The sequence below is a fragment of the Calonectris borealis genome, chromosome 6 (assembly GCF_964195595.1).
Source record: "Calonectris borealis chromosome 6, bCalBor7.hap1.2, whole genome shotgun sequence".
Taxonomy (NCBI): Eukaryota; Metazoa; Chordata; class Aves; order Procellariiformes; family Procellariidae; genus Calonectris; species Calonectris borealis.
In genome coordinates, this window is record NC_134317.1 from 43,827,143 (window position 1) to 43,896,959 (window position 69,817).

Here is a 69,817-nt window from a genome sequence, read left to right on the forward strand (position 1 = left end):
GCTGCATTCAGTAGTGCCAGAGACACCCCTGGACGGTTCCTAGTTTTTAGGCTTGAAATATGTGCAGTGCCCCAAGCCTGACTCTGCCTCGCAGGAGATGCCTTACGAAGCCTGTTTGCTTAAAGCTGCTCTAGGTCTTGCTCCACCTCTGACACAAAGTCCAGCCCCAGTAGGTAGAAAGAGGTAAATCAGGTGTTTTTTCCCAGAGGAAAGCTGGCAGTAGGTGTAGGACAGCAATGTAGAGCTGCCTTGCAAAGGCATTGGGGTTTGTAGGAGCTGGGGAGGAGAAGTCCAAGAGCATTGGGGGCAAAGAGGGGCTGGAGGGCTTTGGCCAAAAAAGAGACCGTGTGCGTGCTTCCCAAATCTGCGGTGTCCCATGGGCTCTGGAAACCACCTTCCCACAGCTCTGCCTGCCACTGAGACACCCGAGCGCTGGGGAGCCCGCGGTGCTGGCGGCTGGGACACCTTCCTCCCGCAGCTTCCCTTCTCCACTTGATGGAGACACTGGAGTGCAATTTCCAGGGCTGAGCTGGATCTTTGCCTGCCTTACTAAAAAGCATGGCCGAATTACTGGGTCTCTACATATGGTCTAGGAAGGTCATAAACGAATGTATTAACACACTTCCCATCAAACTGACATCAGCTTTGCTGACCTGGGACATTTTTGATACCATTAGCTGCTTCTGCTTTGCCCCTTGGCGAGAAGCGATCACATTTAATTTCAAGAAATTATCCCTGGAATTTGCAAACGGCTTAGAAAAAAAAAAAAACATACAATGTGTCTGGGTCTGGCTTTCTATCCTTAACTGCTCTGTCTGCAATGTTCTGGCACGTCAGGAGAGTCTTTCTAGTGAGAGGGTAGAAAAAACTCTGCAGTGGAGGCTGAAGGGCTGTCGAGATGCTGAAGGGGTGACCAGGGAAGGGCATGGGCTGACTCTCGAGGACCATCGCTCCGTGCCCCTCTGTACCCACGTGGGAGTAAGACAGCTGTTCCCACAGCACCAGGAGGGCAAGCTCTGCCCGATCGGTGCTGGAAACTGGTGTTTGACACCGACATCGTAAATGGGGTGTGAATGGTGAGGCGGCTGTGTTTGGTGATGGTGTGAGTAACTCTTCCAGGGGAGGATGGCAGGAAGGGGTCAAAGCGGTCTTACAGGACAGAGCAATAAAACAGCAGGTCGTGTTCAGTGTAGGTAACTGGTAAAAGTGATGCAGGTGGGAATATGCAGTCCCACGTGGACACATAAAACACGGGGCTCTGAGCTGAGCCTTACTGCTCAGGGGCGGCATCTTGAACCTGAAAATGTCAACTCAGCAAGGATCAGAAAAGGAAAGTGGTGAGGAAAGGTGGAGAGGAGAAAATAAAGGACATCATTTGGCACCGGTATGAACCCACAGTTTTCTCATTGTCCTTCTTGTCTCAGAAAGGACGCGATGGAAGAGAACGGCAAACAAGGACAATCAAAGATCCAAATGACCACATCAGTGGTGGAAGCCAGGCTTTAAAAGCAGATCAGAGGAGGTGGGGCTTTGTGCAGTGATGGTTGGGCTGTGCAACTCGATGCTAAATGGTGCTACATGTTTACAGGGATTCAAGGGAGTGGGGGGAGACAGACAAGCTGAGCCCAAACCTGGGATGGAGGAGGGAACATTGATGTTATAGATGTATGGTGAGATGTTAAGATGAGCCCAAGCCTGGGATGAAGGAGGGAGCATCAACGTGATAAATCTATGGTGAGAAGGTGAGCCAGAGCCTCTCTTGGGTGTTTATTAGGGAGTCTTAAAGAAGTATGAAGATGTGAAGGGTGGTTGCTCTGCCTCAAACCTTTCTCCTGCTCATCTCAGAGCTGCAATTCCAGCCCCATGGTGGGGCAGGCGTGGCCAGACTAAGGGTTTGGGCTGGATTCATGTGGCTTAGGGTGCGGAGAGAAGGTGTTTCTTTGGAGCAGAGGGAACCTTGATCCCTGGTACTGCAGGGCCAACCTTGGGAATCGGAAGAGATTATTTTCTTCTGTTACTGGGCAGATCTTGCAGCAGGGCTCTGCTGGGAGAGGCCAGGCAGAGCAGGGTTGGAAGCAGCGGGATGTGCAGCCAGCCGGGTGGGGAGGGAAGGATGGGGTTAGGGAGTTTTCTGGTCCCTCTGCAGTTTGCTCGGAGCTTTTTACTTATTAAAAAAAATAATAAAAATTAGGAGACAATATATCAGCTCAGGCAACCTCAACTGTTGTTAATATTAGTATATCACTCAGTACTTGCCAGCTTGCAAAAGTGATAAACTTCCTGCTGGGTTCCCCATTCAAAGAGCAGCTGGGGAAAAACAACACTGCAGCAACGGCACAGCCTTTGCCCCGCTGGGAGCAGAGCTTTCCCTGCGGCTCTGCTCCGGCCCATCTACATGGGAGTCAACAGCTTTTCTCAGCAACTTCATTGTGAATTTTGTGGCTGCACTGAGCTTTGCACCGTATCCATTTCATAAGACTGTGCCGCAATAGGGCTCCTGCAAACAGAACGGGGGCTCAGACATCTTTAAAATGCCTTTTCCTTGCTTGTTGTATAGGTGTTGAGCTGCTTTGTTGAACGCCAGGGTTTGGTGTGCTGTAGCAGCGCGTGGTGCGACAGCCTCGCGTGGTGCCTGGGGCCGGCAGAGGCTGCCAGAGCTTTGCCCTGCAGTATGGATGGAAACAGTCCTAAGGGGCAGGGAATTTAAACAGCTTTAAAACATCTAGACCAAGCTTCACTTTTTCTGTGAGCGGGGGAAATGTCGTTTCCTGCGGTGCCCACCTGTGCAGATTCTCTGGTGCCTAATAATGTGGTTGTGCTCAAGCCAATGCCCTTCCCTCGGTAAGTGTGTGTGATGGGGCTGGCGGTTTTCCTGGCCCTGCCTGCTGGCTTGCATGGAGCTCTTGGGAGCTTCATAACTGCCTGGCAAAGAGCGAACAGATTTGTCAGTGATGAGCACCTGGAAGCTATTTCCCTGTGGCATCCTTAAGGATGGAGAACTGTGAAGCCTCTGGCCCTCGGAGTTCCTGGGCATAGGGTGCAGCATTTGCCCATGGAAATGGGCTGCCAAAAGAGCTGCCCGGCATCACCAAAGCCATTTTCCTCTTTTTCATCCCTTCCCTCAAGGGTGACTGTGACGCCCCCTGCATGTGCCGTAGGTGGGGGCATGCAGGAACGGAGATGTGAGGTGTCCTCCTTTAACACTCTGGTGCTTTGCCGCTGGCTGTGTCACCCCCATGTGTCTCAGCCAGAGCATTTTCAGTGCTTGGAAAGGACTGAAAAGAGCTTGTTGGACAGGCCCAGTTTGATTAAACTTTCCTTTGCCTCTTCCAGCCCCAAACCATCACCCCCTGAGGGTGTGAAGTCCAGCCCCTCCAAACGACATAGAGACAGACTCAACCAGGATCTGAACAAGCTGACTGACTTGCTGCCCTTCCCTGAAGATGTGCGCACCAGGCTCGATAAATTCTCCATCCTCTGACCGGCTGTCAGATACCTGAAGGTGAAGAGCTACTTGATGGGTGAGTGTCTGTGTTGCAAGAGGTGAAAAGCTCCTGGAGTCAGTCCCCACTGCATGGCCCACATCACACCCCGAGCCATGTTTGCCTTGGGATGGAGACTTGTGTCTCCTGAAGGTAGAATGATGATGAGTTGTGGTATCAGACCCTTGTTTGTTAGTGCATCAGTGTTGGATCTTTAGCTGAGGTACGGACGTGAAAACGCCCTGGAAAACCATGGAGGAAAGTGCCATGTCTCCAGAAATGTGGAGGAGTTGGCAATGGTTGCTGAGAGGTGCTATGCCCATGGGACATCTACCCCTCAGGCCTTTTGCTGCCATGACACAGATTTTATCCATGTCCCCTCTGGAAGGAATCCCCTTCATCTTTGGATGCTGCACGCCCAAATCTAATCCTCTTCAGTCAGTTATGGGTGCTTGGTGTCGGAAAAGCAATACCCCTGGGGCTCCTCCAGGGCCCTCTCCAGCTGGGGATGCTCTTCTCCAGGAGGAGACCCCTATGCCAAGCTCTTCAGCTGCGACCCTTGCCTCTGAGCAGGAGCGGGTCCCACTGGATATGCTCAGCATGTGCTTCTCGGCCTGAGAGCTGCTTTGGAAAAGAAATCATCTTTGAACGGGTTTATGTTCGGTGGCAGCCCTTGCCCCTCCTCGGAGACCTGTTTCTGCCAGGCCAATTACTCCCATTTGGCCACTGCACCTGTGATTTCCAACTCCCTCCCCTTGCTTTGCCTGTGTCTGCCCTGAAGTTCACCTTATTTGACTTCAGATCATCCCACCGATTCATCAAGGTCGTCCTCAGTTCGAGCCCTGCCTGATGAAAACCCACGTCATCTGCAAGTCACGACAGCCTGCTTGTGGTGTATCACATCAGGCGTTTTGGGGGGAGATGGTGAAAGCCCTTGTGCCATGCTTTCCGGTTCGGTTTTGCTGTTGTCTGCTTTCTGCTTCATGCAGGCTCCTCTCCTGCAGCAGGAAAGCGTGGCATCGCCTGGCAAAGCATCCCTGTCCTCTGCTGCCTCGACCTCCCTCCATCAGCAGCCCAAGCCCGTTGCCTTGTCTCCAGGCAGCTTTAATTGGTGCCATATTGATAAAAAAATTCCTCTTTTCAAGCATTTCTATTCAGTCCGGGCACTTGCCCTTTCTCCTAGGCAAAGGGTTAATAGAGTCTATGTGGAGCCAAAGTACGTGGGTATAACCAGTCTGGCAGGGAGGCGGATGCCGGCAGGTGACCCTGGATGTACGCCTGCCCGGGCTGCGTCGTAGGTTAAAAGTAAAAATCCCATGTACTGCTAGAGATAGTTCTTGCAAGAAACTCGACATGTGCCAAAAAGCCCATCCAAGGCTCTGCCTCCTCTTGGCTTCGTGTCTTTGGAGCAGACAATCAAGTCTTTGGAGATAGACCGATCGTTTGTGAAAGGCAGGAGGAATTAGCTGCTGCCCACCGTTTGGTGTCCTTCTGCTAGCTCTCCCTCCCCGCTTCGTCAGGTCTCCGGTACAGCCTACCCTGTGGCGGTGCTTCTGGAAGTAGAGACGAACCAAACTAGGTTTGGCTTTTTGTTGCTGGTGGTGGGTTTCTTGGCTTTTTTTTTTATTATTTTCAGTTCAGATGTTTGGGGAGAGATTGATAACAGATGAGAGATGGACGATGCTTCTTCTGAACCTCTGGTCCTCCCCAGCATGTCTGCATCAGCTGGTATTTCCTCCTGCTGCCCCTGATATGGCTTTTGCTGGTTTGGAAACTATCTCAGGAAGAGTCTGCAGAGGTGACAGGTCTTTGGGTGGTTTCTTCTTTGGGGGGGTGGTGGTGGAAGGATCCAAACACCTTGCTCTTCAGATGGAGGGGGTTAAACTGTCCTGCAGAGCGTGCAATACCCACTTGAGTAATCAGTGAAACTTCACTGGTAATTGGCCTAGGTTGAGCTGGCCAGGCTTTGTGCTGGTGTCTAGAAGCTCACTTTGGCCGTGCCAGGTTTGCGTCCGGGCTGAGCGTGTCTGACTGCAGCCCTCAGTCAGAGCTGTTGAGTTATCCCATTTTGACCTCCTGCAAGGCCACCTGAAGCAGGAAAACCAGCACACAGGCTTCCCTGGACAGCTTCAGAGACCTATGTAGGTCCAGCATGGGGGTTTTGTTGATAACTTCCCAGGAACTTCAGGGTTTCCTGGAGCCCTCCCTCTGCCAGTGGACAGGGCTGCAGTAACCAGCAGGCTCATAAAAATGCACGTGGCACCTGTGACACTGACCACGCAGCAGCTGGTGGAGAAGGATCTGTTTTAGAAATGTTTTATAAGACCTCCTCTAAGCAGGACAGAAATGGTATCAACTTCTGTGTGAACTGAAAACTCAACAGGGATGGTTAGTGTCTTCTGACAAGTTCTACAACTTTTCTGATCTTTTTCTGATCTTGTGCTGGTTTTGGGGTTGACTACTCTTCATGGAAAAAATTACCAATTCCTGGTGTTTCCACCAGTTTGCATCTCAGACCGAGCATGGCTCTTCCTTCGAGGGAACGAGCCCAGTTCACATTTTGCATGTTGGTTTTAGAGCTGGGTTTGCACAGATTTTTGCGGATACTGTAAATGCACACAGTAACTTTTGTAAGGTTGCTTTATCTGATGGGCAAAGCAAACAGGATTCATGATGGGTTCATGTTAAAAGCTCGGTGACCCAGAGGTGAGTTTTGCAGCCACACAATTGAATTGGTCATCATTCAGAAACCCACGCTCTGAGCTGGCTGTGTTGGCCTCTAAATCTGTCTGCAGGCTTGGGTTTATACCCACTGTCCAAACTCTCCTTTCAGAAAAGAAATTGCAAGTGGGTTCAGGGTGATGCCCTGAGGATCCTTGTTTTCTTGTGCTGCATTTCTTATGCTCACTCCAGCCATAGGACTGAGCTTCCTTGCGTCGTCTGCAACTTGCCTGGCTGTTTACATGAGCAGAAATGTGAGGAAGAGGTTTCCAACCCTCTCCATCTTCTCTGATATTTCTGATATGTGGGTGCTCTGTGCCTGTGGCTTGGGGACAGACCCATTTAATGGTGTTTAGGAAGTCAGGCAGCAGGGTCTGGGGCAGTGTCCTGGGTGGGACAGAGTGGAAGACAACCCAAAGTGGGTTTAGATGCTGGTGTTAGTGCCTGCTTACATGGTGGATACTAGGGAAAGGGACTTGTCTCATGTCATCTGGGTGGGATCAGACCCAGGTCACCTGGGGCCCGTGCCAGAGCTCTGCCTGCCTGGCCGCCCCGGGTAGGGTGTGTTGGCTGGGGTACCCCTTCTTGCTGGTGTTTGCCCATCCACATCAACAAACTCAAAGCAGAAAAGGAATCCATGGCCAGACTGTCCAGGAAATTTGCTCCCAAAGCTCAGGCTTTCTTGTGCCTGCCTGGTGTGAAACTTGCCTGTCTCCTCCTGGATATCCCTGTGTTACTCCTCTATAATGCTGTTTTTAGCTCACCATCACCCTCCTCGGGGTGTGAGGAAGAGCTGGTCGGTGGGCACAGCAAGTGCGGTGGCCAAGGCCACGAGAGCTGTGGGTCAGCAGCAGAGGCACAGGAGCTTCTGCATCCTCCCCTATCCCACCTGGGGAGGATCATGGTTATCATGATTTATGCTTGGGGTCTTCAGCTGGATAAGCAGGCAGCAGGATTGCAGCTGGAAGCTCACAAGGATTTAATTTTTGAAAGTTGAAAAAAAGTGCTTTTGGGATTTGAACTTGGTTTTGAAGTACAAGGCTGTTTGGAAACCAGGAGGTGCTGTTGAGGGTAGTGACTCACTGGATCATCTTTTAAATCTGCTTTGCTTTTAAATGTTCTCCCTCTTCTGTCCATGCTTTAACAAGAAACCAGAAAAACCTTGTTGTTTGCTGGAAATGACGAGCTTCAGCCATTGAGAGGAAAGCTTTCGAAGCTCCATGCCTCTGTAAGCTCGTTTGGGGCATACACACATCTGCTGTAACTTGTCTGTCCCCTGGTGCAAGTGCTGCAGATGTTGCACAGCTCTCTTCTGCCTGTTATCACAGTCTTCCCTGTGCAAATAAAAAAAAAAAAAAAAAAAAAAGGAAAGTTGGCATGTGAGTTGGGAGTCGGGTGTTCAGGGAAATCATCTGGATTGGCCATGCTTGTCAGCTCCTGAACCACTCCTTCCCCTGGGGTGGGTGGAGCTGGACTTTGGGATTGGCTGCTAAAATCTCAGCATATTTTAGCCAAGCTCTTCTACAGTACGAAAATTGGCAGGATTGGTCTCCCCACTCTCCTAGGAGTAGCGTGGTTCACTGCGTAAACCACTGCTGGTGAAGCTAAAGGCAATACTCTCTCAGGCTTGGTGTATGGCAGATGTGTGTCTCAAGCCGTGGTGGCCCTTGGGTGATGTGTGCTAAGTGCCAGCAGGATGGTGGTGGCTATGTCCCCATGTATGGGTCTGACTCTTCCCTGTAGTCAGGAGGAGAAATAGACCCAGAAGTTCAGATTTCCCTCTTCCTTTGCTTTGCAGCGTGCACTTGTCACCAGCTTGTGACTGATGCACACCCAGGGGAACAGCTTGCCCTGTGCGGTTGGCTATACCTCACATGGGGACCTGCAGTAGTTGGGCAGTCCTGGGTTCGCTCGTCTCCTGAACTAGATGAAGCACCTCCATGCTCCCAGGGTCAGAGCCTGCTTTGAGCATCAGGAAAGTTTCAATCTTACCCAAGGTTATATAGGTAAAACATGGCAAGGTGGAGGTTCAGAGCTTGGTCTCTTCCAACCTTTGCTCATCAGATCCAGCCTTTGAGTGCTGGTAGATAGCAATGACGACTCTGGTGCTATCAAGACCTGCCTTAAAGGCACTTAAAGGTTTTGTCACTTGTACAAAAAATGGCTGAACCTCACTGCCAGACCTGCGCTGAGCTTCTGTTTGCAAACCAGTTTGCAGTGGTTGCTACTTGGACCTATGTCTGATGGTCTCCCAGATAAATCCAGAGTGACTCTGCTGATCCCTGTCTCTTTGAGAGCAAGTGCCCAAGGAGAAAAGCTTGTCTCTAAGTTCACAGTGCTGCTGGCTGCCGTGATGCTCTGGGCTCTGTATGGTGTGATGGGAGCTCCACTTGCTGCAAGCAGTGAGATCTCATGAAAGCTTGGACGGATTTGTTTAGTGCTGAGTGGCTTGGAAAACCTCCAGCTAGCTGGAGAACTGTGCCGGGGTTCATTTCCTAGGGTTCATGTAACAAAAGAAGCAGATGCTGGGGGTTGCAGATGTGGCTCTGCCAAGGGTGAGAACAGCAAGAAAATGGGGCTTAAAATGCTCTGCGAGGTGGAAAGGATGTGCGTAGGGTATGTGCTGCCATGCCCTCTTCCTAGATTAAAGTTATCCAGGTGGTGAGATCTGCAATAGGGAGAACCTTTGGAAAACCCTCTCCTGGTACGAGACCATGGCAAATAGTAGGGTACTTCCCAGTAACCCACTGGCCTACACCCAGCCCAGTGTCAGCCTGGGGCAGAGATGTCATTTTCCACGTGTGTGTTTTTGAGAACGTGTGGTCCACACATGTGTCCTTGTTCTGTTTCATCTCCTACCAAACCTCCACTGAACACCCAGTCTGGGCTGCTGCCCAAGCATAAGGGAGGGCAGGATAGTGTCCTGCAGGGGCTGTGACCCAACCGACATGTTGCAAGCCTGTCTCCTTTGCAGGCTTCACTCTGCACCTTGCAAGCACAGCTGGAGACGTAGAGGTATGCCTACAAGGTTATTGGGCATTTTGGCTTGGTGGAGAGAAGTGGTTAAGGCTGCAGGTAGGAGCTGTCCAGGTGGGACCAGTTTCAGGGGCTGTTCTTCATGCTGGTGCACCAGAGGTGGGAGGTCACAGGCTGTGAAGAGTGTCAGTGTTGCAGCTGACATTTATATACGTGGATGTATTTTTAGACTGCGCCTATGTCATGGTTGCAACATATTTAGCATGAACCTGGGGAAAGGTCTTGCATGATGCAGCCTTTCCCCTGGGCACCTAGGGCTCTCCAGACAGCCATGGTGGGATCTTCTGCTTGGTCTGTGCTGAGCAAGAGCTCATCTGTGCCAGGTCCAAGTGGTCAGCCATGATGACAGCCTCTTAGCTGCACAGCAAGGCCTAGACCTGCCGTTCACAGGCAAGCATTTGAGCACCAGCAGGTGCCAGTGCAGAGATGGATCCCACAAGGATGTGCTTGGTGGCATGATCCTGCCACCACGGGAGCTGGAGTCCTGGTGGGTCTCCATTCACTTGTCCATGGAGGAGTGCAAGATCAATCCTCCCAGGTCTGTCCTTTCCACCAGCAGTCTCAGACATTCACCATCCCTGCACTGGTGCAGTTAGGAAGGTTAGATCCGAGATCCCCATCTGCCATCTGTGCCAGGGACTGGTCATGGTCCTGGGAAACCCACTCCGGCTGACCCTGCTCAAGCAGGTGGTTAGCCTAGAAGATCTCTTCTCTTCCCTTCCCTTCCCACCTCTGCTGCTATGCAAATCTGCAATGCTCTGCTGTGGGGCAGCTGGCAGCAGGTTTCACCAGGTAATCTCACTGCAGTCAGCATTAAATTAGTTTTTTTATTCATCTCCTTGTTGTTTGCTCTTATGGGCCAGAGCTGCAGGGGTCTGGACCTGAAGTAACTGATGCAGTGAAAGGAGTCAAGCTTAAATCCCTCCCTGGGCAAGATCCTGCAGGACCATGTGGGAGCATTTGCAGCACCAGCAGGTTGGAGAGGTTGGCATGGGCTTCGGGGCTGCCAGCGCTCCCCTGGGTATTTCTGTGCTCCTCAGAAAAATGCTGGGTGACTTTTTCTAATAGGTTTATAACCTGTGGTTTTGGCATTTGCCTATTTTACTTGGATGTCATGAGCCTGCTCTGCTTGGCATAATGCTTTTGTTAAACAGCTGAGGCAAAGATTGGTACCAATTTGATGGGGTTTGGGATCGGGTCCAAGAGGAAAAATGTTGTGCATGGCTTGGTGTTGCTGGAAGAGCTGGGAGCTCCTGGGTTCTTGATGCCAGGCATCTCTGGAGTCTGTTCAAAGACAAATGCTTCCCATGGGTGAAGTCTGTCATCTCTCACCGGTGTAACTCAGTCCATGAGAGAAGAACTGACTCCAGGATTTTTTACCAATAACTTTTTTTTCAGTGACAAAACTATGCCAGAGGCAAGGGACATGTTAGCCTCCATGGCTACATTGCTGTGTTTTTCTTTGTGAATGTGATGAGCAAAAAATGAAGAGATTAGATTGCTTTGCTCCTTTTTCTTTCTTTCTCATGCTTGAGGTCTTTCCTTCACATTGCAGGGCTTAGAAACCTCCTTGCAGAGGCAAGAAGCCAACCCAAAGGGATGCTCTTGGGAATGTACAGGACACATCCTGATTCATTAATGCTGAAAATGTTATGACATCTCCCCTGGCTTCCTTTTGAATGAAAGCCTTCCAGTCTTCAGGGATCACACCAGCAGCAGGAAGCCTCCTCCAGTGCTCTGGCTGGTGTAGGGGTTCAGGACAGAGCTGGATTTCCCCCTCCTGTCTATAAACATTACACACCGACGGCCTCTATCCCAGCACTTTGAAAATATAAATGATCACCAAATTGCTTCAGCAAATGCCTAGAATTTGTCTAGTAACTGCAGATCAGTTTTGTCATGGTCTTTTTAATCTTGCATTAATTCCTATTCATTCTCAAAGATGCACAGCAGGAAACCGAAAAAGCTGGGCACAAACAGCAAATGTGCATCATCCTTGTATCTATAGTTATTTCTTTTACTGTGGGTATATTATAGCTTGTATACACGTTGGACCTGTTTCTTTTAATCACATTAACTTCGTGGTCTCAGCTGCTTCATGTGGAAGTGAGTCTCAACAGGCAATGGTCCATTACAATGAGTATCTTAAACATTATATGGCTTATTATATGGCATCTTATATGGCTTGCCACCTGCTTTTTCCTGCCTTGTAGCAGACAGGGATCTCCTCCTCTTCCTGCCATCAGTTATTTTCAGTGCATCTTAGCCATCAGCCCCTTGGAGACGTGAATTCATCAGGCTGAGGGACCCAGGGCTCTCGGTGGGATTCCAGGGGGTGGCATCTCCCCATCACGTAGCCTGCTCTGCTGGGGTGGAGAATCCTGGCTGTCGGTGCTCCTCGCTTCTGGTAGCGCCGGCTCCAGCTTGACCTTGCTGCAAGCTCCACTCCAGAGTTGCAGCACTTCCCAGAGATGCTTCTGCATCGCCTTCGCCCAGCTGTGTCAGGGAGACAGTGGGAGGGGAAGGAGGCTCCAAGCCACCACCCCGTGTCATTGGGAGACGGAGCCAGCATTGCCTGTCAGGGGGTGATCATCCTGCAAGTTGTTTCTGGTGAGCGTGGATTTATGTGCTTGTTATGTGCAGAGATTAACAACTTGTCTCAAGCAAATGAGGGACGTTTCAGGAGTGATCCCTCCCTCCCATGAGGTTACCCATGTTGCGGATGGGGTGGTTTTTTTCTGCACTTTGATTAAAAGGATTTTTTTTTTTCCTTTCCAAGTCAAAAACTGACTGGGAATAGCCTCTGTACCCCTGGTGGTTACATGGGCCTGGAGTCCTCTATCTGGATGTGCTCAGGCATCTCTTGGGATTGCTCCCAACCCCTGCGGTTCTTGGCAATTTGGGCAAGGATGAGTTCAGAGACCTGTGGAAGGGGAGAGCCACAGGGGCACTTTGCTCCTGACTTGTTGGTTGAGGAGGACACCCAGTCATGACATGTTTGAACATGAAGAGGGTCACCACCTGAAAATGGATACAGGAGGTCTCTGGATCATCTAGACTGCTGAGGAATGGCTGTGGCTTCTGAGAGCAGCCTCAGCCCTGCCTGTCTGCTGGATGCTCACTCCTCCACTGGCCATCCCCAACAGGGTGGCTATCCCTTGAAGCAGAGAAGCCCTCTGCAAGAACAAGATGGGGCCACAGGTGTTGAAGTGATGATGAAAGTGAGGGGAGCTCATGTTACACATTCTGGATTATTTTGGTGGGAGAGCGCCATGCGTTTTGCCTCACACACTGGCCTCAGCATCTCCTTGGCCTCTGGCCATGGATGGTGAGGACTGGGCTGGATGTCAACACCAGCTGCTCTACACCACCAACACTTAGAAGCACCAGTTACAATCCATGTCCTGCAGTTAGGACCTTGCGATCCATGTGCAGTGATGCTTGGTAGCAAAGCAGTTGGCAGACATCTTCTCTTTCGGTTTCCTACCCTCTCTCTGTGCTCCAGGCCTTCTCCCCAAGCAAGGTCATCACAGCGTGTCCCATGGGAGATAGATTCTGCAGGATTTTCTAGCTCAGCTGTGCAGAAATGGACCACTGTGTTTGAGAGTAGGGCAAGTGAGCATCTCTGATGGGAGATGAAAAGCCCCCTTGCTAAATCAGTGGGAGAGTTGGAAGAAGTAATTTTGCTGGAAAGCACAAAATGAGCAAATAGGTGTTTCGTGTTGGATTCTGTAAGCCCACAGCAGCTCTCCCCAGCTCGTTGCAGCTCTCCCTTCAGATGCTGCTGGTGGACACTGGGAGAGAGCTGGAGACCATGTGCTCTCGGGACGTGCATCCTCTCAAAATGCTCTCTGCCCTTTTGGAGCTTTGTTTTGGAAGAACTTGGTTTCTTTTTGAATTTCACTGCCAGCTTGCCTCATTTCAATGCTTTAGAGAGGAGTCAGCCCTTCAAAAGAACTCATATTTAAAAAAAGAATTGATGTTTCATTTTGAAACTATTGCACTCCATCATGTGCAAATTGAAGCCATACCCATGGTCCAGATGGGCTTTGGATGTTTTTCCTTGGGGATCGCTTGGCAGTCGTGCGAGGAAGCTTTTTGCTTGGTGACTGCCTCAAACTTGCCTTTTGAAACTCCTGGGGACATGCCTTTCCTTGACTGATGAGCAAACTGAGCACTGCGTTGAACCTCATCTTTCCCAACTTTTCCCAGAGGTCTCGCGTCCCCTGGCCTGGCTGATCCACCTCTTGCTGATTTGGGAAGTGTCTATGCAGAGGGTCGTCCCCTGCAGAAATGGTAACGTGAGCTTACGCAGGGGGCAATGGGGACTCGTGGCGTGGGCTAAACTGACCCACAGGGGAGCTGTCAGGGAGGGGAAGGCACGTCCCGTGGGAGATGCCCACAAGCTGGGCTTTCCACCAGCGAGTGAGGACACAGGATGGAAAGGGCAAAAGATGCAACTGCTGCCTAAGCATCTCCAAGGAGCACTCAAGGTTTGGGGGAGGCTGAAGTAGCCCAGTTCTATCAGTGATAGAGATCGAGACTAATTCTGCTTAATGACCTCAGAGCATCCTCTCCACTTTTATTTAAACCTGTATGACTGCAACAGTGCTCCTCTGTGTCACCTTATCCAAGACCTTCAGCTAACTATCTTTAACCATGTGCCTGGTTGCTGAAAGCCTGCACAGGCAGGTGCTTCTTGTCACTCAGGCTCTACATGTAAATAGATCTGAGCGATGTTTTGACCTCAAACTGGTTTTTAATACAAAAATGCAGATCTGTCAGGGAAAATGTTTTTGCATATTGATGGTTTGATGAAAAGCAAAATGTCTCATATCAGCAGTTTTAGATGAAACTTTTTTTAGATTTGGAATTATTTTGACTTTGAACTTGGTGCTACTGGGAAAAAAAAACCCAATAACAAGCCTTTAAAACCGTTCAGTGGTGAGGTGAGAGCTTCTACCGTGGAGAAAATTAAATGTGTGGTCAGTCTTGGGATGGTTTGGGGTTTTAACTCGCTTCCTACCGCTCCTCCAAATTCAGAAGACCTTTTCCCTTTGGATCCAGCCAAGGTCATGCAGCGCCATCAGAAACCCAGGGCTGAGACGGGGCAGGCAGTGATGCTGTGCCGGGATGCGGCTGTGCACGGCCTGTGAGTTCTGTCTGACCGCTGCAGGAGCTCGCGGCAGCGGCAGAGGTGGGGTGGTTCCTGCACAGGAGCTGTTTTGAGGTTTTCCTGAGCGTTTTTGGTTGAGTTGGCACAAAAACATACCTTGAAAATTGTCCTTTTATTGGAAGCTGAGTTTGGACTGAGGTTTTTCAAGGATAATTCCCCAGCAGATGAAGAACCACGCTGGGGATGTCCCCGGGAGCCACCATCCTCATTCCTGTTCCCTGAACAACCGGTTTCCTGTGTGTCCCATGAGGCTCGAGGTCCTACAACCAGGGCAGGAGGTTTCACATTGGCTGCACCCATGGGTGTTGCCTTGAAGGCACCTAGTGAGGAAGCATGAGGCAGCACGTGAATTAGCCTGGGGAGGTCATGGCAGCAAGTCCTGGGAGCAGAGCTGCTCAGATGTCTCACCAGGACCACCGTGGCGACTAACCCTCCGATCTGCTTCTGAGCAGCCACAGGCGGAAGGGAGAAAAAATATGGGTGCTTTGATGGCATCTCAGATGGTTTGGAAAGGTTTGCCATGTCTTTCGTCAGCCCTGAAGGGTAGGAAAGCAGGCATGGGGTGGCTTGAAGCCAACTCCAGTTCTACCAGGCTCTAACCTGTTGACTTCTTGCTGTGTTGGGTGGTGTTTCCTAGCCTGGGCAGCCCAAAAATGCTCACCTCCCCTCTATCCGTTGTGTCTCTGCCTCAGACCTTGGCAGAAGGGAGGTTTCCCAGAAATGGGACCGAGCAGGAGAAATAATCTCTTGGAGGAAGCATTGGGCAAGTTGGGGATGACTCTGTAAAGGGTCTCTGCTCCAGCTACCATTGGTCTCATCTTCCTCTGAGGCAGATCCCCGTGCATTGGGTAGCATGGTGCAGCCATGCACAAGCAGCACTGGGGTGGGGAGGAGGAGGAGGAAGAGGGTCCTGGCTTGCCCTTTCCACACTGATTTCTTGCCCTCTTGCCTCGCAGCCACAGCTAAGGACGTTGGTGACTGCGTGCTGGATCAGCCCAGGGCCCCAGGAGGGAACAGAGGAATGGACCCGCAGGTCGACGGAGGGCTGTTTCCTGAGGGGGAACTGCTGCTCCAGGTATCGTAGCTCGGTCATTTGGGGTCTTCCCTGGGCACAATGGCTGGTTCCTGTCTGTTGAACCGTACAGCAGCTATGGAGCATATGGTCCCACCTGTGGAGCAAGAGGAGACCCTGCCTTGCCAGGAGCTGTTTTGCTGTGATTGCCACAGGCACTGAGCACCTTGGGACAGGGACCAGTGACACTGCCTGGCTGGGACAAGTCCCTGTCCCCACCGTTCCCTCCCACCCTGCACCAAAGTTTACTGCCACTTTGGTTATGCCGCAGCAGCTCCGTAGGGACTGTACCATAAACTGCATCTGTGGACAGAGCAGGGCTCGGGGTGGTGGGTTGTGTCCTCCTTGCAAAGGCATCGGGTGATGTCTGTGCCTGTAGTTTGCAGGTGTTAGCTGTCACTGAGCCCAAACCTGGCATTTTTCCTTGGGACCCGTTACAGCTCATGGACCCAACGTGCGCAAGCTCATCCATCCCAACCAAGAGGTGCAGGGGTATCGTACAGCAGTGTAGGGATTGATCCCTGATTAGTCTCCGAGGCGGTGGGTTCCTTGTGCTCTAGTAAATGCCAAGAGGAGAATGGTGATAGCTGCAGGATAAAACATCCGCCAGGAACTGTTTGCCCTACCTGGGGTGTTGCATGAGCTCCCTAGGATGAGTTCACAGCCTGCCTGGGATAGAAAAAGCCCAGATTCAGTTTCTAGGTTGTGAGGGAGGGAAGAAAGAGAAGATGGATCTTAGAAGACAGCGGTGGACAAAATCAGTGGGCGGTGGGAGCTTTGCTTTGTAGAAAGGCCAGTGTGTGTCTAATGAAATAGCTCTCAATGAACTTCAGAGAGCAAGGAGCTGGTGAATCAGCTGGCCAGAATGCTGTTTGTTTGGGCTCCAATTTATAAATGTAAGCTGGAAGGAAATGGGGTAGAAAGGTCACATGGAAAGGCTGGTTGCTGAATAAACATCTGGGCATGTCAGCTTAAAATGTGCTGCTCCTTGGGGCTTCAGGGCAAGTCTGTGCAAGACCTTTAATCTTTCTACGGTTGTGTTCCTGACATCGCGTGTGTCTGTGCTTTCTGGGCATTCAGTACTCTTCTCCCTTCTTCCACCTCTCCAAACACTAGCAGATGGATGCTTGGCTCTCCTTAAAATCTGACTTTGGTGCCTTCAACCCTGCTCCTCCACAGCCTTACGCAAATGCCCACCATTATGGACAGGCAGGCGGGTGTGAGCGGAGCCCCCACCAGGAGCCTCCATGGGAGCCCAGTGTGATTTTTGGCGATGAAGCTTGGACTGCATAAAGTCTCCCATGTGGGCTTCGCTCCCACGAGTGGTCTCAGCTGTCTGCAAGTGTGATAGTCACAGAGGAACAGCTGGAATAACACGATAGCCAGGAGGGAGACCACGGTTGCCCCAGTCCCACAATGGAGTTGCTCCCGAGCACTCTCCGGGGGTTTGAGCTGGGCCATATGATGGCAATTTGTTGAGCCACCAGAGCATTGGCAGCCTTGGGTGGTTGAAGGCATCTGGAGAGCTTATGAGGTGTTAATGTGTCAGAAACCCCCAGCTGAGCTGCCTGATGTGTTTTGGGTTTTTTTTTTCCCCCCAAAAAAAGCATTTTAATCAGATACTGTAATTGGCAGAAAACTGACTCAGGGCCCCTTGAGGGGCTGCAGTGCAGAAAGGAAAGGGATCGGTCCTGCTGCAAGCTGGATCTGTACGGTAACAAGCAACATGCTCAATCCAGCAGCCTCTCAAATAATCCAAGTGGCTAAAAAAAGCCATCCCGGGCGAGCCTGAGTGTCACTGTAAATGGGCAAATGCATGAGCTGTGTCAGCCGATTGCTCCTGCCTCCTCTTTGCTTGGGGGGAGAGGGTGAGCGGAGCCGAAGGAGCAGCATGGGTGGCCGGACCCTTCTCTCCAGCCTGGTCTCAAGCAAACAGCACGTCCCCATGGCAATTCAGTCGGGCAGCGAGGGCAGAGTCCATATTTGTAGCGGGTCCTGGCCTGATGCTTATGAGACCCGCTGAGACTTCTGCCCACATCTTGATTAAACCCAGACTTCCACTTAGGGTTTTCTTTTCCTTATTTCTCTCCTTTTATTCACTAATAAATTAAATCTATTACAGACAAGAGCAGGGGGCAAGAATTGCTATCTAGTGCAGTACCTTCCTTTTGGAGGAAATCAACCTGAAATGGTCACCAGATACCTCTGGACCTTCATCTTGCCTCTTTTTCTGGGTATTCACTTGATGTGTGAGCTCCCTTCCCTCCACCCTAGCCATGATCTCCCATATTTTTTGAGTAGTTTCTCTAATTTGGCATGGCTTTGGTCTCTTTCAAGCAAGGAGTTACCAGCTGGGTATGTATTTAGCTGCAGGCCATGCGTATGTAATTGGAGAGTGCAAGGCAAGAAGTGAAGTTGGCAGATGGTATGAGCACAAAGATGTTTTTTATAGAGATTAGGTTTTTTGTGTTTAAAGCCTTATCTTCTATCATCTAGAACATAGGCAAGAGGAGAGTAACTTTCCCAGCACGGTGTCTCATAGCGGCAATTCAATGCCGGGACGTGTTTGAGGGCCTTCAAGAGCAATGGGGCCTCTTGAGATGTTTGTCAAGAACAAGATCAAAATCAGATGGGAAGGGACTGTGGTCCTGTGTAATGGGAGACAGATGAGAACAGGATGCTGTCACGTCCTCAGAGATGTGTCAAACAGTCTGCAGGCTTATAAGGACCAGGGGGTGCCACATCAGGCGTCACAGATGCGATGTCAGGGCCTTCAGAAATCTGGGATCTGAGTTTCCAGATTTTTTCCCCTCTTTTGCTTTCAAGGTGGATGTTGGTTTTAGCTGCGTTACCATCTTTGAATGATAGCGGTGACTGGATTTGTTTTTACTTCATGTACTTTGTGATGAGTTGTTCATGTACCCTTGGAGCTGAGAGCAGAAGTCCGAGGGACGGTGATGTCCTCAGGTGCAAAGGATTAAAAGGCAGATTTTGAGGGGTGACTGGAGAAAGCATGGAGAGAAGACATACAGAAATGCAGAAATAAGGTGGTATAACTGCCTACCTGTAATATTAAAGGTGAGGAGCAAGGCCTAAAGTGTCTTTGGAGGTCATCCTTAAAATGAACGAGTAGATAAATAGGTCAGGTCCGTGACTGACTGCAGTTTGGTTACTGTCTCTGAAGGCTTCGTTATGCTTGAACTGATGCTAGGCTCCTCCTGGAGTCACCAGGCTCCTGCCCGGCCCAGGGCAGTCCTTCCTCCCAACTGCCTGTTGGTGCTTGTTGTTGAAGTTGTAGACAGGTTTGTTAGAGAAAATCAGAGCCACGGAAGAGTATAGCTATACCCAGCTGGTACAACTGGAGAGGAGGTAACTAACTCTAGGTCCTCCATGAAACCTTTCCTTAGCTGGTCCTTCCTGATGCAGGAGCTGCCCTGCGGTGAGAGGGCTTCAATGATGGGTCTAAAAAAAGTGGTCAGTCCACCTTTGATCATTGCTCATGCTAAGCCTGAAAAAAAAATCCCAACTAACCAGGATTAAAAGTCTTGCATGGACACAAGGTGCTTTCCTTTTTTGGGGAGTCCCTTGTTGATGAAGAAGGTCCCTTCCTGTCCCCGAATGCTGAAGACATACCTGGAGAAGTTCAGCTGAACTGAAGCTAGGGAGAGTAACTCTGGGCTCAACTTATGCTTTCAGGCACTTAATGGATTTATCATCGCTGTGACTGGAGATGACTACATCTTCTACATCTCCCCTACTGTGTAGGACTACCTGGGCAGTGGGTGGGTGCTGTTTTTTCCTGGCTGTAAACAGATGGATGCAGTCCAGGTCTGGAAAGGAGGTGCTGATAGCCATGCTAGGGCTTTCTTTTCTCCCCTCCCAGCTCCCTTGGGTCGTTTTTGATGTACGTTTTCAAATGAGTCATGTTCTTTGGGGGCTGTGAAAGCCAACAAGCATGCTTGTGACTTGAGTAGGAACAGATGCAAGCTGAGCAATGGCAGGCTCTGTATCCTCTTGTCTTTGTGTGTAAGAAGGGTGTGAGATTTCTCTTCTGGGCTGCTGGGCCCATATGCTCTCATTTACAGAGGGCTGAGGGTATCACAATGGTGAGCAATGTCGGTGCCCTGAAGTACTGTGGGTTACGCGGGATGCTAAGGAAAAGCAGGGCTCTCCCCACATACACCCTGTTACCTCCTGTTCCCCCGATGTCCAGCTCCTTTGGCCAAAGGACTGAGTCAACGGGAGGACTGTGAGGCTGCCAAACCCATTTCATTGCGTGGGTTCCTGGTGCACCTGCAGAGACTGGTGTGTTTTCTTCTTTGTCCTCTCTCTGCACCCTTTCCCAGCTGACTGTAGAAGGATCCTCATGGGCTGATACCCTAAGTCAAAACAGCTGTCAGGGGCAGGGAGTGGTCTTCTCAAAGTACCTGTATGTCTGCTTAAGCAGGAGGCTCTGCTCTGGCATGTTTCTGAGGGCAGGAGCATGGCAGTTGGTGGCCTGGGCTGTCCATGGGCTTGGCAGGGTAACGCTGACCACCACAGCTTGCAGGACCAGGATGGGAAAGGCTGGTCCAAGACATGCCCTAGAAGGAGGGGGCTGTGTTGGGAGGCAGGTGGTGTGAGGACTTGCTGGTGTTTCTGCGGCGTAGCCAACCTTATAGCCCATCTTTCCTGATGGCCCAGAGAAGGAAGATGGTTTGCACTGGGATGCCAGTTCCCACAGGTTTGGAGTTAAAAAAACCCTTACAAAAGCCTTTTTTAAAACAGCAAAACCCCCACATAAGTCTGAAAAGAAAAAAAAAAAAAATCAGCTTGGTTTGGTCAAAATGTTTTGATCAACCTGAAATTACTTTGACATTGATGTGTGAAAGAAACAAAGCTGCTCATTTGCAGAGGGCTAGGGATGGCAATGCAAGAGAGATCTTGCATGCTGTTGCAGCCTGGCAATTCGTGCCCTACAAACAAATTCCCCTTTGACAACCCACAGCTTTTCTGGCTCTTTGAATTTGGGCCCGAGAAGATACTAGAAGTTAAGACATGCCAGGCAAATGCTGCTGCTGTAGCGTTCACCCCACAGATGGGGAGCAAAGCTTCCCAAAGAGCAGAGGCTCCCGAGGCAGGGGAGGGAGCTGGAGTTTCAGCATTTCCCATGAATTGCAGTTACGGATCAGGAGCCAGAGCCAATGAGAAACATCCTTGGAAGGGGTGGGTGACACCAGGAGAACCTCAGCCTTGCTGGTGTGCTTAGCTATCACCAGGGGACTCTGGGGAAATAGGTCGTGTTGTCAGTCCTGAACAGCCACTCGGACACGGCCATTTCTATTGCTTCTAGACACCTCAGAGCCATTGCCATGATTTCCCCAGGCAGACCCACTCTCTGCTCCCTTTTCCTCCTTCCTGAGCCACCCTCCCTAAAAGCAGCTGGTTCCCAGTCCTTGCTCTCCACACTGCAGACAAAGCTGGTTTTTTGTTCCTGTTTCTTTACACTCAATCACTGCACTTTTAATACCCATGAAGGAAAGCCTCCTGCCATGTCTTCCTCCAGACACCTCTGCCAGGCTGGGCAGGAGTCAACGCTCTTCTCCCCTTGTGTCGTTCCAGTCGGGTCTCATCTACCAGAGCGTGTATGAGCTGATCCACGCAGATGACAGAGCCGCCTTCCGCTGCCAGCTGCATGGGGCCCCGGTGTCCGGCAGCACCCAGCACGCTGCCGCTGGCGATCCCCAGGGACCAGCCAGCCACCTCTGCATGGCCTCCCCGTGCTGGAAAAACCCTCCTGGTGACATTTATAGCCACCAAGCACAGCCCTGTGCTGAGGAGCATCCCATAGCCTCCCGCTGGGACTTGCAGACATCCCAGGGGTTGGCACGGCCGCCTGTCACTAAAAGCAGCCAACAGCAATGACGTGCTGTCTTTCACTGTGCTGCAGGGATGGGGACGCTTCTTCCCAAGCCTTTTTGCTTTTCGGCATTTGAAATCCTGTTTAATTCAGTAGGAGCAGCTTGTTGCCTTGCTCGTGTCTGGGAGGCAAGCTGAGCTTGTGGGGACCAGAAACTATCATGAACTGGTAATTTCCCATGGCAAGGTCTTCCCCATCTTGTGAAGATCATGGGTTCACTTGAGCAGTAAAATCTCCAGCTGGAACAGGTCTGCAAGGGCATACGTTCAAGGTGTGCAGCTTGGAAAACTTCATTTTCCTTTTGGTTTCCCAGCCCTTCCTGGTGACCAGCCGCTGCCGGCTGGATGCAACACCGCGTCTAGCCCCCAGCACCTCCACCCCGGGAAGCACTGCTTCGTGGAGAGGAGCTTCACCTGCCGCTTCCGCTGCTTGCTGGATAACTCCTCGGGATTTCTGGTAATGCAGCCCTGCACCAGGACACCCCTCTGCCCTCAGCGTGTTCCCTAAGGGCCACTCGTGAACCGTAGGGGTGGAAGCACAGCCAGTTCCCATCACCCTGTTTGCTTTACACCCACATTTTCCAATCCTCTCTCAGGCCTTGAATTTCCATGGGCGCTTGAAATTCCTTTTCAGGCAGCAGAAGGGGGCATCGGACAGGTCCCCACTTGCTTTCTTTGCCATTGCAACTCCTCTCCAGCCGCTCTCCATCCTGGAGCTTCAGACCAAGACGCTGATCTTCCAGACAAAGCACAAGCTGGACTTCACTCCCATGGCCTGTGATTCCCGGTAGGGCATCTCCTGCCTTCCCCATGGCAAAATCCATGGCTGCATGTACAGGACACAAAGCCAGTTTCGAGGTGCTCAGCAGCTCTCCCTGCGAAGGTGGGTGCAGGAGCGCCGCCCTCCTCCGAGCGGGGTCCTGGCTTCCCATCAGCACCCTTCGCGGGCGGGCAGCCGCTCTGTACCTGCAAGGTCCGGCTCAAGGTGAAATGTGAGGGCTGCAGGACCTGAGGGGTGCACCGGCTCACACGGATGGAGCGAGGGGTGGTGCCGGGGGGATGCAGGCACAGCATCGTTTGTGGGCAGCCTGTTTTGAAGCTTCACTGTGAGCTAGGAGCCACATTTTGAAAAGCCACCAGCAATTATGAGCTCTTCTGGCTGAGCACACCTGCGAGTGGTGCCCCACGCTTCCTGGTCGCTCAGGATTTTGTCTTCCAGTGCCTGAAACAAGGTGCCCTAACAGAGCTTTCAGGCAGCCTAGGACAAAGTGTTTTGCTTTTTTTCCATGAGAATTCTTTCAGGGAGATGCAGCCCTGCCAGCAGGGAGGTTTGTCAGACTCTTGGGGTCAAGGAAAGGACCCCCTGCTTGCCAGTCCACGCGTTCCTAGCAACCTCTTGCAGACAGACCTGCTGGCCTTACAGGCACCACAGCACTGAATTGCAGTTTCTCGATGCAACGTGGTCTCCTCATTACCTGTGTGTGAGAACCACCCTTCTCGTTTGCCATTCAGTCCCCCTGCATCATCTCAGCCTGCCTGAGCCCCTCTGCTCTACTCCTTGCTCCCTCCCTCCTATGCTCTCCATCCCCTCTTCTCTCCTTGTGACCGAGCCTTAGGTGACCAATTCCTTTAGAAAAGGAGATGTTACCAAGTGCTTTGAGAAGCTCAGCAGCACCTGAAGGACCTCTGTGGGAGGTGGAGTTAGTGAGAGCAGAGGCAGCTCAAGGTTTGGGGCTCCTCAGTGGTCTTCCTGGGGAGTTTGGGAGAAGCAGGTACCAGGCTGTGACCTTCTCCTGACAGCAGGGTGGGCATATTCCAGCCAAGTTCCCCTTGGGTTTGTCCCTGGCTTGTCCTTGCCTTCCTCTCCTGTACCCAGCAGTGCCATCAGATGGAGGAACGATGGGGTTTACTCCTGCAGTTGCTCAGGATGGTGTGGTTTTGCCAAAGCAGTGAGAAAGAAAGGCAGGAGGGGATGCAGTGACTGCTATCTGCCTCTCCACTTCAGACCAACTTTGTGCCCTTCAAACTGTTGGCCTGGAGACCAGCATAACCACTTTGTTGAATTCCCTTTCTTTTGTATTTTTTAACCTAAGATGTGAATTTTTTTTTTTTCCCACCACAGGGCAAATTCTCCCAGATCCATCAGGGAAAATGCACAGAAAAAGCAATGATGTGGGGGGAGGGTTTGATTCAAGATCAGATGTGGCAAGCCAGCTTGGTCAGAGAAGTCAGAATGCTTGAGGACCTCCACATCTTCCTCCCTTGCACCCATCACCACATCACTTCTGCCTCTCACACCGGTATTAAGCATGTACTGTTTGCCAAGCAAGTAAAATCAGGTAATTAGTGCAGGGTTAGCCCAGCAGTAAGCCTCCAGGTGTCCTGGTGTGGGGTGGCCTCATCTCCCTGGGTCTCTTCCTTCGTGCCCTGCTTTGCCTCACTGTGCCAGGGCTGCTTACAGGGGAAGATGTGGCTCGGGAAGGGTCAAGCTCCTGGCTGCAGGCTGGGAGCAGAGCAATGCTGGAAACGTGCCGGACCCCTCTGAAGTGGCCTGGAGGAGCACCTAGGATGGGACAAGGAGCTGAATGGCCATGATACGGAGCCTTAGAAATCAGCGGACCCAGAAAGCAGCAGGATGGACTCCACTCACCAGCCTTTATTGTCCTTTATGGCACCCGTAAGATGATGTGAAACAGTGCACGGCCCCAGCCGGGGGTTGCCAAGGGCTCCCGGTCCTGCAAGAGGTGCGCCTTGGGGAGGGGGCACCCCCCTGCCAGGCTCTGCTGGTTGGGGCCAAGACAGACCCCTGGTGCTCTGTTACTTGTGTATTACCTCTTTATATGTTGTGTATGTGCGTATAACGTCTATTTTCACAGCAGTGTCTCATTTTATGCTTTGTGATTTCTTTGTATTGCTGTTGGCAGACAAATGATGCTGAGGAGAAAAAGATGTCCTGAAACTCACTCCCTGCATTTGGTTATGTATTAAAAGGCGATTTGCTTTGTATAGCGGTGATGGTTTGTTTTGATCTGAAACAGTGTCTCTCCATTTCCCTCTTGACTGAGCAAGTATTTGAAAAAGCCTCCTTTCGGCTTAGCCCCGAGTCTGCTTTCTCTGGGCTTTGGCTGAAGGAGGAGGAGGACGGTCCTGGCTCACCCCCTCCTCCTGTACCCGGGGAGATGTGGGGCTGGGATTGCACACAGGGAAGGGCTGTGCTTTGCCCTGTTCGGGGTAATTTTGGGGAGGAACACAGGCCTGTGGACACCCTCCGAGGTTACAGGCAATGCAAACACAGGTTGCTGCCCTGTGTGTTTGCGCTCTGAGTTTGCTCGGTGCCTGGCCCTGTTGCTGCATGTGACTCGGTGGAGCATTTTGGAAGGACAGAGCTGGGGGGACCATGGCTGGGGCATGCTCCTGGTGAGTGTGCAGCCGTGTGTGCCCAGCCCAGGGTGGGTGTGTGACACACTTGTTCTCACTGTCCCCAGCAACTATGGGCATGCACAGCAGCAGGGGTGTGACAGTGTCCCCCCGTTGCACCCCCTGATGGCCCTGTGCAGTGGTGGGGATTGCAGACACAGTGACACTCTTGACGCCGACATGCACGCACCGTTTCCTGGGTGTCACTGCCATGCATGCTTGTGCACACACACACAGGCTCACTCTCACGCACACAAACACACACCCTGACGCAGACATGCACCCTCGCAGTGGCATGCACGCAGCCATGCTGACAGTCATCCTGGCACGCCGACACGACGGCAGTGACACAAGTGCTCACACTCCTCGCCCACATGGGTGGTGGGGCTCACTGCCTCATTTCCTCCCCTCATCACCCCACTCCCCCTCACCCCCCATCTACCTCTCATCTCCCCCACATCCCCCACTCACCTCCCAATCCCCCTTCAGCCCCCCACATCCCTGCTAACCCCACCAATCATTGCCCCCACAACCCCACCTCCCTCCTGTACACCCATCATTGTCCCCATATATCCCCATCTCCCCTTCACTCCAACCCAGCTGTCATTGCCCCCACATCCCCCCTCTCACCTCCCAATCCCCCTTCAGCCCCCCTTACCCTCCTCAGCCATCACCCCCACATCCCCCCTCTCACCTCCCAATCCCCCTTCAGCCCCCCTTACCCTCCTCAGCCATCACCCCCACATCCCCCCTCTCACCTCCCAATCCCCCTTCAGCCCCCCTTACCCTCCTCAGCCATCACCCCCACATCCCCCCTCTCACCTCCCAATCCCCCTTCAGCCCCCCTTACCCTCCTCAGCCATCACCCCCACATCCCTCCCCTCACCTCTCAATCCCCCTTCGGCCCCCACTCCCCCCGCCCCCCAGCCCCTCCTCTCCCGGGGCGGGGGCGGAGGCGGGGCCGCCCCCGCTCCATCTCCCTGCGGGGAGGCTGCGGGTCGTGCGGCGGCCGCAGCCCGCTCGGGGCTCTCCGGCGGCGGTTGCTGCCGGGGGATGCGCTGAGCGCTGCCCCCGGCCCGGCCATGTACGCGGGTCGCAAGCGGAGGAAGCCGGTGCCCCGGGCGTGAGTGAGGGGGGAACGAGGGGAAGGGTCCCGGGGAGGGAGGGACGGGGGGATCCCACCGGCGCCCCGTAACGCGGCTCTGCCCGGCAGGGTGCGGCCGGGGCCGGCCGAAGGCAGCACCTCCAACCCCTCCAAGCGGCACCGGGAGCGGCTGAACCGGGAGCTGGAGCGGCTGGCCGGGCTGCTGCCCTTCCCCGAGGAGGTGGTGGCCGGGCTGGACAAGCTGTCGGTCCTGCGCCTCAGCGCCGGCTACCTCCGCGCCAAGAGCTTCTTCAGCGGTAAGGGGCACGGCTGGCGGGAGCATCCCCCTTTTTTCTTTCCTCTAGAAGTGCTTTTTTTGTTTTTTTTTCCCCCCTGTTTCTAACACCGGATATTCTTGCTTTGCAATCTCAAGCTGCAAGGTTTCAGGATGCATCGCGCCTCGGCAAAAGCAGAGCTTGTGCTTGTTTGGAATTAGAGGGATCTGGACAGATGAAGTTGATTTTGTTTGTGGGTTCCACTGAAGTAGAAAATTGAGGTTTAGGCTGGAGGGTTTCAGCGTGATTTCTGCTTTGGCAGGCAGAGCTGTGGGTAGCGGTGTATTGTGCAGCCCAGTTGGAAAGTTTCACGATGCAAGTGACTTTTTTTTTCCCCTGCTGTAATAGACGGGTGAAATACTCAGTGTGCTGACAATGGATAATAATTACCTGTGATGTGGTTACAGTTTATTTGAGGACCTTTTAAAATAGACCGTGTTAAAGGCATGTCTGCATTCCACTGGGCTATAATTGTTGTAATTAATAGGAGCCCACAGGAGGGTATTTAGGCAGCCCTGGATTTTCCTGGTGAAATAGCAGTGGCCTGAGAATGCTGCATATGACCTCAGAAACACCATAATTTCTCTTTTTAACTCCAAATTTTTTTTTTTCTTTTCCATTCTCTTTTAAACCCCGCTTGTACGATTGGCAAGCGGGTGAAATGAAAAAGGAATGGCCTCGGAGAGGAGTTGTTTGCCTTGCAGTGTCAGGTCAATTTGTTTGACTATCTCAGCTGTGTTTTCCACAGTGGTTTTGCCCTGGTAAGGAGCTCTGCTGCGTCAGCCTTTGCGACGCTGAACGTGTTGCCCGAAACCCATCGTCTGCGACGATGCTCTGAAGCAGAGGAGGGCTAGTGTGGTGCTGGTGTTTCTGAAGCATGTTTGTTCTTGCGCGGGGTGGAAGTCCATGGGCGCAGCGTGGCCCTCGCTCTTCCTCTGAAACATTAATAATTTAAAGTTTGCCGCTTAAAGAATTTATAAATTGGAGGGGTGGTAGCAATTCCTTAAAACGGCGATTTTGAAATGGCTGGTCGTGTCGCAAAGCGTCACGCCAGGAGTTGCTTTGGGGCTTGTCCTTTCCAGGGTGATTGTGCCGGGATGCCATGCAAGCTTGGCTGGGGAACAGCAAGCACAGGATGACTTGGGGGGGGACGGTCCCCCTGCCCTGCGAGCATCCTGCTAGGGCTTTGCATCCCGGGGTTTGAGATTCCTGCATCCCTGGCATGGTGGATTACTTCGGTTTTGCATTGCGAGAAACTGGGAAATCCCGTTCTGAGAGTCCCTCTCATTTTTTCTTTTTTTCCGTCATTCCATCTGGTTTGATTTCGTGATGCCAACTTCCCAACCACTGAGCGCATCAGTGTGTCTGAAGCTATGGGGTGGTACCCGCCTCTGTCTGGTTTAAGGCAGGTCACGGTAATTCAGGTGTTGGAGGGAACGAGGAAAGCCTCATTCTTTTAGATACAAATAGTGATTGCAGACGTCCTTCTGCAGGTCTCTTCTGCAGCTTTTTAATAAAAAAAGAAAAAAAAAAAAAAAAGAAATCTTTAAAAGGAGCTCTGGGCAAGCTTTTAGTCCCTTTTAGTGTGAATGCCAGAGTGATGTTACTCTCTGACAAGCTGTGCTGGAGCTGGAGTTCAACTTTGGAAGGCTGCTGTTCAAAGTACTCTGCTTGTTCCTTCCTTGCCTGTTTCTCTCCCCCCGCCCCCTTTTTTGGTCATGTTTAGGTTTTTTTCCCTTGGTAAGTCAGGGAACAGGGTTAGCAGCCAGGGTCTGCCTGCCTGCCCACTCGCTGCTGAGCCGGGTGAGCTCATGCTCCGACTCCCGCTCAGCATCCTTGGATATGTGAAACGGGATCCCGAGGAGGCTGTTCTAGCTGCTGAACGCTGACAAGTCCTGTGTGAGATCGGATCAGAGAACACAAGGGGTTTGGGGTCTTTTTTTTGTTTATTGAGAGCAGCCAGCCCATCCCAGAGCTGTCAGAAGGCAGCTCAGAAACAGGCAGTGCAAACCCTCGTATTGACCGGGGAGGAAGGAGGAGCTGGCCTCTCCCTCGCTGGAGTGTGTCCCTGCTTGAGCGCTCCCTGAAAGAAGACCAAGGAAAAGCAAGGGCAGAAACTAGTGTGTGCTGCCATGCCTTGTGAGGAGAAACATGGTCGCAGCATGTCCTCCTGGAGCAGGTCTCAGGTGGTGAGAATGATCACTGACATCAATTCACCCAGCAGGTTTATGCCAGCTGCTGTTTCTCCAGCCCCCGTCTTAAATAATTCATTGTATGTCTCTTTCTCCTGGCCATTTGAAAATTAATTCTTTTTAAATTTTGTTTCAGCATCTTGATTTATGCATAGCTTGTATATGGGGAAACTTGTACGGGCATAAGTGATTAAAAGTCAGGTGGGTTCTAGATCTTGGTCACTGGTAAAATCTTTGGGAGCTTCTCTCATTCTGTTTTGGGCTCCCGATCATCTTCTGGCCACGTGATAAATTCTTCAAAATGCAGAGCAGGCTTCACAGCTCTCGTTAAACACGTACCTGCGTTTACATTGCAGTGGCCAATCTGCACAGGTCGGGGTGGATTGACTGAGCTGTGGGGTGGAAGCAAATCTGCTGTTTAGCTCGGACGTGGCCAAGATACCGCATGCAAAAAGCATCTGCGCGTGCTTTTGTCTAAACAGTGGAGTTTTGAACATTGGTTTGGGGAGATATTGCCAGGAGGTCTTTGGTTTTTAAAAAGACATGTTTTTTCCTTCATGCATGAAGATTTTTATATTTTATATGGCCTAAATTGAAACCGTCCCTGGTCCCTTTCTGCTTGTTTGGGAGCATGATTTTAGGCCTGCAGTTAGGTGATAGAAATCAGAGGATTTAAGGCCATTCGGTGTTTTGTTCTTTAATCTTTGGAGTGGTTTAGAGACCATCAAACATTGTCTTTGTTAAGCAGGGTTATTTATCTAAACAAACATTTCCTCAGGGTGATGTGCCAAGTACTGGGTTGGGTGTCTCTGCTGGGAAGCCCCTGATGTCAGATTTTCTTCCAAAGGACAAGGGCGTCCGTGTGTGTGTGTGTTTGTCTATTAATTCTGATCCTTTTTTGCGGTCTGGCAAATCTTTCCAGTTTAACAAAGCGGGAAGCAGTGTGCCAGGAGTTTGCCACGTGTGTTCAGCATCTCTGGGGAAGGAGGGTTCTTGGCCATGATAGCGCTTGGCCATGGTCTCCTCCTGGAAGGAGGCACTGCTTTTTGCCTTGTACAGCAATGATATAACGCTGTTTAGATAAGCATTGGGCAGACAAGCGTCCTGATGTCAGACAAGAGGTTCTCTCAGATTTTGACTATCTGAAGGACCCTCTGGCCCTCAGGACATAAAGCAGCAAAGTGCCTTGGGATTGCAGAGTGCCTCCCCCAGGACAGCAGATTTTCCTGTGGCACAGGGCAGGGCCAACGAGGGTGGTGGGGAGCCAGCCGTGCCACTAGCAAGCACACCCCAGCGTGCCAATTCTTCCAACCCAGATCCGTGGTGGGGTGGAAGAGGCTTCTCTTGTGATGGAGCAGCACCGCTGTCCTCTGCGAGATGCCCAGGTGCCCTTCTTTTACCCTGTTGCCTGGCTTTGCAGCTCAAAGCATATACAAATGCTTTCTGTGCGCAGGAACGCTGCTTACCGTGACAGAGGTGAACTTAGGTAGGGGAGCAGGGCCACAGGATGACTTAAGATGTTGGGAGAGATGTCCTGGCAGGGAGGTGGATTCCAGTGAGGAGCCCAGCCCTGCCCATCCCATATCTCATTCTGCTGGGTAAAGCAGCACTGACCTGAACCCAGAACCATTAGCCTGGACCAGGAGAACCGAAAGGAGCTGAAGTTGGCTTCCAAATCGAGGGTCCTATCCAAATGTCAGTGCAAGTTGACTTAAGAGCTTCTACCTTCTCCTTTCCTATCCAGGTCTCTTTTCTTCTACAACAGTCCCCCCAAATGTCTTATTTCTTTATTCCTCTGTGGTGAGACAAATATTTTTAATTCTCGTTCACCGTCTTAACCTTCCTCCCTGCTCTGCAGGAGGCTCTCTAAGCACGTGTGGCTCGGTAGAGGTAGGAGCAGGCTGCAGGGCTGCCGGAGCTGAGGAGCCAGGCTCCGAGCCCGAGAGCCCCCTCCTCTCTCCCCCCTGATGCTGAGGACCGTCCTCGGAGCGGTGCAGTGAAGCCAAGCCGCTGAGCAGCCTCGCTCCTGCCATCTTCCTCTCCCCTTCTTGTACCCCGCGGCCGGTGCCACCGCGCCGGGGTCTGCACGGCACGTCATACCAGATGAGCACCAGCAGCTTAGCCCGGCGGTGCCTGGCGGGCTGCTCCCCTCTAATCCCTACCCGTTCCTCCCCTTGATGCTAGGTCCTGGTAAACACTGCTGGCTTATGGGGGTGTCCCTGTTTCTTCTGCCTTCTTCGCCCTCTGGAAGGGGGGAGAGAAGAAGGGAAGATGCTCCAGGGGAAGGTTTGTCGCTGGCTCTTGCCCTGCGTGGTGATTTGTCAGTAAAAAGGAAGATGCCTCCAAGGTGCCTTGTCGTGTGGCTGTCGGATAACATCTGTGTTGCTTGGTCCACTTAAACACCCGGTGGGAATTCAATTGGCAGACCTCAAAACAAGCAAGGGCTCAGTTTGGAGAAGTATCTCTCACAGTTTGCTCCTGCAAGGCTGTGCTTCTCATCCTTTAGTGAGCCTGGCCCTTCTGGGGTGTGAGACCTAGCCCCCACTGAGCACTCCCTTGCCCTTGGGGGCCAGCTTGGTGTCCCAGGGCGTCCCGTGCCTGTCATGGACCTGTGCCCGTGTGGCTCTGTTCCCAGATGCCTGCACATCGGGGCTTTGCCAGGACTCAGTGGTCACCTGAACTGATCTCAGTTGGGCTTTCATGGGCTTGTGCTGTTTTGGAGGGCTATGGTGCAGCACGGCTTTTCCAGCTGTTCCTCAAAATGAAGCCAGGGAGGAGGCAGCACGGGGCGGCACGCTACTGGGAAGGCAGATGTTTGCTTGCTCAGCTTAAATCAAAATGCTCTTGAGGTGGCTGTTGTTGCTGTGGCACCAACGTCCAGCGATTGACCTCCAGCCTTCATTTCACATGAGGCTCTGAATCGAGTCCGGGGTTTATAAATCCCGGGGTAAGAGGGGTAAGAAAAGCTTGGTCTGTGGTGCCGAGAGGTGTGCACTTGAACCCCACTGCTGAGCCTTGCTGTAAGCCAGTAATGGCCCAACTCTGCTTCGAAATCGGGCTCCTCAGGGGTGCAGATGCACCGCTGCCCGTGTGCAGCATCCTACCCGGAGGGCTGGGCTTGCCAGCAGCCAAGGCACAGCCCCTGGGCAGCTCAGGTGCATCGCTGGCTGGGAGGAGAGGAGGAAAATACCCTGGCATGTATTGTGGCATTAGAAATTTTTGGTTCAAGATGGATTATCAGCTGGACAGTCTGTCATCGTGGATCAGAGGGTAGATGTGGCCTTCATTTTGGGCTGTATGTGGGTTTGAGCTATGCATAGTATGTTTTATCCGGAAGCTTAGTGTTGTGTATCCAAAACCCAAGCAGTTTGCCTCTCCCACGTGTTTTAAAAAAAATAACACTCCTGTGGGTGTTGAGGGTTTGGGGGTTTTCCTGGAGTCCTCTTAAAATCTCAGGTGGCACCTGCAGGATCGATGTGCAGCCTCAGGGCTGAGCCTAACCCTTTAAACTATGGTAGGAATCCAGACAGTTACTGCTAGGGCTGTGATAGCCCAAAAAGTGCCTAAGCTGCTCCCTGGCCATCAGGTCAGGCTGGAAAAGTGCTTTAAATTATGTAGTTATTATAGACCGTATAACTGTGCCTCTGAAACCTCTGCTGAGGGGTGAGGAGGTGAGATTGGGACCTGTGTTTATTGATGTGCAGTTGTTTAGACATGACTAACGTGGCTCGTTTGCTTCATCTGCTCTCCCCCCTTGTGAGCTGTTCAGCCACGTACCGCAGATAGCTGTAGCAATAAAGCCCAAGGGACTGTTTAAGAAAATAAAGCCTAGTCCTCTGACCACCCTTCTCTCTTAATTGCCTAGGTAATGAGCTGGCTTTGGAGGAGCAATTTAAGCTGGGAAAGTCTTACGACTTCCCTTAGGTAGGCAATTTTCCTGCTGCGTGCTTTCCTTGCCAAATATTTTTCCATGGCTCTCATGAGAGTAGCTGGTAGGGAGCTGTCGGAGGTCCCTGGGGTTTACACTGGGCTCTCGGTGGCTGCCTGCTCTGCTGCCTGCAAGCAACCGGGGCCTCTCAGGGCTCTTCAAATGCAAGCACGGGAGCAGAGCTGGCAAGAAACTCCAGGTTAAGGTTTTGGGCTGGGATGAGGCACACCTAAAGCTTCTGGGGGACGTAGTGGGAGTGGGATGGTTCAAACCGCTATCGATGCTGCAAGGAGGGAAAGCCTGGCAGGTTCTTGTCCTCTTTGTCCTTGTTTAAACCTCTGCACATGCTTCTCCCTTTGAGACCCAAGTACCTTCAGAGATGCAACAGAAAGCTCTGCGTAGTCAAGCCTCCTTGCTTTTAAAAGTGCAATTAGATCTTTTAACAGGACATCCATTATTCATCACGCGTGCTCACGGAAGGCGGTGTATCCGTACTGTGCAGGCAAGGGATAAATAATTCATCTATTTAATGAAATTTGTATCAGTGGGGAGCTGTGGCAGGTATTATGAAATGATAAGTAAAACCACAGTATCCATAATAAGCAAAGGAAAGCTCAAGAATTATTTGCCAGTTGCTAGAAAATGGGCTCCGTACAGCTCAGTGGTGAGAAACGAACTGATGGTTTGGCAAGCCGGAGAGGAGACGGCTCTGCTGCCTGGTTTCAGCAAATCTCTGCCTGCTTCTCTGGGTGTTTCCGTGGTGCTCTCTCCTTCTAATGCATTTCAGACACCTCGCATCAGAGGAGCTGCTGGCTACATCCACTAAGTCTTCCTTGTTTGTGGAAGTGGAATAATTTTGCATTGGCTAGAAAGAGCTCAGTTAATGCTCAACAAGAAAAAAAGTATCCCAGAAAAGGATATACTTTACTAAGTGCATGTTCCTGTTCTTTGCTTCCCAAAATAGTTGGAGACATGTAAGCTTGCTGTAAAACATGTGGATTAAATGACGGAGCAATGATCAGATTTGGCGTGCTGACAGCGTAGGTGCCATCGGAGAAGCCGGAGAGGAGGTCGCAGTGCTTCGCCTGCCTCTGCAACAGCAATTTAGCTTTCCACTGGTTTGAGTGTGTCAATCAAGAAGGCATTTGGGCCAAATTTTGCTCTCTTAGCATCATGCTGTTGTTCTCTGCATTGGACGCTCCTGATGAGTCGTGGCTGTGTCACCCGCAGGATTCCCACCAGTGGAAACGAAAGCTCTGGTGCTGGTTTCACTGGAGCGTTGCAGAATTCGTGCATCATGCTGGAAGGAGAGAGCTGGACTCGTCCTTGGCTTTTTTGGGTAGATACACTTGCTGTCGTGGGTGGATGGGGCAGGTCCTGGAGAATCTCCCCAGCAGTGCCCCTGGGGAGGCTGGCGGGCAACGCAAGCCCTTGTTAGCAGAAGGACCTTGCCAAGCCGAGGGAGGTGGGTGATGTCTGATACGGGTGACCTGAGGCTGCTGCGGTAGGGAAGGGAACTCACCTGCTCCCAGGCTGCCAGCGCGTTGTGGCAGGTGTCGCCCGCCTCCTACCTGGGACCCGTGTGAGCTCATCAGCAAAACTTTTCTTATGTTAGGGGACATCCCCCCCCCCCCCTTCCTTTTTTTTTTTTTAAGGAAAAAGTCATTCTTACTGGGTGGAAAACACTTTTCTGTGTAAATGACTTCTAGATTAAAAATGAAACAACCTCAGTTTATTCAAAAGAAACCTGCAGAGGTTTTTTTTTCCTTGAGTTTCTAATCTTCTGCTGCTTCTTTGCAATAAAGTGCAGGAAAACAATTTTGAGGGGCTATTTAATGCGAGGGTGTGTGTACCGAGCAGCAGAGCTGCAGGTCCCTCTGCCCGTGAGCGTCTCGGAGCTGGAGAGGTGGGTGGGGAAAGAAGATCTGGAGTTATCTCACGATAAGCTTTTACTCCCATACGAGAGGAAGACCTACTTTTCAGGGAATTGGCACAAATGATAGAAAAAGAGAGGTGGATAGAAGGCAATTTCATTCATAAATAAATCAACCAATCTCCCCTTCCCCCAGAGAGTGACTGATACGCATTGGGGTGTTGAGCCCTATGGCAGAATGCTTGCAGGGAGCACCATTACTAAACCCCCTCTTCTCTCCCCCCACCCAAGACCTGCTCAGACCAATAATTGCCATGCAGATGTCCCTGCCATCACTTGCAGCTGGGTTCGGTGTTTCCTCGCCTTGTTTAAATGGTGCCTGCAGTGGTGGGGAGACACGACCCCTCGCCGCTTTTGAAGATCCATGAAGCGGTTGGGTTTCCTTCTGCTGCTTCTCCTGCATCAACGCCTCGAGTGCATTTGGGACCGAGTCATCTCATTTTCCTCCTTCACAGTCAGCGGCCGATGCGAAACCCTGTTCCCACTTAGAGGTTTTGCCGTGTGGAGGGAAGGGGGCTGGGAGATATCCTCTCAAAAATGTTAATACCCGCTTGCTGGTGCAGAGATTTCTCGGGTCTGCAAAGCCCAGTTCAGGAGTTCACTGGCAAACCTGGTAGGCGGCGAGGTGTCCCTTCAGCATCACGTGAAACAGCTTCCCAGGCTGGGCGCTGGGGGAAGTGCCGTCCTGGAGATGGAGGGAGGAAACCCACCCCCGTTGGCCCCCCAGACCTCCTGCTCCCGGGGGGTGACAGCGCAGGGCCGGGCAGCAGAGATCTGGCGAGCAACGCGGGCACCTGCGCGTGAGGACCACCACGGTGCAGAAAGCATCCTCCTCCTGTGGGGAGGCAGATGTGGAGAGGGAGCTCATTCCTCAGAGATGGGGCCAGGCGGGGAGAGATTTTCTTCCTCTCTGCTAAAAGCCTTTTTGTGGCAAAATAGCCTGCGGGTCCTGGCAGAAGGTTGTTTTGTTTTTTTCCTTTTTTTTGAAGAAATAGCAGGAAAAATCTGTAAGCCTTGCTGCTTTCAGGTGACCAACTTCTCTCTCCTCATCTTCCTCCTTCCACAGCTGCCAGCGGCAAAGGTGATGTTGGTGGCCAGAGTGAGGAAGCCCAGGAAAAGCCACTTCTCTCCTTTTTTTTTCTTTTTTTTTTTTTTTTTTTGTTCCCCTGCAAATGCCTGTCCCCAGTTACACAGCGAGGGTGAAGACTGCACCTTGTCTCCCTGCCCAACATGAAGGCACGTGCTGTATTGGGAAAACCACCTTCCCCCCGGTGCTGAGCTCGCCCTGCTCCTGCCTTGCCCTTCCCCGGGGTAGCCAGGCGGGAGGGGAGGATGCCGGGGCAGAGAGGATGCCGCGGCGGCTCTCCGTCTCGTCTCCGCTCCATCAGGCTGATGCGTTGCGACAGTTCTGCTGAATTGCTGACCCGAGGGGCTGCATGGGGCTATTTATGGAGAGACAAAGCCAGGGGACAGTAAACGGGAGGCCAGCCTGAGATGTCTGCAGCCAAGAGCTGGTCATCTTTGGGGTTCTCTGGGTGGCTTGGATGGAAAACGCGCTGTTTGGTGAAGGTCACGGGAAAACTCCCATGGGGATTCTGGCGTATACAAGAGCAGCCCCTCGGCCCTGGTTGTTCGATCCTGTTTGCAGGAGCAGGCTGGGTTTGGTGGCAAGCATCTGCATGGAGGACAGTGGGCCATCCTCTGATTTTAACTTGTGTTTCCTCTGGCCCCACAGCTTAGGAGCAGCCCAGACGCTGCTAGCAAAGTCTATTTTTAGGCGGCGACTGTGATCAAGTTTTCCTTTTGCGGGGAAATATCAAACCATTAAACCTCTGAGTAGAGGCAGCACCCTTCAGCTGCTCTTCTATCACCCAGGTTTATTTTTATCTTGCACCTCCAGCGCAGCAGTCTGGGAGCTAGCAGAGGAGGACTGAAGACCTTTAATAATTCATAGTTCCTCCGTTTTGCTCCCAGGGATCAGTAAAGTGAGTTGCTGGAAGGGCGCTGACAGAAACCTGCTCCATGCCCACCACAGTGCCTGGGTGATGCGGTCACCGTGCTTGCGCGCTGCTCTGCCCGATGGCCTGCCCGTGCCCGGGACTTTGTGCCGGCTTATCAGGCTCCGACCCCAGCGGGGGACCCCGGGGGGTCCCTGGGCAGCAGCGCTCGCAGCGGGACGGCGTTCAGGCTGGGGGAGCGGTCGGGACATGGCAGCACGTGCGTGTCTGCCCCAGCACGCTTGGGACCGACCCACTGTTGTACAAACACGCGCCATAAACTTAATGCCGGGCTGTCGGCCCCTCGGTGTTCAAATAGCTCCTGAAATAATCTGTGCAGGCTGAGCCTGAGGGGAATTTCCCAGACCTCCCAGAAGCAGGGGTTTTGCTGCCATGTCTTTTTTTTTTTTTTTGATTAAAAGCAATATTAGAGCCAGGACATGCTTTGCATTTGGTTATGTAGCAGAGTCGATCTTTGGGATGGTCCTGTGTCTGGTGGAAGTGCGTTTGTCCCCAGATCCTCACATGCGTACCAGTGAGGCTCTGCAGACCACAGCATCCTTCCTTGCTTCCACCTACCTATGAGCCTGTGCTTGGCAAATGCCCACGGAGGATGCGGAGAACTTTGGGATGGAAGGTGAGCCCTGGCAGTGGAAGAGAGCAGGTCTGCAGGGGACGGCATGCCTTTGCTATCTGCTTGCCTATCAGAGATGCTGACAGATGGGGGACTCCTCTTTGGAGACTGAACCAGCCCCTCTGCTCATGGCTGCCCTGTGAACACGGGTGCTGCTGGGTTCAGCTTCGGACCTCGTGATCCTGGAAGGCTCAGAGATGCGTCTGGAGCATCCACCTTTCACAGCGGCTGGGAAGCTGCTCACCACGAGCTTCTGCACACAGATACTGAGGTCCTTCAGGATCTGCTCCACGTGAATGGAGGAGCTGAGTTTCAACAGCTGCTTTGGCAAAGCACAAGGCAAACCAAGCGTTATAGAGCTTGGTTTCGTTTACATGCTGGTGGTAGGTGCCTTGTGCCTTCTGGCTTGTTGCTCTGTCTCAGCTCATGGCTTTGCTCCTGTTGACAGCTTTATGGGGTGTTAAATTACTTCCAGGGTCCACTTGATGCTCACGTCGCATCTGAGCGTGGCAGCTCCTTGGCACGTGTAGCACAGGAGCCAGGAAAAGCAAATTCAAAAGAGCTTTTGCTCTCTCTGAGCAGGAGCAAGGGCAGGCTGCAGTGGTAGCTGGTGCCTCACACCTTTCCTTCCAAGTACCAGTGGGAGCAGCTGGTTTATTGGCTGCCAAATGATGCCTTCTGTCCTCGCGGTGCTTGCAAGAAGCTTCCCGGCTTTGCTGCATTCTCTGCTGTCTCATGGACAGGCCTGCCATGCACAGGCTTCTCGGCATCTTACTCTTTAAATATTATCCACCATAAAATATCCCTGGGTTTTGCTCTCTTGGGGAGCACAGTACAAAATTTACCGGCACATCTTTTAGTTAAACTGAGTGACAGATTTCCTCATCCGTATTTATTGTGCATCGATCGCTGTTAGGTTGCCTGTGATCTCGGGTGTCTACATTTGTATCCGTGTGTGCGTTTTTCCATGTTGTTTTTCTCCCACTGTGAGCTGTGGCTTGCCTTAATTTGATGGAATAAACCCGCTATGTTGCTGAACTGTAATGAGACATCGTCGACCGGACTATCCAGATTGTACCCTTCAAAATGGCATCTTCCTTATCCTGGAAGAGAGTGGGCTTTGCTGCAGCGCCTTTCACGTAGGGCAGGCTTTCGCTGCTGTTGGTCGGCTGTCCTTCGCAGAGTCAGGGCATGCATGAGCTGATCCGTTCTGGTTCAGCATCTCAAAGAAATGCTGGTGACTCCCCCAGCAAGAGCAGAGCTGCTGCCGTGCCCCAAGAGCCAGTGGGGTGTGCATGGTGTGGCACCAAGGTCTGGCTCTTGCTGTTTGCAAGGAGTGGTGTGAGGCATTGACCCTGTGTCCACATTGGGACTGGGGACCTCCAGGGTTGCTATTGCTAAATGATAAGAGAGATTTCCAGCTGGTGAGCTCGCTAAACGTGTCCTTTTGTGCTACTGGTTACAGGTAATTGCTGATAAATGCAGGACCTTGTAGTTATTCTGCTGATGCCTGTGTGATCCCTGGCTTTAACTGCTCTTTACTTGTAGGTTGTTAAAGGTCTGGGCAGGGGGGGAAAGGAAGTTGAGGATATTGGTTGTTAAAGGTCTGAGAGAAAAAAGAAAAAAGGAGGAGAAAAAAAAAAACAAAACAAGAAAAGAAGTTGAGGGTATTGGGTGGGTGAAAAATGTCCTGTTAAAATCAACTCTTTTGAGGGGTGAAGCAAAGAGTTGGCAGTACATCACAGCTTCCCTGGCAGTGCATTGCCCAGCTTTGCAGCCAAGTCCACATTTTGGATATTCATGGTGGTGACTTGTGTGTGTTACTGCAGCACTGAAGTCCCTTCCCTTTGCTTCGTGCAGTTGCTCGAAAGAATCACGGTGCCAAAGAAGCGGAGAGGGATGGAGACTGCAGCAATGGACCAGCTCCGGGCTCGGCAGCGGTACCGGAGGGCGAGCTGCTCCTACAGGTTAGTGCTTCTTGCTGGCCGCCTCTCCCTGGCAGATGCTTTCAAGGGATTTTCCTCTTGTCCCCTTTCCAGCTCGTTTGAATTTTGCCCGAAGAGCAGGCTGTTCTGTAATTGATTGCAGAATGTTTTGGTGAAACAGTGATTTCACGTGGTGTAGTTCATAGTGCTGACTGAGCAGAAGTTTAAGACCTCTTCAGGTCCCTGGGGCAGAAACTGTGTTGCTTCTCCTCTCCTTTTCCCATCCTTCCTAGAGAAAATTGCCACCTGTAAATCGTTTGGGTGTCAGAACCCCCTGCATCTTGGTGGAAGCAGTGCTAAACTTCTAAGCACAGAGATTCAGCTCTTCTGCTTCTCTGCCCTTGTGTGTAAATGGCCATAGGTGTGACACGGAGTCAAGCAGAGCAAGATGTTTTGTGTGTGGTCCCGACTCGGGGGGTGTTGTCCAAACACTGATGAAAACAGGGAGGAAAATGTTATGGAAGTCTTCCCTGGTTTTCAGGCAGTGATGCTTGACACCGAGTATATAGATAGGTGCTGATGGGCCATATGCTCAGCCCATATACACAGGGTACGTGGATGTATCCTGGGAGCTCTGCGGGAGGCATATAGTTGGCTCCTTTGGTGATGCTGGAGGCAACGCTGGTGAGGCTGCTTCCGTGGCTTATTCAGAGACGCCGGGAGATGACCTCCTGTCTCCAAACCGCGCATGGTGAATAGGAAGAGGTCAGGCTCCGGCAGCGCAAGGTCCTGCGAGGACACGTGTCTCCCCTTCCTTCCCCGCCTGGCACCCAAGCACGGGCTGCAGCACTGTCCCCTGCCTGGCTGTCGTCAGAGCGGGGTGAGCGTGCTGGTCAGCCCCAGCTCCCTTCCAAAAGCTCGCTCAGCTCTTAGCAGTAAGTATGGTTACTGTCCTGCTTGAGAGCTGGGGAGCCAGGATCTCAGTGTCTAGTGAGAGAAATGCTAAAGCCAAGGTGGTTAATAACCAAAAAACTGAGGGGTTTTTGCTGCGGATATAACAAAACCGTGCTCAGCAGGGCTTGCCGGGGATTGATGTCTTGTTCATCAACTTGATGCCATCCTTGTAGAGGTACCAAGCTGGGTGTTAAAAGCCCTGGGTTTATGTTTGGCTCTTCCAGGGGCCTGTCTGTGTGATGCTGGACACCGCAGGGACTCAGAACCTGCCTCTGTGCCACAAGGAAACATCCTACCTGTTTAAAAAAACTACTTCCACCTAGTCTATCACCTTTGACGTCCAAACTTCCTTTGTCTCATCTCTTGGTCCACCCTGATTCTTCCCTTACCCTCCTCTAATTTTCCAGCCTTACTTTTTTGGCCTGTCCTTTTCCACCAAGACTCTCTCCAGCAGCAATCTCGGCAGAGGAAGGCGTCTTAAACTGGGGTTAAGCATGAAACTCCCTCTAAAGGGGCCAAGGCCTTAGCAAGGCTGAGAACTGGGGGGACCACCTCTGCCCAGGTGCACAATGATGCAGGACCACGTCGCTGGCTGCAGGGTATTAAATCAGCCTGCTGGTCGGTGCAGTTAGGGAAGGACGGAGGGCTGCAAGATGTTGCTTGCTGCTGCCATGGCAAAGCAATGTCTGCAAAGCTGCTCAAAGGGTTCAAATGCATTTGGCAACACTAATTAACCTCTGCAGCAGATTCCCACACACTGAGATCAACCCCAGTAAATAGAGAGAGTGTTTGTGCCCAGTATAAAGGGAAGGAGAGCAGGGAGAAACGCAGACCTGGACAATGAAACAGGAGTTGGCAGCAACAATAGCTGGACTTGGCTGAGACTACACGCTAGACCCTAATTAATCCTGATGTCTATACATTACGAAGTGGGGGAGGCAGGCCAGGGCTGGCTACTGTAGCTGCAGGTTAGTGGTACAGGATGGTTTTGGCTCTGGACAAGCTGTAGGGCTTCTGGGGTCCATGCTGCAGGAGGACTCTTGCCTTCTAGAAGGCTCCTGCTTCGAGCTGGCAGGAGTGTCCCCATGGGGAGCTGTTGCTCTGAGGGGGGGGGGGTGGGGGTGGCTGTGGCTGAGTGGTGCTGTCACAGCTGTGAAAGCTGTTTGGCTTCTGGGGAGCTAACCCGGTGATTTTCTTGGATTTTCATGGCCTTTGCTCTCTGACAGCACCGTGGGCTTGAAGGTGTTTAGTGGAAATCTATCAGGATCATTGCAGAGCTGGGGAAACTGAGTCACAGAGCAATGCCTACCACTCAGGGTCAAGGAGGGACTCCTGTGGGCCTGCTCCCAGCCCTGGCAAAGTGAAGACATGGCCTTCAAAGCACTGGGCTCTGCGCCACCAGAGCTTGCCCCCCATGGTTGGCAAAGGCTGGTGCAGTGCCTGCAATGCTAAGGAGTGCTTTGGGGTGCTCCCCTGGATCCTGACGGTGCCTGTGTGGGCAATGCTCTTCTGCGTATCAGCTCCTGCCTGGTGCCAGAGAGCAGGGAGGAAAAGCCAGGGCTCCTGGGACAGCAGCTGCGCTCCCAGACTGGTAGGGAAGCTCCTCTGCACCTTCTAATTTCCCGGGTGCAAAGCACACTGTCAGCCAGCACCCTGGTCTCTTCTCCTGTGTCCTGTCCTGCCAGCCCTGGGGCTGCTGGCTTGGAGGAAACACCCAAATTACTTCCCAAATTTGTTAAGCGGATGAGCTCCTGTTGAGGAAGACGGAGGCTCCAGTCAGCTCAGCCCCTTTCTGCCTGGGAGCGCAGTGCTCCCTTGGATGTTGACTTTGCAGTCCTGGAGCTCAAGGAGAGGATGGAAGGGCCGGTGAACTGTAAAATATGTAAGTTGTGTAGCATTAAAAATGCATCAGAAACTTTGGATTGATGGCTGCATTTGCTATTTTCTGTGGGGAGGGCTTAGTGCTTTGAGCCTGCATGGGCAAAGGAACTTGAGTATTTATTTTGTGAAAGCAGAGCACGGCGTTCAGCCTGTTTGGGTGGAAAGCGTGCACGAACGAGCACGTCTCCAGGACGGGGTATTTGTGTTGTGTAAATCTGAACACCACGCAGAGAGAGAGCGCTCCAGAGGAAGAGGAGCATGGCTGAGAGCATCTTATGTCTAAGTGTGCATCGCTGGCGTGGGTGGCTGCAGACATTCCTTTCCCCCACAAACACCGATGCTTGGTCCTTTCGCTGCCATGTGGTGCTTTGGAAGGACGGTGCTGTGCAGGTTGGATGAGTGCCTTGCAGCAGGTTGTCGCCACATGTGAATCTGGGGCGAATCATTTATTTGCCGAAGGGAAAAGGTACTCTGAGGTCAACCAGCGATTTTGTGGTTTTCCCTCAAGTCCAGGGACCAGACTCAGCCTGTCCTCCCTCCTGCTTTGGAAGAAAATGGCTTTTCAGAAATCGGATGTTTTTGCTACAGGTTCAAAAACCAAACTCTTATGCCTTAGCTTTCACCTTTTCTGTTTTCACTGGTTAAGGCTCTTTGCAGCGTTGGGTCGGCCACCTCGACCACAGGGTGAGCGATGCGGGAGGAGGGAGCGGGCAGTAGAGGCAACACCTTTCTAGGCCTTGTTCCTTGCCCATGGACAGCCCAGGCAGGCACACCATGGTCCTTCTCCAGGCCTCTCCTCTGGCACCTGGGGAGGACAGGAGGGATGGAAACGAGACCAGGAGCTGAGCAGGTTTCTCCCAAACCAGCAGCATGGGAATCCATCCACATGGGCCAAGCAGCAGCGGGGAATGCCCAGCCAACGCTGGCAGCACGCAGTGATCTGTGGTGGGTTTGCTCTCCACTGAACGTCCCCTGGCTTTTCCAGCCTCACATTGTCCTAAGCCACGCGTGGCTGCCAAGACCCTCCCAGGCTGTGGGGAGGACGGGAACTACATGAGCGGAGCCACCCAGGTGGATGGAGGTCAACACTAAATGCAGCCAACATGAATCGCTGTTTTGATTCAAAGTTGTCAGAAAGGCTTGTTTCCGCCAGAATACCAGAATGGACCAGTTCCTGATCGTGTCCGGTTTTGTTCTGCAAGCCGTTCTGAGATTTTTCTTTGCTCTTCGCATAGGATGAGTATAAATGTCCAAATCTGAGTCTGAGCGAATGCTCCCGGGATGGAAGCAAAGTTTTCCATCAGTTTGGATTAGGATATGCTCGGGCAGCTGTACGGAAGAGCTACGTGACCTCAGAGAAACCCAGCAGAAGGTACCTGTTTTCTTGGTGAGCACAGCTCTGCCGACGTTGATCCTATTTTTCTCCATCCAGCGTTCAGTGGAGTTTGCCCAAGCGAGGCAGAGCGGCGGATAATCTGAGAACGAGCTGCAGGCCGTGACCTCTGCTCGGTAGAGCAGACTCATCAGGTCTGCGAAAACCCGTGTTTTGGCTGCGCGTGTTCTGGCCGCGTGGCAAGGTACCTGCATAGAGGCAATTGCAAGGATCGAGGTCTCGGGTGCTGTTCCCATCCTGCAGGAAGGGTATGAAACCAAGAAGCTGCTTGAACAGTGCATCGGAGGATTTGGTGAAAGCCAGGGCAGTACCCAGTGTTACGGTACTGAGATGCCATCGGGAAGGGCTTCCTTTCCTTCCAGCGCTTCCCATGCTTTGTCTCCTGCCCTACACCTTTCTCTTGGTGGGGCAGTGGCTCAGCTGCCTGCTAGCTGGGACCAGCCAGGACTTGGGTGACCAGTGTCCAAGCAGAATGAAACTTGCTGTCTAGCTAGAAAAGGGTGATGTTAGTGTGGCACGTACCTGCCAATCTCCTCTTTCCCCTAGGCACTCAACGGCTTCGTGCTGGTGGTGACGTCGGAAGGACTGATATTTTACTCCTCGCATACGATTCAGGACTACCTGGGATTTCATCAGGTTGGTGGGACACCTCTGACTCGCTGTGGTGGGTTTGCAGACTGGATTTTTCATTGGTGGTGGAGAATAGCTGCAAGTTCCCTGCGAGGAGGAAGCTCTGCAGGGATCACAGGGTCTCGGGGGACTGCGTGAGGCTTTTCCTTGGTCTTGTGAATTTGGTCCCCATGTTGCCAGACGAGGTCGTGGGGAGGCGTCAAAGCAACTTCGCTAGCCCACAGGTGCTTTCCACCAGCCACGTTGACAGGCTATGAGGTTCATGGCCCCGTTGTGTAATGCCATGGTGAGATGTCTGGGGCTCTCTGCCCAGCGTGCCTTCGGGCACCCACTCCTCTGGGTGACCCCTGGCGAATCCCGTAAGGCTCCAATGCTTTGTGCTTATCTGAGCACCCAGGTAATCTGGAAGGCACTAGGTCAGATTTACAGGGAAGTGGGACTTACCCACAGTCCTTTAGTTACTGTGGTTTGGTGTTGCTCCCACACAGCTGGCTTTCCCCAACATCTGGGGTAGATGAGGACTGTCCACCTGGGCAGAGGGAGCAAGTCCCCGAGCGGGTGCCTTGTTCTCTCTAGAACAGTCTAGGGCTGGGGTGGCTTTGCTGCTGTTTTGTTCCCAAACCCATGTTTTCATCTCATCCTGTAAGTCAGCACTAGGATTTTGAAGGACACTATGTTACGGGGACGAGCTTCTCAGAGGGGAACTCTATTGCTGATGCCCTCTTAAGGATGGTGGGGGGGAGGTCTGGCCCCAACATGGGCAACGGGACCTTAGAGCCAGATGTGCTGACTGTTCCCACCAGCATCTGCACTGGTAGAAGGTGTCAAACCTCATTCAGCCAGGGACCTAGATGAGCACCAGGGAAATTGGGTGAGATATGGCCAATTGGGGCTGTGACAGACTGTTTCCAGGTGGGACATGAAGACTGGTGCCTGGGGCGCAGGCCTCAGAGCTCATGTATTGCTTTTTTGTTCTAGACAGATGTCATGCACCAGAGCGTCTTTGAGCTGATCCACATCGAGGACCAGCAGGAATTCAGGCGCAACCTCCACTGGGCGCTCAACCCACCCCACGCCTCCGAGGGTGAGCCTTCTGCAGAAGGTAAACGCAGGCTGGAAGCCAGGCATCCTGGTTGGCATGAGGTGTGTAGCTCCCCACGCACACTGGGGAGTCCAGCTCCCTGCCATCGCTTGCATGGGACTTGCGTCCTTGTAGCTCAAACCATGGCTTCATCCAAACATTATGGCTTTCCCTGAGTTTCTGTTGCTGTGCTCTGCAAACTGCCATGGTCCCTGATGCTGGGCACCTCCAGCCCTTTCTTGGGACCTCCAACCCTTGCTGGGCATCCTTGCTTGCTCCTTTCCTAGTTCCTCTCTCCTACAGGGGGAAAGAGTCTCGGCTCTTCTGCTGTCGCCTACAAGCCGGATCAGCTGCCCCCAGAAAACTCCTCCTTTCTGGAAAGGAGCTTCGTGTGCCGCTTTCGCTGCCTCCTGGATAATTCCTCCGGTTTCCTGGTGAGTGCAGACCTACGCTGCGACCTCCACAGCAGGAGGGGTGCAGGCTCACCCCAAGGGATCCATGCTACTGCTGGAGAATGAAAGTTGGCCTTGAAAGACCCAGTGCTCCTTTCTACCACGTGCAGCACCTGCCTGTCTCAACAAGGAGATATTTCTGCTGTTTTTCATAGGTTTGGTCTGTCCCTACAACCTCTCTGTGTGGGTTTTGTTCCTCTCTTGTCAGAGAAGCTGAATCTTGAACAAAAGCGCTTTTCCTCCACACATTTTGTCAGGTTTTTGTGTTAAAGGTGTCTCTTAAGACCAAGTAGGTGGTGTTCATCCCTTCTCTTCTCTGCTGCAAGATAATGGAGTGCTTACCTTCATAACCACAGGTGTAACAATGCTGTTTCTCTCTCTCTCATCCTCCTTCAGTTTGGAAACTCAATATGAAGAAGTAGTCCTGGTTGTCTGTTGTTTAGCAGCAACACTATGATCCCTGATGGGGCTGTGACATAGCTGACTTAAAATGCAAAGCAGCCCGTGCATTGCGCGATGCCCTGATGCAACTGCAGCAGGTCCTGCAGCAGTTGTGCGTCCAAGAGCCGGGCTGGCGGTGAGTGGCTGCAGGGGGAGAAGGCAGTGGGCTGCTGCTGCAGGGAGCTCAGCGTAGCATCACTTTGATCCTCCATCTTATTTTAGTAGGGAGCACTGGAATCACAAGGGACAAGTCGTAAGGGATTATTTGCATCAACTCTGCAGTGAGATGGCTTGCTTTCCGTGCAGCTCTCCTCCCTCTCTTCTCTCTCCACCCAGTTTTCTGTGTGACACTGAGCTTTTCTTCTCTTCCCAGGCTTTAAACCTTCAAGGCAGGCTGAAATTCCTTCATGGGCAGAACAAGCGGTCTGAAGATGGGTCTGTACTGCCACCCCAGCTTGCTCTCTTCGCTATCTCCACCCCCTTGCAGCCCCCGTCCATCCTGCAGATCCGAACCAAGAACATGATCTTCAGAACGAAGCACAAGCTGGACTTCACCCCCTTGGCTTGCGATGCCAAGTAAGCAGCAGAGCTGATTGGAGGGGCAGTGCTGTGGGTTTCCAGCATGCCGGTTCATACTGTGCCTGGGTGATGTCCCAGCCCGGCTCTGCCTCTGAGCTGGCTGCGTTCTCGGTCTCCCGCAGGGGGAAGATCGTTTTGGGCTACACCGAGGCGGAGCTGCGGATGTGCGGCACCGGCTACCAGTTCGTCCATGCTGCCGACATGCTGTACTGTGCCGAGAACCACGTCAGGAGTAAGAGTCCCTTCCCTGGTCCCTCGTGCCCGCCTCTGAGGGACCTGGGGGAGGGCACGGCTATGGGCAGCTCCATTGGCTGCCGTGTCAAGCCCAGCAGCTCTTTCCCCGTAGGGCGCTTTGCTTTTTGCCTTGCCGTGATGCTCTTGTCACTGCAGGGAGTTTGGGGTGGTGTGTAGTGAAGGGTATTTAGCTGGCATGGTGTCCCCTGTGTGTGCCAGCCATGCTACTGCTGTGACCCCCCCCCGCTTATCCCGGCTGGAAACGGCAGCGTCGCTGGAGGCAGCCCTGTCTCCGGTGACGTGCTGACAGCCCTCGGCACGTGTGCTTCCTCCTGGCAGTGATGAAGACGGGCGAGAGCGGCCTGACGGTCTTCCGCCTGCTGACGAAGGAGAACCGCTGGAAGTGGGTGCAGGCCAACGCGCGGCTCGTCTACAAGAACGGCAAGCCTGAGTACATCATTGTCACGCAGAGACCCCTCGTGTAAGTGCCATCTGGGTCAGCCCAGGCTGGGGTGGGGACAGGCTGGCTTTTTCTATCGGTGTGGGCTCTGGGATGCCCCAAGCAGGGCAGGATGTTCAATTCGTCGTTGCTTCTTGTGCCTTTTAAAGGAGCAGCCATAGGATACCGTGCTTTGCCGTTCAGCCACATCCCGCTCTGCAAGGTCACCCCGCAAGTGCGGGAGAGCGCTGAGCAGTGCCCTGCACCTCACATCCCTGCCCCAGTGTCCTGGGCACCGGTCCAGTCTTAGCCCAAGGAGACTGGTGGCTGCTCTCCAGCAGCTGTAGGGACAGGTGTGTGCAGGAACAGCAAGGACCTCAAATGTGGCTGCTGTATGGCAGCAGCCCAACATCCCTGTCCTAAGGGGTGGTTGCAGCATAGATGAGCAGGGCAAAGGTGTGAGTTCTGTCTGGCAGAGCTCTGTTACCCTTTGCATTTTAAGTATCCTCTTGGTTATGCTACAGATGTGTGTTTTTGTGTGTGTGTATATATAAAAATATGTGTGTTGGTGTGTATTTGTACGTAAATGCATACGTAAATGTGTATGTGTGTGGTTCTGCTCGGTACATGGATGCTGGTCATAGCAAAGGGGCTTTGGCTTGCAGGAATCACAATTATCCATTGCAGAATTAATTTGCAGGGTGTGTTTGTGCATATACAAGCCCCAGTCTCCTCTTCCTGCCCTGCAGAGATGAAGAAGGAGGAGAGCACCTTCGGAAACGGTCCATGCATCTTCCCTTTACCTTTGCTACAGGAGAGGCGCTCTTATACCAAAGTGCTTACCCTCTCCCAGGCTTCCCTGACCCTTTCCAGAGCAAAGGGAAAACCAGCAAGTCCAAGAAGACCTCCCACAGCCAGGGAGGGTGCTCCCAGAAGGATGGCATTGACCCCAGTTCCCTGCTGGGCGCCGTGATGCGACAGGACAAGGCGGTGTACGTCTCCCATCCAGCTCCCGCACCTAACCACTCCAGCAGCAGTTTCATGGACCACCTTGAGGACATGTCCTTGCTGGATGCAGGAGGAGATGCCTGGAGTGTGGGCGCTGCTCCAGGTTCTTCAAGCGGGGACAGCCTCAAAGAGGAGCTGGTGGATTCGCAGCAGGAGGACCCTCTCTTGGCCACCCTGGACTCACTCTCAATTAAGAGTGACGAGAGCTGTTCCAACAACGAGCTGTTCAGTGCGCTGGAGGGCCTGGGGTTGAACGCCGAAGACCTGGAGCTCCTGCTACTGGATGAGAAAATGGTGATGGTCAATATGGACCCTGACCGCACCCCGTCCCTGAACAACTGCCCCACCAGCAACGAGATTCTCTCCTACATCCACACCACTCTGGTGAACAAGCACGAGGGAGGACAACAGGTCTGTCCCTTGCCAGGCACGTCCCTGAGCCCACGTGGAGGCACCGCTACGTACCAGGCCCACGTGGAGGACAAGGACTTGCAGTACCTGCCCCAGCACGTGGTGCAGCCCAGCATTGCCCCAGGCCAGCACCCTGCTCCGCTGTGGGAACAGCCCCTCCACGCCGTGCCAGGGCAGCTGCCCCCAATGCTGCCAGAGCCGGATGAGGAGGAGGAAGAGCCATCTGATGGCTCGAAGTGGAGGCCAGCTGGAGAGGAGGGTCTGCTCAACTTCCTCCAGCCGGCACGGGTCACCCCGTGGGACAAGGCACCCGGCTCACCCCCGGGAACCCCCTGCCCTCAGGAGCCACCCAGGGCTCGGCAGCTGGAGGGTGACTTCCTGGCCATGCATCCCGCCCAAGAGGGTGCTCGCCGGTCCTTCTCCCTGCCCAGCCAGTTCCAGGGCCGCGTGGGACCACCCAGCCAGCCGAAACACCGTCACTTGCCGATGAATGGGTTGTGCAGCCACAGCCCTGATTCCGCTCCATACCTCCTTCCCAGCAGCAGCCCCAGCCCATGGCAGGACTATATTTGCCCGCTCCTGGGGTCCCCAGCTCAGCCTGGTTTTTACGGCATCAGCCAAGACTTGATCTCCCAGCGCCAGGGATGCTTGAGTCCAGGGCCTGGCACGCCAGCGTCACGCTTTAACCTGAACGGATTATGCAGCATGGAAACTGCGGGCAGTGGGGGGTCCCAGGAAGAGATAGCTCCATACTCCAGGTTTTTCCCCCCCTCCTCATACCAGCTTATTCCTAAGAAGCAGCCAAGCCCTGTTCTCTCCATGCCCCAGCACCCTTTTCCGAGCTCGTCTGCAGAGTGTTTCAGAAGCCTCGGCAGCCCGTTGGAGACTCCTATGAACTCCTATGGGACATACGCCTCCACCCTGAGCCAGGAGAGCAGGCACAGGGTAAGGGATTTTCTCCACCCTCGTGCTCAGTTTTTTCTGTGCTGGAATTTCCTGGAGGTCTCAGCACAGGGAGGCACGTGCTGCCTGGTCAGTAGACAGGAATCGCCTTGCTCTAGCTGGTGCATGGCCAGAAAGGAAGATTTTAGGGGCTTTTCTTCACACCAAGAGTTGAAGAGCAAAAGAGCAGAGTGTGGGTTCTTCCTTTTAGAAGGTGGCTGTCTCTGGGTCTGATTTCCATATGGTTTGTTTAATTGCCATTTTTGTACAGGGAGTAATTCCAGCCACGCACTGGTAGGCTTTGAAGAGTGGTACAAAGCACGTGTGAAATGAAGGTCTGCTGTACGTGTGTCTTTCCCCTGTGGAAGTGTCCCCTGGCCTGTGCACAACCCCTATCGAGAGCCCATGTGGCTGCTGCTAGTCCTCCAGCATCACAAGGCGAGGTCTGCAGCATTGGTTCCGAGCATCACGGTGCCCTTCAGGGCTGTCCTCACAAGTGACTCCCCTGGGATTGGGGCCAACAGCCCAAACTGGGGCTGCTTGGGGAGGGCATAGGGAGTGAAAGCTGCCTGACCCTTTCCCCTCTCTAATGTAGATGCCATGGGTGTCTGTAAGGGACATGAGCTTTCTGGGGCTGATAGCATGGAGAGCTGGGCTAGGTCCTGGAGGAGCCCATCTCTGCAGTGATGCTTCCCCAGCTTGTGGCACCACAGGCAGGGTGAGATGTCTAGGGTGGGTCTGTCCTGCCTCCCTGCTTACCCAACTCTGCCCTGGTGAGTACTGTCCCCAGGGCAGCTTGTTCCTTGCTGCCAGACATCATCTGCTACTGGAAGGGTGCCCTGCTGTCTCATGGGGATATCTGTGTTAACCTCTGGGGCCATCAGATGCTGTCAAAGCATCTTCTGCTTCTTCCTGAAGACCATACTTTGCACCTCAGGTCCTCCCGTTCTCCACCTCATCCAACTCAATAAACCAGGCACCTTCTAGCTCTGTTGAAAAACTTGACTCTGGGCCTGCATAGGCATTTGGGAGCTTGTAGTACCAGTGAAGAACAGCCCCGACACATGTCTAGAGCTCATGTGGCTGCCGTGGTTTTGGCTTGCCAGGAGGACTGCAGTAAAGGTGCAAGACCCAGGTGCTTGCTTCAGATGCAGTCCAGGTGCCTATGATTTACAGATAAGTTTCATGAGTGAGCTGCAGGGATGTCGTACCTGGTCAGACTCAGCAAAGGTCAATTAGCAGGTCAGTAGGTGAAAATTAGTGCCAGCTGAGGAGGTTGGATGCACTTGCCCTCCATGTGTTTTCAGCCTCTTGTTAATGAAGTGATGGGTTGGCATTTGCGAGGGAGGACCTGGGGGAAGGTGTGGGGATATGTATGGGGTCGCTGCTAAGCCCCTATACCACCGGGGGTCGTAGGGCAGGAACAGATCCGCTCCCCCTCCTGCCAGCCTCCTCTGGGCACCAGCCCGATCAGTACTAGTGAAACGCTGCAAAATACCTCAATGCTCTGTTTTCTCTTTCTTCTCCTAGCCCGAAAGCAGCTGTGTTTTGCCCAGCGCTCCCGTGGGACTCCCCGGAGACTGCCCGGTGCTGGGGGGGAGCCCGGCTCCCCCCTGCCAGCTGCAGCCCCGGGCAGAAGCACTGCCAGATCACCCTCACGCCTCCAGCAGCGACTTCTGTCTCTAGGAGAGAAAGACCGGACTGGACAAAGCAGGACTATTCCCTGGGGAAGGCGCTACCTTCAAGTTGCAGATAACAAACCTCCCCCTGCCGTGCTCTTGATGTTGGTTGCTTTGGCTGGGCTGGGTTTTCTTGCCTTTTTTTCTTTTTTTTTTTTAAATTATTTTTTTATCAACTTCCCCACCATCCTGCCCCTGCCGAGGCTTCAGGTGCCGGTCCCACGGAGGTGTCCCTGGCCTGGGGAGGGCAGTAGCAGACAGCAGGGCTGGAGGGCAGGTTTCCCCAGGGGCACGGGAGTGAGCTGGGCTGCGATGCGGGTCAGATGGCGCGTGCAGCCTCGTCTTTATCTCATGGTGTCCAAGAGTTGTGTGGCTCTCCGTCAGTTGGAGGGTCTCAGAGCATGTTTGTCACTTGCCGTCTTTCATCCTACCCACCCAGCCTCCTTGCTGTTGTTTCCCTGGTGGGGGGAGTGTCTGCCCATCCCGTCTGCATATCTTACTGAGAATCAGCTTTGAAATGTTTGGGCCTTTTATGGTTGCTGCTGTCTTTTAAATGGCATTTGGAAGCTAACTGTGGTTCTGGAAAGGAAAAGAAGGATTGCTCTCTATCGGCAGCCAGGCTGCTGCGTTGAAGGTGTGACGTTCCCACACTTTGCCAAGAAGCCAGGGAGCGAGCTCTCCATCGCACCAGTCTTTGCAGTTGTGCTGTTAACGGAGTGCATTTTTTGGTGCGTTTTACCAGGCTTTTGGAAACCCAGGCTGCTTCCATGGCTGTCGCTTGGCTTGCACAGTTCAGTAGTCCCCGACAGTGTCTGTGGAAGACAGCTCTTGCCCCAAAGGACAGGTGGGTTTCTGATGACTAAATCACCAAAGCTTTGCAATTATATGCATGATCCAACACAGATACAAGACTCGTGTGTCCAAAAAAAAAAACAACCACACAACGCAGGAAAGGATTTCATCTCTGGTATTAAATTTCCTGCCATCCCAGCCAGACACCTGTGACTGTGGCCATGTTGTACAGATATTGCCTGTTTTATAAAGAAAGCGAACCCTGACTTGTGTTCTCATGTTGCACTGGTCCTTCCCCGCCACCAGGTTTCCCTGTGTCCCAGGTGTTCCCATTTGTTAGGATCCAGATTAGACCTCCTGTAGCAAACACCCTGGGTTTTGCTGTACTGTATATGACGTGCTGATAAGCAGCTTTTCTCCTGGGTGATGGGGTCTGAAGTACCCGAACAGGCAGCGGAGGTCATTCTCAAACAGCAGGAGAAGGCTGGCATATAAGCCATACCTTGCATCTGTGCCTAAAAAGGTTGCAGGTAAGTAGTGGAGCTGCCTAACCCTAAGGAGAAGATTTCAGATTTACTGTACAAAAAAAAAGTTTTCAGTAAGATAAAGAAAATAAGTATAATGATACTTAATTTTAAGTACTGATAGAGTGATATTTTCCCACAGAAAATAAATACAGCCCATATATGTATATAATATGAGTTGACAGATTTATTTTTATGCCATTCCAGCAGAGGAAAAAAAACCTCTTACCTTCCCAGAGTAGCATCCTATGGAATGGGACAAAGAGATTGTTCAAAAGATCAGAAATACAGCGACCCTTTAAGAAACATGACAAAGCAGCATCCTTTCTCCTGCGTGTCTGGCTTTGGTTTCACGTGAACTTTCTATCCTTTTTGTTTCAATAAATGGTTTTGGACCTCAGTCCCTGACATCTCCCTTGCTGGTTGTGTGTCTCTTCCCTGTCTCAAGCATGTCAGGGTTTGGCTGGCTGCAGCGTTGGAGCCTGGGTCCTGCCGCTGGCAACCCGGGACGGCAACCGCATGCGAGGGAGGCAGGCAGGGCTCACCCCTGGATGATGGAGGCGGTTGCAAGCTGTGCAGTCGAGGTGGTTAAAAGACCTTCTTCTGTGTGTTTCCCTCCACCAGAGGAAGGCAGAGGTCCTCAAAGGCTCCTACAAAGGAGCTTCTCAATTTGTACCTGCTTTTCCTTGTTCCTGTGAGTGCGCTGAGGTCATGCAGTGGAGAGAGCCCAGCCTCGGACCTTTGTCCACTGCCTTCAGTGAACAGCTGAAGTTTACAGGGCTGGAGAAGGGGGCAGCTGAGCTTCCATGTGAGTTTGGGGTGCAGTCTAGCTTAGGCACTAGGCTCTGGCTCCTGCTAGCCCTGCCTGTGTGAAGCCCTCTGCTCAGGGAGGTCTGAGCTGCTGCTGGGTGATGTTCAGCCCCCAGAGAAGAAAATTTCCTCTGTGTACAATTGCCCTTGGTTCTGTATTGTTGTCCCCTCTGACGCTGGGGGCTGCCACCTGCAGGACGCGTAGCCTGGAAGAACTGAAGGTGAAGCCATCGTTGGCAGCCAGGAGTGCAGCCACCCCACCCCAGAAGCACTCGCAGCCGTTGGGATGCCAGGCGCACACCACCCATCTTCCAGCTCCTGCGATGCACGTGCCTGCAGCCCCACAAGTACCTGGGGGGCACTTTCCAAAGTGCTGGAGAAGTTGGTGGGCTGGGCAGGGCTGGACTGTGCGGTCGGCACGGCCGCTACCTGTCTGGTTCATGAGCATCGTCCCTTTATCACAGGAGCATCTTTGGCCAGCTCCAGCGAGTGATGACACCTGCTCTTCGGGGTGGGTTGTGGATTTGTACACCTTGGTGATGTGGCATTTCGGAGGGCTCGTGGGACAGCTTGGAGGTTGGTTGTGACTTCTCTCTAGAGAAAGCAGAATTCACGTGCCCATTCTGTCCTTTGGGAATCAATAGGCACATGGAAAGAGGTGATAGGGCAGGATGGTGAACCCTACTCTTTCAAAAGAAATAAGCAGGTTAAAAGCAGCTGACAACCTGAATATTTATATCTGAGTAGGTTTGGAGAGCTGGTACTCAGGAATATTAAAAGAATCAACTGAATCTCTGATCTGGTGATCTGAGTATCTGATGATTTTAAAGGAACGGGGAAAAAGCAAATATTCTGCTGATATTTAGAAAGAATCAGGTGGGATAATTGAAGACCAGCAGGTCAGGCGGGTTTATATGGACCAGGGCAAATTCTCAGAAGGGCAGTCAGTAGCTCCAAAGTGAAAACTTATTATTCTGTGTGATCTTTACGCTAAATAAAATCTGGGTAGTTTGGGGGTTTTTTTCCATTTAAAAAAAATTATCAGAAACAGATGAACTGAGAAATTTGATGAAGAAGGGTGAGCATGTGGTTATGACAGACTTCTGCTGGAGCTTTTTGCTCATCCTGCATGACCTTCTGATTTAAGAAGGTATGTGCAGTATGCAGAACCAGAAGCTTCCTCTCAGCTGGGCCAGGAAAGCTCTCTTTCATACAGGAGTTTGAAATGTGAGCTTTGCTCAGGTTTGGGGTAAAAGTGCAAAGTTTTCTATGAGATCAGTTGTGCAGCCCTGTATATATAAAAACATATAATTATATAAAGATGTATCTAAATATAAAATGTCTATATAATATAAAATGTTTTTTAAGACTAACTAGCTTGATACTTTTCTCCTGCGTTGTTTTTTCGATCTGGAAATTAGAAAAAACACAGGTGTTTTTTTTCTGAATATTAAAATTTAAGTAAAACATTCCCACCTCCACCTGGCACCTCCTTTTCCATAACAAAATAAGGCAGCATTGTAACATTTCTCAACTTTGATGGAGACATGCTGGGAGAATTAGGTCTTCTATAGTTTCTGTGCCCTGCTCTGCTTTTTCTCCCTTTCTCTTCCTAAGGAACAGGTTATGGGATGGCATCACGCATCCTGATGGAGATGGAGGGATGGCCACTCTCAGCACTGTGGCATGGGCACCACAGCATCCTTGTGGCTGCAGGTCACTGACTTCCAATGGTTGATTGAATCCCAGGCGCTGAGAACAACCTGACCACTAGCAAACTTTCTCCTTGAGCCAGGTCCTCGACGTGTGAGCAATCATACCATCGCCAAATACCCTGACTGGTTCTCCTCCTCCTTGCCACTTGTCTCCACAGCCACAAGAGCTTCCCAGCAGCCAAAGGGACCTATGGAGGACTGCAACCCTCCTGGCTTTGTCACCAGGGCGCTATACTTACTTGACCGCAACATCAAGTTGTCTGGTGCTGTGTTTCTGTGAGGTCTATGGAGCAAAAGCCATCACCTCTGCAGTGGGAGATGCCCTGCAGCAGGTGCCCATTGCTCTTCAAGGAGGACGGCACATCCATAATTCATGCCCATCCTCACACCAGCTGCTGCTTGTCCTCCCCTGTGCCTTATGGCAATGACTTTCAACGCACTGGGCCAGCCCGAGGAGCCTGGCTGGAGCAAAACCTCCCGCGTGAACTGCAGCAAAGAAGAAGCCACCGTTCAGCATCAGGGCATTCACAGCCTACCTGAGCCGTGACGGTAGAAAAGGGGGGGTCAGGCAGATGTGCTGTTGCACTCTTGTTCACACATCTGGGGTGAGTGCTGTCTCATCGGATGCGTTCACCCCTGAAGAGCTGGGTGAGCCCGAGGAAGGTGTGAGGAAAGAGATGCAGAGATTCAAGGATGCTTGTATAGCTCTGGGCTCAGCTCTGTCCAAAGAAGGGGAAGAAGAGCTGTGGTGCCTCCTGGCTCCTTGCAGCAGGGGAAGATGTGTTCAGGTGGCCTTGTTCCAGCAGTACTGGGGAGGTGAAAGTCCTACACCCAGCACTCTGCTCTGCCTACACCCTCCTAGTCCTACACCCTCCATGCACTTTGCTCTGCCTCCATGCCCCACGCCTGCCGTTGACTCTGCTGTGTGGTTGTGGGGCAGCCAAAACTACATGACTTTTGGGTGGATACAAGAGAACTTACTGTTAGTCAAGTTAATGTTTGAACAACCCAAGCAAAGACTTATTTAAGTCCAGTTATGGTCCAGTCGGGTGCCTCACAGGCACTGGTGAGATGCAGCCTTCTCACCGGGGGTGATGGAGGTGGGCAGCAAGGAGGGGCTGAGCCTGGGTGAGCCCTGTGCCCTCTCAAGGAACAGCCCCCGGTGTCCCCTCACCCATAGCAGGGGATGCAGCTGACCTGGGAGCAATGGTGAGAGCGTCGGGTCTCTGTTCATGCCTTGCTGGGTTATAACTGGGGAGGGAGCAGATTTAGCGCTTCTAACGGCATGCATGCAGGGAAGGAGGAGAGCAAAGGGGTTTTTTGTTGGTGGTTTTTTTTTTTTTTTCCTCTGCATCTTTCTCCTTTGCCCTCATGCCCACCGTTTTCCCAAGCTGCAGCAAATGCTGGCCAGGGCTGGGGTCTGCAAGCCACAGCCTGCAACAAAAGGAGGCTCTGGGCTTGAGCCAGCTGGGAGAAGTAATGTCTGATGCTGCCTGCATCCATGAGGCTGAAAGCAACAATCCCCAGGCAGCATCACAGAGGCCGGGAGCAGGTGTCTCCCAGGGCCTCAAGGCAGCGGATAGCAAAGTAAATATTTCTATAAAAGCTCAGCCTGGTGTTTGCCCACACCACCTATGTGCACCATCCATTATACATGGGGGCTGGAGCCATGGGCAGTAGAGCAGAATGCTTTCTGATGGTTCATGCATTAAATGGAGATGAAGGAGGATGTGGGGAGGTGTTCATTCACGCCTGGCCCATGTCCTCTTCGCTCAGTGTTAGAGTCATTCCGAGCTTCCACAGCAGGCAAGAGGAGAGCCATGGCTGGTGCTGCACGCTGACTTGGGCCACCTGGGACAGTGGGTGTAAAGTTAACTGGTGTGTTCCTGGGGAACAGCTGAGACACCTTTCATTTTGGTTTAAATAATTAAAAAAACAACTTACATGAAGTATAAAGTCTCTTCTAATATGCAGACACTTCAGCACATCTGGAAGTGCAATGCTTTGTACCCAATACTGACTTGAGTGGCCAGCCATGTACACAACCTTCTGTGCCCACAAGTTTCACGTATGATGGGCATTAGATATCAGCCATCTGCCCAAAGAAATACATTTGTGTATCCTTTTGATAGATCCAAAGACTTTCCAAGCCCGGCTGGTGATATAAAGAATGATAGAGCACATCAGCCATCATTCCTGGTAGGAATGACCAGCTCTCGGCTAGGAAGTACTTTTGAATAATGTGATTATTATTATTATCACCATCATCATTATTATTATTTCCTGGACCTAAGAAAGTTGGATTTGGATGGGCTGAAACTTTTCGTGTTGTTTGATAAATGTATGTGTCACAAAAAATAATCTTGAAGCTAATGTGAAGTCTTTCTATAGGAAATGTTTTCAGTTCCCTTGTTTAATTATATCACACTGAAACTTACTTGCAGGTATTCTTGACAGGTTTTAGAAAGCTACAGTCAAAACCCAGCACTGTGTTTAACCTCCAGTGAAACGTTTCTTTTCAACTCAGAGCATGTTAGCTTTCATTTTATATTTCTTACCTTCTGCCAAGTTTGAGGAGACTTTAATTTTAGGTCAACAGGAGGAACACCTACATGGGGGCGATCTATATCACCAGAGGTGCCTGGGGATCAGCAACGGTGCGTCCAAGACAGGCAAGGACCTGAGCTGCTGACGTATCTGTAACCAAAGATGGCAAGAGAACGGTCAGCCTTACGCCAGTCTTGCTGGACACCAGCGCGGTGCTAATAGACTGGGGAGGTAGAGAAGGAGCATCCATCCTTCTCTGGCATAGATTCACGGATAAGCACTGTCAATCGGTCTTGTTTGGCTGATGCGCAGCTGTGATGGGGTGGTTCCCCAGGAATGCAGGGCTTGGCTTCTGCAGAGTTGCCTCTTTTTCTTAGCGGGGTGAGGGGGGCTGCATTACTTTGCTGATTTGTATCCTCACAGCATCACTGAGGTTGTGTCTGTTGGATCCCTTCTCCTGAGACTTCGCTGTTTCAGGACAGAACAGAATTAGCTTTATGCAAAACTAACTAGCATCTGCCGGTGTTGGAGTGACCCGTGCCTGGTTACACTGTTTGCTGGCTATAACCACGTATTTCTGTCCTCGCTCCTTCTCCTGATGTGTGGGCAGCCTGTTGTTGTTCTGCAAATGTGAGAAGCTCCTGCCTTTGCTAACAACTGTTGTTGTTATGTTGCTGATATGTCTCCCAGATGTCTTTCCACTGAGCAGAGGTGTTCTAGGGCTGTTTGGTGTCACGGTGTCCCATGTCTGCTTTGAATTCCTCCCCTCTCGCAAAATATGACTAATTCCTCTCTTCTTGGCCAGCTGTCAGCAGTGGTTGCTAAACCCTAGAACACATCTGAGAGGATTTTCAAATGGAACAGGTGGACCAAGCCTCACATCTACCTTGCGCAGTCCTCTGCATTGGTGTTGGGCTCCGGCCCCAGCTGTTCCAGCCATCTCTAGTGGTTTTGGCTCTCTGGGGGAGGAAATGGATCTTGCAACCTTGTTCAAGAATAGTTTGCATCTCTGTGCTTGCTGCCTTTTCACAGGATAGTTCATGCCAGAAAAACCCTTGGCTTGAGTGTGAAATAGCATTTGTGTTAAAAATCCCAGCCCAAGATGGTGGCCTGGCCACACAAGGGAAAGGGAACTGCTCTCGAGGGAGAAGAAAATGCATTTGCACATTGGCCGTCTGCAAAATCAATAGCTGGAATTACTTTGCAGAAAGCAGAACCCAGCAGTCAAGGATCTAGCAAACAAGCAAGGCAACGTCTGCACACAAAGTGGAGGAGTTCAGAGGTGGGTTGAGTGCTACATCAACCCTAGGGATGGAAGTGTCACCGAACCTGTCATCCCTGCTGCTGGTGAGGCCAGCACAGTGCTTGGTGTCTTTGGAAGATCCTTGCTTTTGCTCAGATCTTGTTGCCTTCCTGTGGGGTCAGTGGGTATTTGAGCTAATTTGTGGAGCGTAACAAACATGTTGGGCTGGAGTCTTCTGAGGTGCTCTCTGAGTTGCAGTGATCCTATGTGGTTCAGTTCATCCCCAAAGGGAGATCAGCTGGATTTTGCCAGGTCAACTTCACCTCTGAATGGAGCCTTTGCAGAATCAGGCTTCTCCTCTCCTGCCCCTGAAGAAGGAGGGTTTATGAGTTTGATCCTGCAGTTTATAGATTTGATCCTGCCCTTCAAGTATTTGCCTGTAGTTAATTTCGGAGTTGTTTTCCCAAGGTGTCCATATACCTGCCAGCATTTGACTTGGGGATCTTTTTCCCAGCGCAGGCAGGAAAGAAGCACTCCCGGGAGTGTGGTGGGGTACGGATGGTGCAGTGGGAGAGGGGCATGGAGAGGGGCCGTCTGGAGGCTGCCTGCAAAGCACTCCCCATGGGACACTGCACCCGAGGGAGAGCAGGAGGAGGGTAGCAGAGGGGAAGCTCAGCCCTCTCTTTCCCCTTGGCAGGAATAAAGTTCCTGCAGTGGAGGAGTCTTTAAAGAAACGCGGAAGGGACACCAGGCAAGACTGTGGCAAGCTGGGAAAGGAACAGGCCAAGAATTATACATGCTGGCTGCGCCCCTGTGGAGGTAATCTCGTAGTTATTTTAGACTCCAGCTGGGAAGCAGCTCTGATCCCAGCTTTTGCAATATCCTGCCAAGTCCATGCTCCAAATCTGCTCTCGCTGGCGCTGAGCAAGACAGACTGCATGGCGAGAAGCTGCCAGCATCAATCGAGGTGAAAGACCTTTGCGCTCCTCCATGCTCCTGGGTGTGCATTTGTGCCTTGCTGCCCATCTCAGAGCTCCTGGGAAGAGGCTGTAGGACCTTGGTCTTAGTCTTTTGTTTTTCCATGATATGCAGATTCAAAGACAAAAACGGAGCTGTTGGAGCCATGTCTCCTGATACTGAGGAGTTCCTTGCTCCCTAAAACTGTCCTGCACAAACATGGGAGCTCCCTCTCATGGGAGATGCTTCTTACCAGGATTGACAGCAAAAATAGACAGCATTTTAGGGCTTTCTTGTGCTAATAATACATGTGGTGGAGCTGGTTCACTTTCTAAACCTGTGCGAACACAAACAAAGTCCAATCCCTTTGTCTCTGTGTATTCACTGAGTTCCTTCACACACAAGGTGTTCAGAGGGGTCTAGCATCACTAAAGAAATGCAGACTGGGTGGCATTTGGGCACCTTCTGCTTGCTTTTACATAGGAATACATAGGAAATGTGCAAAGAAGCTCAAATCTGAGCTCCTCCCCATTTATCAGCAGCGATGGCGGCTCCTTCAACAGTATTTCTGTACCATCATTAGATCTGGAGTAAATTACAAGCTTGTGGTGGGATTTCAGAGTCATGAATCGTATCTCCTGGGCACGCTGGCTACTTACACAAAGCATGCTTTGGGGGGTTCAACCTCACTGATTTCCTCAGCGATGCTCCTCAAGCAGCAAGACCAGGTTGAATCAACTGCAACGGCTGCTGGTCCTCAGATCCCACAAGGACTCGAATCCTTACACCTCTTGCCCAGTTTCAGTTGGATCGTGCTTTGATTTGGTGAGAGCTGGATCAAGAGGCACTTTTTGGAGTTTGGTTTTCTTCTTTGTTTTCAGGATGAAAAAGCAAAACTCAGCTGTTTCTTGGGGGAAAAGGGAGGATGGAAAGAACTTGGTTTAAAGCAAGCTTTGCCTTCCTAGCCAAGTTGTTTAAACAAGGTAAGTCTCTACATTCCTTGAAATACATTAAGTGTGGCTCCAGGGCCCATTGTGGGGACCCAGCACTGTAAAAATGCAGATTTCAGGGAAAGCCTTATGCACTGTGACAATTTAAAGTACCCCCGAAGGGCGTTCGCTCAGGCAGAAGCACACTTTCTTTGAAGCATATTATGAACGAGACAGGAGAACAATTTGTTTGCTGGAGATGGGCAGTGGATCAATTAAGCAGAGCAGAGGGTCTGCAAGTCAATTTGCAAAAGGGCAAAACACAGGGAAGGTGGCTACATTCTGTCTGGGTTCCAGGTTGTCCTTCTGCTCTCCGCTGAGATGGGGTTGAGGAGCTGGGCTTCAGGATCCTGGGTGTCTGTGGCTTGTGGCATCCCTGGATGCACGTGGAGACTTGCCTGCCCTGAGGTAGGGGCTCACCATTGTGTGGTGAGGCCACCAAGCAGCAGGCACCCTTCCAGGGGCACTGGGGCATTCCCTTGGCTCTGCCCTTCCTCCTCGTTATCCTAATCATTGGGGCTGGGGGGCATTTCTCAGTGTGTTTTGACAGTTGCTGTGCTGTGAGTCAGCTGCTATGGTCCAGGACCTGCTCTCCAGGTGGTAGCACCTCACTTAGGGCATACCGTTATCTGCATGTAAATACTGGGAAACCAAACCCTCTTTATCTATGGAGAAGGAAAAAGGAATGGTGCAAGCACATTTGTGTTTTTGGGGTTGGGGGGGGGAGGCTGACTGCATGGGATTTTAATTTATCTTCTTTTTGAGGGGAAGGGACTTCCCTTTGCTAAGGCAGAAGGCAAAGTGCTCAAAACTGCAAAATCTTACTGAATGCCAAAACCAGATTTTTTTAAATAGGAAAAGGAAATATCTTTAATCTTCCATCTGAAAAATAACAGATTTTTTTTCTTTTCCCCAGAGCCTATCTGAAAGTGGCTAGAAAAAAAGGCAAGATGATGGTCATTCAGTCCAGCTGCTTAAAATTCATTGGATATGCATGTTTTTCTGCTGGCTGTCTGTGTGGAAGAAACAGGATCTACATGAGTTAACACCATCGTGACCTGAAGTATGACCTCAAGGTCATACTTGCATCCTTCTGAATTTCGAGAAACAATGAATCCAGCTGAGTGCTCATAAGTTAATCAGAATATGAGAGTAGATGGAAAACCATTTCACTGCCCAGTGGATGGTGTGCAACCCTGAGTGGCCTAGGAGCTCTTCGTGTATAGGCAACATGAACACCAGCAGTGTCAACCAGCAACAGTCGACCTGAACTGACCAAAGGGATATTCCATACTGTATGATGTCGTGCTCAGCAGTAAAAGCTCAGGGAAAGGAGAAGGAAGGGAGGACATTCGTGGTTAAGGTGTTTGTCTTCCCAAGCTAAGGCCCTGCTTCCCAAGCAGTGGCTGGATAACTCTCTGCTTGCTGATGGGAAGTAGGGATTGAATTCCTCTTTGTTTTGCTTGCGCATGCAACTTTTGTTTTCCCTGTGAAGCTGTCATTACCTCGATACACAAGTCTTCTCACCTTCCTTCTATTTTCTCCCTATCCTGTGATAGAGAGGAGTGACCAAAAGGCTGCGCAGGTGTTTGGCTGCGGAAGGGGTCAACCCACCACATCCAGGATCTCCACTTGGTTTGATGTCTTGACGTTGTCTTCCTTGGAGGGGAGTGTGTGACTTAGTCTCCCCAGAAATGTAGTATCCGCTGCTAAGCCTGTTGTATGCGCAAATGAAATGCATGCTAGCTTGACAGATGCTTTTTGTGTTCTGAGGAAGTCATGTCATTAGGAACTATAGCATTACCAGTGTGAACCAGGAAAAATGAGGGCTTTCAAACACAGGTCCTATTCTGTGTTACTGGGTCTGTGAGTCAGAGAAGCTGCCTTAGCTCTTATGAGCCACTCACTTCAAGGATCTGCTTCCTGGGATTTGAGCTGACAATCTGCCTGAAGGAACTCAATAAGGGATGTGCCTGGGCAACACAGGGTTCGCTCTTCATTTCATCCAGATGTTATTCCCCCTCTTCTTAAGGGCAGGACTTGCTTTGGTGTTAAGGGTTCTTCTTGGACAGACCCAGAGCAATACGCATGGAATAGGCTGATGAAGGTATCTTTTCCTGTGCTTAACAATTACAGCTGAGGTCTTCTGCTGTCTGGTTAAATGCAGGATGTTGCAAGGCCTGGTGCTGTTGCTTGCAGAGTGTCTTGTGCAGTTGCTAAGGCTGGCTCCTTACTAGCTGCTGTGTCCTAGCCTTTGTGTTTATTCCATTGATGCAAGATCAGCCCTCTGGTGAGCTCAGAGCTGTACGAATCCGGCGTACTGCCATCCCGTGTCATTCGGTGCAGTCTCGGTAACAAGTACAACCATTCTGCTGCTTCTTACCTTTAAAGACCAGTCCAGGGGAAACTGAGGGCGTCATTTAACACGAGAAGGGCCCTCAGTTTCCTTCTGTGGCACCAGCCTCTAGCAAGAAACTGCTCACAATTTTGAGAAAGCTGGTGGGGCTTTCTTAAAAGGACAGCTATTCCCACTCCATGGAAGTGCAGCTGCCCTTGCAGATCCCTCCATTGGTGTGATAACATAGCCATCATGTTATTCTTTAGCCTACATTTGGTTTGGCTACGCTGAGATTTCAGTCCCTAAAACTCCTGCTGTCACCCCCCAGTGGCTGAGCTTCCCCAGCCCCAGTGACTGGCTGTGAGCTGGCAGCTGGAGGGGTTTTAACCCTTGGTCTCCTGATCTGTACCAGGATCTCTGTGATCAGCACTTACAAATTTTTCAGCCATTTGTTTAATATGTATCCTCAAAACACCTCTGCTGAGTGAGCCAAAAACTCCTTCAAAAGTAGTAAGAGAGAAACCTGCTGATAGCCTTCTGGGGTCCTTGGCTTTTCCCACAAGCTTCCTCTCCATACTGGTCCCTGTGTCGTTGAAAGCAGCAATCTATGGGCTTCAGCTCAGTCCTGAAATGCAAACAGCACAGCAGCTCTAGCAACAGCTCTGTGTAAGTAAACTGGCTATCACGTAACGAGCCACAGCACTTAATGAATTGTGACATGGGCAAGTCGCTTTGTCTATACTAAACCCTGGGCAAACAGCTGCCAGAGGCAATTACAAACTGTGGTTTTTATGAATAATCTTGTCAGCAGGCTGGTTGTTCTCCTTGGGTTTCGATGCAGTCTGTCCTGACACACAGTAACATTGGTGGCACCGATGCCAGACATTGGCCTGCGAGCTAAGGGAGATGGAAAGGGAGCCCCGAGCCTGCTGCCAGGCACTGCAGAGCAGGCAGGCCAGCGCAGGGTGCCTCGGGCCATCGTGCTCCCTGCCTGGCCAGGCACATGGGGACACCAGGGGAGTCTCCTCTTTGTGCCATGTATCGCTCTGGCCTCGCACCTCTCTGCACGGCGCCTCTGGCTCAGTTCTGCCCAAGCACGGCAACCAGGGGGATGGGCTGTCCAAAAGCCATGAACCACCTCATCGCCAGCTCCTCCCTGATCTGAGTCCCTCTTAGGGAGTGTGGTGAGGTGGTGCTGCAGGACCAGCACGAGATTCAGCTTCTGCCTGCTGACGGGGGAGCCATACTCCAGCAGGGTATGGAAGGAAGGGAGAGATAGCCACGCAGAGTAGAAAAGGGAGAGGAGGCTGTGGCAGGAGGGAGCTGCGGCCCACCAGTAAAATGCATGCAGCAAATACTCATCATAACAAAACAGATTGTTTCATTACAAAACATCTAACTGGAAAAAGAAAGGCAGATGCACCCAGAGCAGAGCCAAATGGACTCGACCTTCTGATATTTTTACAGCAGGCTATGTGGGACTGTGACTTCTATCAAGCATTTTATTTTCTCTCCTCCCATTGTCTAACCCCTGGGGAAAGAGCATATCTGATAGCCCTGAAATGAGCAGTTCTCTCAGAGAATTAAGGCCGTGTTGCTTCCTTGCTAACCTTCTTTACTTGCCTCCAGGCAGCACAAGTTAAGTTAGTTAAGCACAAGTTAAGATAAGTTAAACTCAGCAGCTCTCCAAATACAAGTGATTTGATGACAAAGGAATACAGAGGATGATTTGCCCTACAGACTGCATCCCTTGGAGATCCTGGGAAGCAGGACATGCGTTGACAAGCCACTCAGACACCAGCCACATCCAGTGCACACATGGGAACCAGGGTGAGCTGCTTGCATTTTATACACCAAAGATACATGCAGGATCTGCCTGCAGGCAGCTCCCTAGCTACGTCAGACAGACCATGAAGGGCCATTCAGATGTTAGCTGCCATGAAGAACAAGACAGTCTCACAAAGCTTATCCATGCATGTCCAAAGGCCAAGGCTGCATCTTGGTGACCTCCTACAGGAACGTGGCAGAGAGCTCCCAGGTGCCAACACGGCAACACATTTGCTGTCAGAAAGTCATCGAGGTGTTCCCTGCAGTGCACCAGTGCCGACTAGCGTATTAACAAGCGAGCACTGAATCAAGCACTTCTAATTTTCTTTGTTTCCTTAAACCTAACCAAAAGTTAGGCTTTACCATAGGTAAAAGTGCTTCACTGAGACTTTCTGAACTTTTTGCTTCCATTTGACCCGATATTGATGTGATTGTGTGGCCACGGTACTTTAAGATCTGCTTGGATTTTATGGGAATGAAGAATTTTGGTGCTTTTGAACCATAGTCTGGGGGAAAGCTTGTTCTGGGAATGGCAGGTGCATTTTCCCTCTCCCTTTGCCTTTTCTGTTTAGCAGGGAAAATTCTGATTTGCAACCAACCCTTTGCTCTCTGTGTTTGGAAGAGATTTATACACAGGACTGGCAGGGCTAGCCAACATTTTCCTTTAAAAAAAGTTCAGACAGGAAACTGGATTTCAAACGTAATAAGTGTTCAATGAAGAGTTTCTTGTTTCCAGCTGACATTTTTGCCAAAATCGACATTTCAAACATGTCTTGTTTTTCAAAGGAAGCTGTTTTGGCTTTCTATCCAGAATTTGAAATTTATTTATGATCTCTTCTAGATCCTATGTCCTACATATTTTATTTTCGAAAGCTACAGATGAAGCTCTTTATGAGTTTTTATCCTTTGTTTCTGCAGAAGTGTTTCTCCCACCTCTAGGAAAGGTCCCAATGCTCTTTCTGTGTTTCCCTCGTACTGTTTCCTAGAGTCCTTTTTTAACACGTTTGAAATCCCGAGAAATGTGTCTTTCCGCCTTAGTAGTTAGAACAGAGTCGAAGTGATTTAAAGCAAAGATTGCCAGACCTCTCTACCTTTCTGGAGCTGGGATGTCAGAGGGGTTGGTCACTGCAGGAAGGCTGTTTCCCCTGAGTTGTTCCTATTTTTCCATGAAGGCACGAGACATGGTGTGCCCATGGCGTACCCATGCCCATGGGTTAACGAAATCTCTCATAGTCTATGAAATTTGGGCAAGGGCTAAAAGAGTGGCACAAGAGTTTGATATTGGTTGTTTGTGTTTTTCCCCATGAGCTTTTGCCCTGAGGCAAAGCCCTTTCAGGCCCAAAACCCACCATCTCCCTGGGACTGTAGTCAAATCTCCAGGGTTAGATGCTAGACATATGGCTTGGCCTGAAAATCTCACCAAAGCCGTCACCTTTACTGTGTGGGGTTGTTAATAGATTCAGTAGCACCTGCCCCTCTGGAGCCATCTGTTTGGAAGTAGCCACATTCTCCTTGATGTTGCTCTGGAAGAGCCTTGAATCTTTCGTCAGACTCATGAATTAAACATGGTGCTCCATGAAGCATAGGAGCTATTCTTCAAAGGCCTCGTATGGGGAAATTGGATGCTGGATCTTTAAGATGACAGTCAGAAGGGGCACCTCTAAGCATCACCAGTGTGAACACTGTAGCCCGATGCTGGTGATGGGGACGCTGGATATGGGACTTAGGAGAAATAAAACTAGATGAATCAACGTGTGTTGGCCACGGCATGGCATTGCAGGTCGAACATAGCAATTGCGAATTGCTCCAGTGCAATCCAGTGTAACAAGGGCCCCCACATACAGGCAGAGGCCATAGGCAAAATACAAGCAGAGCTGAACTTGAGATCCAGTGGAGAAGAGAAAGGTGGGGACAAGGAGAGGACATAGGCTCTTCCTGTGCTTCCCAGAGCAACATCATGAAGAGGAAAAACAGTGAGAGTGAGGGAAAGCCTAGATATCTAGATAATTCGCTCCAGCCATGTTCCCTTGGCTAAGCTGGAGGTCGGCACTCCTACCACATAGCTCAGGAACTGAAGATCCAGGGCTGAGCTTCAATAGCTGGGGCTGTGGGTGGAGGTCCCACTGGAGGGCTGGTCAGGGCCATCAAGGCCTATTAGTGCCCTCAGGGCCCTGACAGTGATGATGAGAGACTCCTCACCAGCAGTCTTGGGGTTAGCTGCCCCCTGACTCTGGTAGCTTTAGGTGAGGAGGGAGGATTGTGAGTGTGAGAGGAGATATGGACTGATCTTGTTTGCAGGGAACAGGGGGGAACCTGTGAGTTTCAGATGTTCAACCCAAGTTGCTTCAGTGGAGAAGTTGTTTCTGTTTTTCCAAAACTGGGCCCTTTAAAAATTTTCCGAGTTGGGCAGCCAGGAACAGAGCCAACCAGAACCATCGGTTGCTTTGGAAAGCTGGCACCATAGTGCCTTGGAAAATACTGCACTCCCCTGGCAGGCCATAGGAAGAATAGGGCTGTGAGTCTCACTGGACAGTAAAAGATGTTCCCTTGTACTGCTGTTAATGCATGTTCCTATATGCTCATGTGGGTTTCCTCAGTTATTCTTGCATTGCTCTTATTCCTGTTGCTATTAATTATTGAAAAAAGGAAGAGCCTGATTACATCAGGGCAAAGAGGTGAAGGAGACCTCCAAGATGCACACAGCCCTTCTACTTTCTGTTTAAGGATGACTTTAAAGAATAGGTGGCTTTCTCCAGCTCCGGTGTCCTCCTTACAGCCATGGCTAAGGAGCACTTTAAGAAGTGAACATGAAAGAAAGCAGCACGTTGCCCTCTTGGAAAGAGGGGAATGACGCGAGCCGTTCATGGCATCTTCCTCTGATGTGATGTGACAGCAGAGTGCTCTAAATGCTGTCTCAGGAAGCCAAGTATAGGCAAAATGTCTGCTTCCATCTTCCCCAACCCATTCCCTCCAGCTACAGCTGAGATACGGCTGCAATTCACTGACTGCGTTGTGTCTGGGAGAAGGATCCATTCTGTCTAACTGTCTAAGACAGCTGGAAATGAACCCTAGTAATAACTCAAAAAATAAGTAAACACTCACCTCGCTGGTGGGCCCCTCTTCTGCCTGTTCATTTCAGCAGAAGGACCACCCATGGCTGCCACGGTAAAGGCACGGGGCCGTCCCCAGAAGCTGACATGGCCTCCTTGAAAGAAGTCATGGCATGTGGTAATCATAAACACATTGTTTGTAATGCGGATGAGGTGCATGTGTCCAAATGGACAAATGCCCAAATGGTCATCTGACACCTTTTGCCTCAGGTGTACTGAAATCTGTAGGTATGGTGGAGAATGTGTCCTCGCAGAAGGAGACCTGCCACCCCACTGATTCTTGAGAACTGTGGTACCCATCTCTTGCCGCAAAGACATGTGCACCTGGGTGACTTCTCTGTAAGTGGTCAGCCAAAGTCAAAGTGCATGGATGTCTGGGCTCTTGCAGGTGGCTGTTGTGAGGAACTGGAGGAATCAGTGGCAATAGTTGATATCTGTCAGAATACAGAAGCTGTTGTCCCTTCCTGGTATGATTTTCCATGGAAGTGATTACCTGCAGCACAAAAATATCGTGAGCTGCTGAGTTTCCCAAGTCAATTAGACTTGTGCAGAGATACTTTCAAGTTTCCTTGCATTCTTTTGACGTTTTTTCTTGCATTGTGGAAAAAAAAAAAAGGCCCAGTCTCTGGTGTTCAACACTCCAGTTGCTGCTGATATCCAAACAAAACTAGATGCCTGCTGTGCAAGGAAATGTACAGCCATGAACAGGGAGGTTCCCTGGTGAATAACAAAGGAGACACTTACTTCGGGGAGTGCAAAGGATGGGGATAACTCTGGGATGAGAACACTGTTCTGTGTCTCTGATTATGATGCCACTACCCTGAAGGAGCAGCCAAGAGAAGTGCTGGAAGCAGATATGTTCTGCCAATTTCCGCTTCCAGATGAACACTGAGCAGACTTGTTCCCACGGGTCCAGAAGTCTTGATCTGGGAACAATGGATGGCCATGCATTGGCAGGGAATGGCCTCCAGCAAGACCAGAGTAGGATCCTCTAGCAGCAAAGTCTGAGCTTGTGCACTGGGCCATCTTTTCAGCAGATACCAAATTCGGCACATGCACACACAATTCTGATACTTTCTTGCTCATCTTTGAATGGTTTGTGAGCTCACCCCATGCTGCCTTCAGAGGCTTTGGCTCTAGAGCACCCAGATGTGACCCATCTTCTCGAGCAGAGCAAAGCAATATGCTTACTTCCCTCCATCACTGAATCTCATCCACATTAGTCTCTGCTTTTTTTCAGTGTCTGCTACTCCTTCCTCTCTTAGGGCATACAAACCAACCCCTACATTTCTTATATGCCCCGTGGCTCATGTTGTTGACACCACAGGCAATGTACGTTGTGGGTTTAGCACTGTTGCAGAGCTGGCTTTCTTGTTTTCAGGAAAGGAAGTTGCATGCAGAATGTCCCAGTTGCTGGGGAATGTTCCTACTGTGCCGTTACTCAGAAGGGCAAAGTGAGGTTCCGCTTCACAACCATGTCCTATTCCCCTCTGGAGCTTGGGGAGAGAAGAAGGGTCCTGTGAGAAGGGTCACCATCAGGAAATCCTAGAGAAAGCTACATGGGCTTGCAACCTACCAGCCTCAGTTATGAGTAAAAGTATGCCGAGAGAGTTCCTCTGAAAACAGTACTGCTATGGTTTGTTCCCAGTAAGTCTTGGATTTAGAGTTTAGAAACTCATTCACATGTTTTTAAGGTGCTTGCATGAAGAACAGGTATAGCAGATGCACCTCAAGGCTCAGGTCCCATCACAGCCTCTAACAATGGCACAGATGCAGCTGGCTTGAACACTTGACTGAGGAAGGTGAGTCTGACCTCAAGCATGGCAATTAAAGACAGCCAGAATGACAGGCTGCACTTGAAGCTGCTAAGTGTTGCTGTGAGGCTAAGACAATATAAAGCCCTTATGTCCACTTTCCCCTAAGCCTTCTGCCAAACTATGTGCAATTGTGCCCAGAGTATCCCCACTTTTGGCATCATCGCCAGTGCTGATGCCTTGCTGAAGAGGTACAG

The 69,817-nt window shown here is 51.5% G+C and overlaps 1 protein-coding gene and 1 pseudogene across 1 annotated transcript; both read left to right on the top strand.

Annotated features, from left to right (window-relative positions):
- The first annotated feature begins 2,758 nt into the window (after positions 1–2,758).
- LOC142083868 (aryl hydrocarbon receptor-like) lies at positions 2,759–22,176 on the top strand (annotated as a pseudogene).
- A 3,708-nt stretch (positions 22,177–25,884) lies between these two features.
- Positions 25,885–51,890, top strand: LOC142083819 (aryl hydrocarbon receptor-like). The gene is made up of 11 exons (XM_075153827.1): positions 25,885–25,925; positions 26,016–26,203; positions 38,766–38,872; positions 43,605–43,694; positions 44,667–44,790; positions 45,073–45,203; positions 46,036–46,238; positions 46,364–46,473; positions 46,815–46,956; positions 47,664–49,278; positions 50,806–51,890. The coding sequence occupies exons 1-11, from the start codon at positions 25,885–25,887 to the stop codon at positions 50,959–50,961; spliced, it is 2,907 nt and encodes a 968-aa protein (XP_075009928.1). The 3' UTR covers positions 50,962–51,890.
- The last annotated feature ends 17,927 nt before the right edge of the window (positions 51,891–69,817 follow it).

Bases quoted from the DNA above. Each gene is read 5' to 3' on its own strand.
- LOC142083819 (XM_075153827.1), top strand. From the start codon at position 25,885: ATGTACGCGGGTCGCAAGCGGAGGAAGCCGGTGCCCCGGGC. The intron at 45,204-46,035 runs GTGAGTGCAGAC...TTCTCTTCCCAG, and splicing joins ATAATTCCTCCGGTTTCCTG to GCTTTAAACCTTCAAGGCAG. The intron at 49,279-50,805 runs GTAAGGGATTTT...TTCTTCTCCTAG, and splicing joins GCCAGGAGAGCAGGCACAGG to CCCGAAAGCAGCTGTGTTTT.